Genomic DNA, 71700 nt, shown 5'->3' with positions numbered 1-71700 from the left:
AGTGTGAAAATCACTGACCAGGGCCGATGAATAAGTGTTCCCGGCCGAAACGCCAACTGTTTACTCCCTTCCAAAGACCTGCTGAGATCCCCCAGCATTTTGGGCGCGTTTCGGAGAAAGGATGTGCTGCCGCTGGAGAGGGTCCAGAAGAGGTCCATGATGGGGATCCCAGGAACAAGAGGGTTAATGTAGGAGGAGCGTCTGGCGGCTTCGGGCCCGCACTCGCTGGAATTTAGAAGATTGAGAGGGGGACCTCATAGAAACCTATCAAATATTGAACAGGCTGGATAGAGTGGACATAGACATGATTTGTCATATACATTAATGATCTGGATGATGGGGTGGTAAATTGGATTAGTAAGTATGCAGATGATACTAAGATAGGTGGCGTTGTGGATAATGAAGTAGGTTTTCAAAGCTTGCAGAGAGATTTAGGCCAGTTAGAAGAGTGGGCTGAAAGATGGCAGATGGAGTTTAATGCTGATAAGTGTGAGATGCTACATTTTGGTAGGACTAATCAAAATAGGACATACATGGTAAATGGTAGGGCATTGAGGAATGCAGTAGAACAGAGTGATCTAGGAATAATGGTGCATAGTTCCCTGAAGGTGGAATCTCATGTGGATAGGGTGGTGAAGAAAGCTTTTGGTATGCTGGCATTGAGAATAGAAGTTGGGATGTAATGTTAAAATTGTACAAGGCATTGGTGAGGCCAAATTTGGAGTATTGTGTACAGTTCTGGTCACCAAATTATAGGAAAGAATGTCAACAAAATAGAGAGAGTACAGAGGAGAATTACTAGAATGTTACCTGGGTTCCAGTACCTAAGTTACAGAGAAAGATTGAACAAGTTAGGTCTTCATTCTTTGGAGTGTAGAAGGTTGAGGGGGGACTTGGTAGAAGTATTTAAAATTATGAGGGGGATAGAGTTGACGTGGATAGGCTTTTTCCATTGAGAGTAGGGGAGATTCAAACAAGAGGACATGAGTTGAGAGTTAAGCGGCAAAAGTTTAGGGATAACATGAGAGGGAACTTCTTTACTCAGAGTGTGGTAGCTGTGTGGAACGAGCTTCCAGTAGGAGTGGTAGAGACAGGTTCGATATTGTCATTTAAAAAAAAATTGGATAGGTATATGGACAGGAGAAGAATAGAAGGTGATGGGCTGAGTGCAGGTCGGTGGGACTAGGTGAGAGTAAGCATTCGGCACGGACTAGAAGGGCTGAGATGGCCTGTTTCCGTGCTGTAATTGTTATATGGTTATATGCAGAGAATGTTTCCTATAGTGAAGGAGTCTAGGACTAGAGAGCCTCAGAATTCAAGGATGTCCCTTTAGAACAGAGATGAGGAGGGACTTCTTCAGCCAGAGGGCAGTGTATCTGTGGAGTTCATTGCCACGGAAGACTATGGAGGTCAGGTCATCGAGTATATTTAAAGCAGGGATTGATAGTTTCCTGACTAGTATGGTTGTCAAAGGTTACGGGGAGAAGGCAGAAGAATGGGGTTGAGAGGGATAATAAACCAGCCATGATGGAATGGTGGAGCAGGCTTGATGGGCCGGATGGTCCTATGTCTGCTCCTGTGTCTTCTGGACTGCCTGTGCTGTGTGGTCAAATCCTGGACAATGTCTCAGCCAGTGTGAGGAACGAGCCACAATCAGCGAGGCATCCTGTGTACCACCCATTCGGAACATAGGGATGAAGTTGCCGAGCAACACACACACACACACACACACACACACACACACACACACACACACACACACACACACACACACACACACACACACACACACACACACACACACACACACACACACACACACACACACACACACGATGCTGGAGGAACTCAGCAGGCCAGGCAGCATCCGTGGAAAAACAGTACAGTCGACGTTTCAGGCCAAAACCCTTCAGCAGGACTGGAGGAAAAAAGATGAGTAGATTTGAAGGGTGGGTGGAGGGGAGAGAGAAATGCCAGGCGAAAGGTGAAACTGGGAGGGGGAGGATTGAAGCAAAGAGCTAGGAAGTTGATTGGTGAAAGAGACGGGAGGCCATGAAAGAAAGAAGAAAGGGGGTGGGGAGGAGCACCAGAGGGAGGCGATGGGCGGGCAAGGGAACAAGGGGATGGGAAATGGTGAAGGCGGTGGGGAGGGCATTACTGGAAGTTTGAGAAACCGATGGACGCTCCCTGGCCTGCTGCGTTCCTCCAGCATTTCGTGTCTGTTGCTTGGATTTCCAGCATCGGCAGACTTTCTCTTGTTAATGAACTTGCCAAGTTTGCACTCTCAGCCTACTGAGCCAGCAAGAGGGTTAGTGTCAAGGCAAGCTTATCGTTCTTTTGAGTGAGTGAGTGAGTGAGTGAGTGAGAGAGAGAGAGAGAGAGTGTGAGAGTGAGTGTGTGTGTGTGAGATCATGTGTCTGTGGTCTTGTGTGCATGGGAGCTCTGTGTTCACAAACTTCACGACATATGCCAGTGATATTAAACCTGACTCTGATTCTGCGTGTGTGTTACGTGTGCTGCTGCAATGGCACCGCGCCCTAACGGGATGAATTCCGGGTGTCCCACCGTAACGCCGTTCCCTTCCCCTTCCCCAGATGCAGTACCTGCCCCAGCTAACGAGCAGCAACATCTCGCCCGCTCTGGAGAGCAAGAAGTACCAGCGGCACAAGCACGACCACCACCTGCCCAACATCTGACTATATGGCAGCAAGAGCCAGTGGAGCCAGCCCAGCACCTACTTGTACAACCGCACCTTCCCCACCAAGTGGAAATCCTGACCCAGGGCCCAGAGAACTGGTCATTCAGTTTGGCCACGTGGGTGGGGAGGGGGTGGCTGAGGTGGTGGGATAAGGAACGCAGGATGTTCTGATTGGAACAACATCTAACTTGCTCTGAGATGGTCTTCCGTGCTGGGTAGGAACACTCATCCACTTGCAGATAGCAATAAGTCATATCATGGGACCATAGTGGATGGCTCCAGCCCTTCCGACCCTCTGTCGGCCAGGAAACCGTGTATATGAAGTTACTGGGACCGTACAGGCATGTCGCTCCCGTATTTGCAGCGCCTTTTAAGTTTGGAAGTTCTTTTCTGTAGGCCAGTAGATCATGTGTGACCGTTCTAATCAGAAGACATGTAATCTCCCGAAGACGATGAAGGGAAAACTGCAGAAACATAGGGCATTGGGTGGCCAGAGTTTACATATCCCGGTGGCTGAATGGGAATAGTTAGAAACCGATTCCTGGGCGAGGTTGGGAGAGGCACAGCTAACGCTTTACAACGCTTTACGGTACCGGCGACCCAGGGTTCAATTCCCGCCGCTGCCTGTAAGGAGTCTGTACGTTCTCCCTGTGTCCGTGTGGGTTTCTCTGAGTGCTCTGACAGTCCAAAGCCCTACCAGTTTGTGGGTTAATTGGACATTGTAAATAGTCCCGCGATTAGGCTAGGATTAAATCGGGGGTTGCTGGGTGGTGCGGTTCGAAGGACTGTGCAGAATCTCAATCAAATCAATAAATAAATAAATTTTCTGACTGCTTTGCTGGTGTAAGATAAGTGTGGGGTGTGACCATAAGACATAGGAGCTGAATTAGGCCTTTCGGCCCATCGAGTCTGCTCTGCCATTCCATCATGGCCGATTTATCACCTCCCCCCTCGACACCATTCTCCTGCCTTCTCCTCACAACCTTTTGACGTCTGATAGTTCCGTCCTATCAGTGTTGAATCCTGGTGTGTGGACCCCCAGCAGCCAACACCCACAATGCCCAATTCTCTCCCCCTTCTCCCCCCACCGTAAGAGCTGGTTTGATGAGGTGTCTTCATGAGTCAGGCTGAGAAAAATGACTCCAGCCTTCATTTTAAATGTGAAATAAACTTGCTCATTTTAGCCAATGGCTGTAAGCCTTGGGGACAGAGATCCCCACCAGAATTCAGGGCTTTTTTTTTTAAACGTGCAGTACTTCTGCTTTTACTAAGTCACTGTTTGGGAATCTGCGCATCTCTGGGCAGGCAGAGGGTTGTTGACCTTCAGCTCTGTAGCTCAATAGCAGCTTCAGAGGGGAAGTAACCTCACTACGTGGGCGGGCCACACTACTTCAGGGCAAGTGCCATACGTCACTGGTGCAAAGATTCCACCTGACGGTCCAAAGTCAACTCAAATCAAGCCACTTTTTATTGTCATTTCGACCATAACTGCTGGTACAGTACACAGTAAAAACGAGACAACGTTTTTCAGGATCATGGTGCTACATGAAACAGTACAAAAACTACACTGAACTACGTAAAAACTACACTAGACTACAGACCTACCCAGGACTGCAAAAAGTGCACAAAACAGTGCAGGCATTACAATAAATAATAAACAGGACAATAGGGCAGTAAGGTGTCAGACCAGGCTCTGGGTATTGAAGAGTCTGATAGCTTGGGGGAAGAAACTGTTACATAGTCTGGTCGTGAGAGCCTAAATGCTTCGGAGCCTTTTCCCAGATGGCAGGAGGGAGAAGAGTTTGGATGAGGGGTGCGTGGGGTCCTTCATAATGCTGTTTCCTTTGCGGATGCAGCGTGTAGTGTAAATGTCCGTGATGGTGGGAAGAGAGACCCTGATGATCTTCTCAGCTGACCCCACTATCCACTGCAGGGTCTTGCGATCCAAGATGGTGCAATTTCCGAACGAGGCAGTGATGCAACTGCTCAGGACGCTCTCAATACAACCCCTGTAGAATGTGATGAGGATGGGGTGTGGGAGATGGACTTTCCTCTGCCTTTGCAGAAAGTAGAGACGCTGCTGGGCTTTCTTTGCTATGGAGCTGGTGTTGAGGGATCAGGTGAGATTCTCTGCCAAGTGAACACTAAGAAATTTGGTGCTCTTAACGATCTCTACCAGAGAGGTCCAAGTCAGGAAGTCTAGGATCCATTTGCAGAGGGAGGTGTTCAGGCCCAGTAGGCTCAGCTTTCCAATCAGTTTCTGAGGGATGATTGTGTTGAATGCTGAACTGAAGTCTATGAACAGCATTCAAACATACGTGTCTTTTTTGTCCAGGTGGGTTAGGGTGAGGTGGAGGGTGATGGCAATGGCGTCGTCTGTTGAGCGGTTGGGATGGTACGCAAACCGCAGGGGGTTCAGTGAGGGGGGCAGCAGGGTCCTGATGTGCCTCATGATGAGCCTCTTGAAACACTTCATGATGATGGATGTGAGTGCAATGGGACGGTAGGAGGATTCTGGAGTGGGCTGAGGGGGGAGAGAGCTGTACCTTGGCCTCTTGCATTGAGAAATCACCTGCCCACTCCTCCTGCCAACTTTAATTCACAAGGGAATCCTGCACACAGGATCAGATACAAACCAACTAGAAGAATTGGGTGTCGTTTTTAACTGGATGAAATTGTGTCGTGTTTGACATGTCTGTGCATCAATTGGGATTATCTGTTTGATTGTAGCCATGGTTTGATCAATAAGCACTCTGTTTATTAAGGTGAATTATGAAGTTAGAACAAGTCTACAAGCATTGACTTGGCTCCCTCCTGTCCCGTTTGTGGGGTGAATAGACAATAGACAGTAGGTGCAGGAGTAGGCCATTTGGCCCTTCTAGCCAGCACCACCATTCACTGTGATCATGGCTGATCATACACAATCAGTACCCTGTTCCTGCCTTCTCCCCATATCCCTTGACCCCACTATCTATAAGAGCTCTATCTAACTCTCTCTTGAATGCATCCAGAGACTTGGCCTCCACTGCCTTCTGGGGCAGAGCATTCCACATATCCACCACTCTCTGGGTGAAGAAGTTTTTCTGCATCTCTGTTCTAAATGGCCTACCCCTTATTCCTAAACTGTGGCCTCTAGTTCTGGACTCACCCATCAGCGGGAACATGCTTCCTGCCTCCAGCATGTCCAATCCCTTAATAATCTTATATGTCTCAATCAGATCCCCTCTCATCCTTCTAAATTCCAGTGTATACAAGCCCAGTCGCTCCAATCTTTCAACATACGACAGTCCCGCCATTCTGGGAATTAACCTTGTGAACCTGCGCTGCACTCCCTCAATAGCAAGAATGTCCTTCCTCAAATTTGGAGACCAAACTGCACACAGTACTCCAGGTGGGGTCTCACCAGGGCCCTGTACAGCTGCAGAAGGACCTCTTTACTCCTATACTCAATTCCTCTTGTTATAAAGGCCAGCATGCCATTAGCTTTCTTTACTGTCTGAATGTCTGGCTTTGCAAGAGAATGGGTGAAGGCCATGTGTCTCATATACAAATCCACCACAAACACAAAGGGTAAAGTGATTGTTGCTCGTAGGGACTTGAGCTTCCTTCATCTCAGCGGTGACTGTACGTTAAAAATACTCGGTTGTCTCTGGGAGATCCCCAGGTTGTGAAAGATACCAGGAAAACATAAAATCTCTTCATAAAATGAATCCTGGTGATAAGTTTTTGGCCCGAGAGGTCGGCTGATCATCCCCCTCCATAGATGCTGCCTGACCCACAGAGAGTTCCTCCAGCATTTTCTGCATGTCACTCAGGATTTCCAGCAGTACAGTGAATGTGTGGTAGAACAAAGGGATTCAGGAATACAGGTCCATAATTTGATGAAAGTAGCGTCACAGGTAGATCGGGTCAAAAAGAAAGCTTTTAGAAGCTTGGACTTCATAAAGCAAAGCAATGAGTAGAGGAGTTAGGAGTTTAGGTTGAAGTTGTATAAGATGTTGGTGAGGGCTGGATTGGAGTATTGTGTGCAGTTTTTGGTCACCTATCTACAGGAAATATGTAAATAAGGTTGAAAGAGTACAGAGAAAATTTACAACAATATTGCTGGGTCTGGAGGACCTGAGTAATAAGGAGAGATTGAATTGGTTAGGACTTTATTCTTTGGAACATAGAAAATTGAGGGGACATTTGATAGAGGTATACAAAATTATGAGGGGTAGAGATAGGGTAAATGCAAGCAGATTTTAGCAAATGAGATTGGGTGGGACTGCGTTAAGAGTGAAAGGTGACCAGAGGTCGTGTGTTAAGAGTGAAAGGTGAAAAGTTTAAGGGGAACACGAGGGGAAACTTCTTCACTCAGAGGGTGGTGAGAGTGTGGAATGAGCTGCCAGCACAAGTTGTGTATGCGAGTTTGACTTCAACGTTTAAGAGAAGTTTGGATATGGAGAGCTGTGGTCCCATAACCATGTACCATGGAAGTAGGCAGTTTGTCAGAGTGGTCAGCAGCACTGGGGCTCCACAGGGAACTGTCCTGTCTCCCTTTCTCTTCACCACCTACACCTCGGACTTCAACTACAACACAGAGTCTTTCCATCTTCAGAATTTTTCTGATGACTCTGCCATAGTTTGATGCATCAGCAAGGGAGATGAGGCTGAGTACAGGGCTACGGTGGGAAACTTTGTCACATGGTGTGAGCGGAATCATCTGCAGCTTAATGTGAAAAAGACTAAGGAGCTGGTGGTGGACCTGAGGAGGGCCAAGGCACCGGTGACCCCTGTTTCCATCCAAAGGGTCAGTGTGGACATGGTGGAGGATTACAAATACCTGGGGATACGAATGGACAATAAACTGGACTGGTCAAAGAACACTGAGGCTGTCTACAAGAAGGGTCAGAGCCGTCTCTATTTCCTGAGACTGAGGTCCTTTAACATCTGCCGGACGATGCTGAGGATGTTCTACGAGGCTGTGGTGGCCAGTGCTATCATGTTTGCTGTTGTGTGCTGGGGCAGCAGGCTGAGGGTAGCAGACACCAACAGAATCAACAAACTCTTTCGCAAGGCCAGTGATGTTGTGGGGGTAGAACTGGACTCTCTGACGGCGGTGTCTGAAAAGAGGATGCTGTCCAAGTTGCATGCCATCTTGGACAATGTCTCCCATCGACTCCATAATGTACTGGTTAGGCACAGGAGTACGTTCAGCCAGAGACTCATTCCACCGAGATGCAACACTGAGCGTCATAGGAAGTCATTCCTGCCTGTGGCCATCAAACTTTACAACTCCTCCCTCGGAGTGTCAGACACCCTGAGCCAATAGGCTGGTCCTGGACTAATTTCCACTTGGCATGATTAAGTTATTATTTAATTATTTATGGTTTTATATTGCTATATTTCTTCACTATTCTTGGTTGGTGCGGCTGTAACAAAACCCAATTTCCCTCGGGATCAATAAAGTATGTCTGTCTGTCTGTCTTACATGATTCAGCATGGACTAGATGGCCTGTTTCTGTGCTGACTCTATGATTCTCACTGCAAAATCTCAAAACATATTTCCATTTTTCAGTAACCATCATATAAGTTCCTCATTTTCCCTGTCTCCTCTACACTAAACTTGGAGAGAGCCTTTTCAGATGTTATGGAGGCTTCTTGTTATCGAGCCTGCTATATGTTCCAGATGCTGGGAGAGTCCAGTACCAGAGGGCATGGTTTGAGAATAAGAGGTAGGTCATTTAGGACAGAGTTAAGGAAAAACTTCTCCCAGAGAGTTGTGGGGGTCTGGAATGCACTGCCTCGGAAGGTAGTGGAGGCCAATTCTCTGGATGCTTTCAAGAAGGAGCTAGATAGGTATCTTATGGATAGGGGAATCAAGGGATATGGGGACAAGGCAGGAACCGGGTATTGCTAGTAGATGATCAGCCATGATCTCAAAATGGTGGTGCAGGCTCGAAGGGCCGAATGGTCTACTTCTGCACCTATTGTCTATTGTCAGCAGTGGTGGCAACTAAATCATGTTAAATTCAGAATCAGATTTATCACATGTACATTGAAATATACAATGAGATATATCATTTGTGTTAACAACCAACACATCCAAGGGTAAACTAAGGGCAGCCTGCAAGTTCCACATAACACATTCCACCACCAATATAACATGCCCACACTGTTCAGTGGAAGTTTACCTCTGTTGTCAAAACATCCTCCTCCCGCCATAAAACACAGCTCCTGTCATAAAAACACACACAGACTTGTATGCCTCCAATCCAAACCAACAAAGCATCTTGGGATTTCATAGGTTCCATTTTGTCACATTACATTTTACCAAAGTTGCAAATTCATAAGGACTTCAGGGTTTTGCTGATATGTTTCCACATGTTTCTGGCTGACATCGGAAAAAGCATGGCAATCTGAAACATCAACTGACCCAAACATTTCTGGAATTTGGTGGCTTTAGATCAGAGGTTCCCAACTTCTTGTTATGCCATGGACCCCTACCATTAACCAAGGGAGTCTGTGGACCCCAGGTTGGGAGCCCTTGCTTTAGACAGATCCAGTATTTTGTGTTTGGATTATGCAATTTAGCAAGTTTATTTGTCCTGGAGTAAAGTCTCCATTCATTAAGTTTCACCTGGGTGGTATGACATGTTTGAACTCTGTGTGATATGAACAGCACAATTTTATGGGCTAAATGGCCTGTCCGGTGCTGTACTGTTCTATGTTAGAATCATTTCCAAACAGAGGGGCGTGCACTGTCAGTGTGGGCAAGAGATCTATACTTTGATTCAAGCAGTACCTTGTGCACTAAGAGTCCATTTGGCCCATCATGGTAAATACTTTGAGACTGCAAAATATTAGTTCAGTTTCCTGCAGACCTGAAAGATTTCCCTTTGATTAACTTTAGTAAGTTACTCATAACAGGAATAGGTTCTTGAGGCCTGGAACTGACCAACAGTCCAAGTGGCCCATAGGCACGGTGGCGTAGTGGTCAGCACATCTCTTTACAGTACAGGCAACCCAGGTTCACTTCCTGCTGCTGCCTGTAAGGAGTTTGTACGTTCTCCCCGTGACCGTGTGGGTTTCCTCCGGGTGCTCTGGTTTCCTCCCGCGGTCCAAAGAACCTACCAGTTGGTAGGTGAAATGGTTGTTGTAAATTGTCCCGAGATTGGGCTAGGATTAAATCGGGGGGTTGCTGGGCAGTGCGGCCCGACAAGCCAGAAGGCCTATTCCGTGCTGTATCTGAATAAATATATAAAGTCGGACTGCTAAATGCGCAGTATGGGACCTGAGCCTACAGCCTTCTTACAGGCAACACCCTACTCTCACCCCCAGTCATTCCACCTCTCCTGGAAGTTCTGGGAGTCTCCTGCATATTGATAGTGGCTCCCTGACGCCAGCAAATTATATACAATATCCCGGAAATCAATTTTTTTGAGAGCGAGCGAGCGACAGAGAGAGAGAGAGAGAGAGAGAACAAGAGACAGACAGAGCAAGCAAGCGAGAGAGCACGCCATGGCAGAGTGTTCCAAAAAATATATATATAAGAAGAGGGACGCCTCACGTCTTAATAAGCTGGTAAGGAAGGCGGGCTCTGTCGTGGGCAAAGTACTGGAGAGTATAACATCGGTAGCAGAGCGAAGGGCGCTGAGTAGGCTACGGTCAATTATGGAAAACCCTGAACATCCTCTGCATAGCACCATCCAGAGACAGAGAAGCAGTTTCAGCGACAGGTTGCTATCGATGCAATGCTCCTCAGACAGGATGAAGAGATCAATACTCCCCAATGCCATTCGGCTTTACAATTCAACCGCCAGAAGTAAGATAGGTTAAAGTGCCGGGGTTAGGACTCAATGTATTTAAGTAAACTACTTAAGAACTTTTTAAAAGCTATTATTAATGCTTTTTGAGAGGGTGATTTTAGATGCATATCATATTTTTACTGAGTTAAGTATTGTATGTAATTAGTTTTGCTACAATAAGTGTATGGGACATTGGAAAAAATGTTGAATTTCCCCATGGGGATGAATAAAGTATCTATCTATCTATCTACTTCAAAATACAAAGTGTACCCCTGCCTAATAGGCGTCAAAAATAATGACAGTGTTGCTCGCTGCACTGTTCGCAACAGTGACTTTTCTATTGCCCAGGGTGGGTTAAATCACTGTTGAGCTGAGTTTAACAGATGTCACTCATTCATTAGCATAGCTAACGTTATTTAAACTAACTGGCTAGTTGCTAAGGAGCTACTCTATTTCAGACATCCCACCTCTCCCGGAAGTCTCCCGCAAATTGATGGTGCTACCTCCCTGAAATGAGTTTTTGCAGGGTAGGATGTCTACACCACCCCCCCACCCACCCCCCTCCCCCAACCATGACTTCCATTCTTAAAATTCCTTTCATCAAATCATTAACAGTTCTATTCCTTGCGCTGATGTCAGCTTTGTTAGGACCATTGAGGGAGCTTTAAACTCTTGGCCTACTTTGAGTCCTGATGAAGGCTCTCGGCCACAGGTTCCTCCACAGGTTCTATTCAGACTGCAGGTCACCAGAGTTGACTGATGTCACCAACTGACCTCTCAGACGGCCGTAGAATCTCAATGAACGACTGCCAGTTTCCCCGCTCTGCACATTCTCCTCCGCGCTGACCCTTCAGCGAGTTCCTCCACCATTTTGTGTGCACGCATTGATTGGGATTTCCAGCATCCTCAGTTTAGGTGGTGACCACAGAAAGGCCGGGGGGGGGGGGGGGAAGGGGGAGTCGATGGAGGGGCAAGAGGAAGGATTGGATTAACAAAGATGATTGCATGGTGGTCAGCACAGATTCGATGGAGCAAAGAGCCTGTTGCAGTGCTGTGTGACTCTAACGAAATTAAGATGAAGATGAATTTAAAGATCAGTCACACTCCCAAACCTTTCTGCCCACTTTTACTTAGATAGATAGATAGATAGATAGATAGATAGATAGATACTTTATTCATCCCCATGGGGAAATTCCAACTTTTTTTCCAATGTCCCATACACTTGTTGTAGCAAAACTAATTACATACAATACTTAACTCAGTAAAAAAAAAATATGATATGCATCTAAATCACTATCTCAAAAGCATTAATAATAGCTTTTAAAAAGTTCTTAAGTCCTGGCGGTAGAATTGTAAAGCCTAATGGCATTGGGGAGTATTGACCTCTTCATCCTGTCTGAGGAGCATTGCATTGATAGTAACCTGTCGCTGAAACTGCTTCTCTGTCTCTGGATGGTGCTATGTAGAGGATGTTCAGAGTTTTCCATAATTGACCGTAGCCTACTCAGCGCCCTTCGCTCAGCTACCGATGTTAAACTCTCCAGTACTTTGCCCACGACAGAGCCCGCCTTCCTTACCAGCTTATTAAGACGTGAGGCGTCCCTCTTCTTAATGCTTCCTCCCCAACACGCCACCACAAAGTTAGCAATGCATCGTGGGTAAAGCCTTCCCAACCAGTGAGCACATCTACATGCACAGCACACTGCCCAGCAATTCTCCGATTTAATCCTCGCCTGATCACGGGGCAATAACCTACCAACCAGTACGTCTTTGGACTGTGGGAGGAAACCCACGCGGTCCCGGGGAGAGCGTACAAACAGGCAGCGGCGGGGGTCAAACCTGGGCTGCCCGCAAGGTGAAGCGTTGCGATAACCACCACGCTCCCGTGCCGCCCCCAACAGTCATTCCCCCTCAGCCATCAGGCTCTTGAACCGAAAGACATAACTTCACTTGCCCCAACGTTGAAATGTTCCCACAACATGAGACTCAATGGACAATAGACAGTAGGTGTAGGAGTAGGCCATTCGGCCCTTCGAGCCAGCACCGCCATTCACTGTGATCATGGCTGATCATCCACAATCAGTACCCCCGTTCTTGCCTTCTCCCCATATCCCTTGACTCCGCTATCTTTAAGAGTTCTATCTAACTCTTTCTTGAAAGCATCCAGAGAATTGGCCTCCACTGCCTTCTGAGGCAGAGCATTCCACAGATCCACAACTCTCTGGGTGAAAAAGACTCTTCACCTCATGTTCTTGATATTTATTGCTTATTTATTTATGATTATTATTTCCTCTTTTTGTATTTGCACAGTTTGTTGCCTTCTGCACACTGGTGGAACGCCCTAGTCGGGGGATTTTTCATTGATCCTGTTATGATTATTATTCTATAGATTTTTTTGAGTGTGCCCGCAAGAAAATGAATCTCAGGGTTGTGTTTGGTGACATATGTGCACTTTGAAAATAAAATTGACCTTGAACGGTGCTTTTAAAGTGATTGCTATTATAAAAGGCAAGTTTGAGGCTTGGGGACAGCAAGGGTTAAAACCAGATTGAAAAGCAAAAGCAAAATCTGCAGATTCTTGACACAAAATAAAAACAGGAAATTCTCAGCAGTTCAGACAGCATCAGTGGAGAGGGGAGCAGAGTTAATGTTTCACGATGGAACTCAGCCACAAAGTTCAAAGTTCGAAGTGAAATTTATTAACAGAGTGCATACATGTTTCCTTTTCTGTGGGCATACTTAGCAAATCTACAGCATAGTAACAGCAAACAGGATCTGTAAACTGTAAACATCCAGAACTGTAAACAACTGCAGACGTAGATAATAAATAAATAACGTAAATGAGTGTAGCTGCCCTCTTTGGTTTAAGAGCCTGATGGTTGAGGGGTAGTAACTGTTCTTGAACCTGTTGGCGTGAGTCCTGAGGCTCCTGTACCTTCTACCTGGTGGCAGCGGCGAGAAAAGAGCACGGCCTGGGTGGAGAGGATCTTTGATGCCTGGTGCTGCGTTTCTATGGCAACGTTTCATGTAGACGTGCTCAATGGTCGGGAGGGTTTTACCCATGATGCACTGGGCCAAATCCACTTTGTTCTGTAGGATTTTCTGCTCAAAGGCATCAGTGTCCCCATACTAGGTCATAATGCAGCCGGTCAGCACACTTCCCACCGCACATCTATAGAAGTTTGTCAAAGTTTTTGATGACGTGCCGAATCTCCGAAGACTCCTGAGGAAGTCGAGGTGCTGTTATGCTTTCTTCCCAATTATATTTATCTGGGTCCAGGGCAAGTCTGATACAGTGACTCCAAGGAACTCGAAGCTAGAGACCCTCTCCGCATCTGAGCCTTCAACGATTACTGGCTCATGAACCTCTGGTTCCCCTCTCCTGAAGTCTATGATCAGTCCCTTGGTCTTAATGACATTGAGCGAGAGATTGTTGTTATACCACTCAGCCAGATTTTCAATCTCCCTCCTGCATGCTGATTCATCACCACCTTTGATACAGCCACAACAGTGGTGTCTTCAGCAAACTTGTGTATGGTGTTGGAGCTGTGCTCAGCCACACAGTCGTAAGTGTAAAGCGAGTAGACAAGGGGGCTAAGCACACACCTCTTTGGTGCTCCTGTGCTGATGGAGATTAAGGAGGAGATGTTTTTGTCAAATTGACTGGGGTCTACAAGCGAGGAAATCCAGGATCCAATTGAACAAGGTCATGTTGAGGCCCGGGATTACTGATCAGTTTTGAGGGGACGGTGGTGTTAAATGCTGAGCTGTAATCAATAAAGAGCATCCTGATGTGTACATCTTTGCTGTCCAGGGTTGTGTGAAGAGCCAACGAGATAGCTTCTGCTTGTTGCTTAGGTAGGTGAATTGGAGTGGATCCAAACCACCACTCAGACGGGAGCTGATATGTTTCAACACCAGCCTCTCAAAACACTTCATCGCTGTGGATGTCAATACCACTGGGTGGCGGTATTTTAGACAGGTTACCACGCTCTTCTCGGGCACCAGTACAACTGAAGCCTGCTTGAAGCAGGTTGGTACCACACAATGCCGGAGTGAGAGGTTGAAGATACCGGTGAATACACCAGCCAGTTGGTCGGCACAGGTCTTCAGTACTCGGCCAGGTACTCCGTCCAGATCAGATGCTTTCCTTGGATTCACTCTCTTCAAGGCAGCCCGTTCGTCATCTTCAGATACTGAGACCAAAGGATCCTCGGGAGGCATGAGGGTGCGTGATGGTTCCTCCCTGTTCTGGTGATCAAAGTGAGCACAGGAAGCATTGAGCTCATTTTAACTTTAACATTTTAACTAAGATTTAACTTTGTGGGAGGTTATGACATTCCATCCCTCGTTGATTCCAGTCTAGTCCAGAATCTCCACTTTGCCCAGAAGATGACTTCACATAGATCCTACCTGCACCTCTTGTAGCATTCTTGATCCCCGGACGTGAGTGCCTCAGATCTGGCTCTCAGCAGGTTCTGGATTTCATTGTTCATCCGGGGCTTCTGATTGGGGAAAACCCTGAACGACTTTGTGGGGACATACTCATCCACAGCTGTTTTCATAAAGTCTAACCGCGCTGGTGTGGTCATTCAGATCTTCAAAAGAGTTCTTGAACACAACCCAGTCCACTGACTCAAGGCAATCCTGTAACCATTCCTCGGTCTCCTGTGACCACCTCTTGGTTGTCTTGATCTCTGGAGCCATACTCTTTAGGCTCTGTCTGTGTGCAGGTAGCAGGAGTAACGCCAAATGAACCCACTTGACAAAATGTGGTCTCGGGAAGGAACGACAGGCATTCCTTATCTCAGTATAGGAGTGGTCTAGTGGTGTTGGGACCTCTGGTGCAACAGGTTACATGCTGGTGATAACTGGGCAGGGTTTTCTTCAAACAGGCCTGGTTAAAGTCACCAACTATAATTTGAAATGTCTCGAGATGGGCCATTTCTTGTTTACAGACAGCATCGTGTAGTTTCGCGAGTTCTTGCTTATAATCAGCTGCTGGTGGTATGTAGACTGCAGTCAGGATCACGGATGAGAACTCCCAGGGCAAGTAGAACGGTCAACGCTTAATCGTAAGTCAGGGGAACAAGAAGTTGACATAACCCCAACGTCCATGCACCGACGAGAAGTGACTAAAAGTCATAGGCCGCTGCCTTTCTCCTTCCCAGAGTTCGAGGTGCGATCCATTCTGAAAGTCGTAAAACCTTCTGGGCGGGTGGCTGCGTCTGGCGTGTTCACTGTTAACCAAGTGTCAACGCATCAAACAATTGATATCAGTGAATTTCCCTTTCCCGTCAGATTCCATTGGCAGGCCTTTTGAAGTTCAAAGTAAATTTATTATCGAAGTATGTATATGTCAGATATATACAGCCCTGAGATTTGTTCTCTTGTAGACATTTACAGTAGAACCAAGAAATTCAATAGAGTCAGTGAAAAACTACACACAAAGATTGACAAAGAACCGATGTGCAAAAGAAGGCAAATAATAGATAAGGAAATTCTGAGAACAATGAATTGAATTGAATTTCGGTTTATTGTCATTTAGAAACCACAATTGCAATGCAGTTAAAAAATGAAACGATGTTCCTCCAGAATGATATCACAAAAGCACATGACAAAACTGACTACACCAGAAAATCCACGTAACGTTTGGCAATCCCAAATCCAGAGCCCGGAGAGGCTACTGCGTATTAATATCGAGCTACCGTCTTAGCGTGTTCCCCGGAAAGGAGCTCCAAACCCACCAGACAAAACAAGACTACCCAGACACACCAAGTCAGGAGACCAACTCTACCACCCAACAAACCAAAAACTAAAGCCACAAGACCTACACAAAACCACATAGTTACAACATATAGTTACAACAGTGCAAACAACACATGATTGATTTAAAAAAAACAATGGTTGCAGAGTCCTTGAAAGTGGGCCCATAAGTTGTGTAATCAGTGTTGAGGTGAGTGAAGTTAACTCTATTGGTTCGGGAGCCTGATGGCTGAAGGGTGTTAACAGTTGCTGAACGTGGTGGTGCGGGACCCATGACTCCTTTACCTCCAATGGCAGCAGTGAGGGAGAGAGCCGGCCTGGATGGTGGGGGGTCCTTGATGGACTGACGCTCCTTGGAGATGTGCTCAATGGTGAGGACATCTTTTCTTGTCTTTACTTTTCTTGTCAGCTTTTCCGTTCTTGGGCGTTGGTAGCAGGTCGTGATCTAACCAATCAGGATATTCTCCACTGTGCATCCATAAAAGTTTATCAAAGTTTGAGATGACTTGCCAAATCCGCGCAGAATTCTAGGGAAGTAGAGGCCCTGCTGTACCTTCTTCGTAATGCACGTGTGCACTGGTCCCGGGACCAATCCCCTGAAATGATGACACTAAGGAATTTAAAGTTACTGCAACCCTCTCCACCTCCAATCCCCTAATGAGGACCTCCAACTCCCCCTTCCCTCCCCCAGCCGGCTCCACCTGCCAATCAACCGCTCCTTACCTGAATCCACCTATAGCTTGGCAGCTCTTGCCCAGCCCCTCCCCCTCAGCTCTTTAGAATGGCCCTCTCCACCGACTCTTGCAGTCCAGAAGGAGCTTCCCAACCTGGAGTCCACGGACCAACCTGGAGTCCTCGGTTAGGGGTCTAAGGCATAATAAAGGTTGGGAACCTTTGACTGTCCACTTCCCTCCACAAATACTGCCTAACCTGCTGGCTTCCTCCAGCATCTGCAATTTCCTGTGTCTCCAAGTATGCCGTTTGTCTCCTCTCAGATGATCCCTCTGCTGAACATTTCCACCACTCTGTTCAGAAAGAGTAAGACGAGGGAGCACAAACCAGTCCTCACAGAGGGATCCGAAGTGGGGAGAGTGAGCAGCTTCAAGTTCCTGGGTGTCAAGATCTCCGAGGACTTAACCTGGTCACAACATATTGGTGCAGCTATAAAGAAGGCAAGGCAGCGGCTATATTTCATTTGGAGTTTGAGGAGATCTGGCATGTCATCTAAAACACTCGATAGTTTCTACAGGTGTACCATGGAGAGCATTCTAACTGGCTGTGTCACTGTCTGGTATAGGGGGAATTGGGAGACCACTGCACAAGATTGAAGTGGGCTGCAGACAGTTGTAAAATTAGTCAGCTCCATCTTAGATACTAGCCTCCATAGTATCCAAGACATCTTCAAGGAGCGCTGCCTCAGAAAGGGGCATCTATTATTAAGCACCCCCATCACCTAGGACATACCCTCTTCTCATTGTTACCATCAGGAAGGAGGTACAGAAGCCTGAAGGCACACCCTCTCAGCGAATCAGGAACAGCTTCTTCCTCTACCATCCAATTTCTGAATGGACTTTGAATCCATGAACACTACCTCACTACTTCTTATTTCTATGTTTGTAGTACTTCTTTAATTTAACTATTTAATATACCCATATATATTCACTGTATTTCAGTTTTTTTCTGTATTATCATGTATTGTGTTGTTGCTGCAAAGTTAACAAATTTCACAACGTGTGCTAGTGATATTAAACCTGATTCCGATTCTGATTTTAAACCAAAGGCTGAATGGTTACAAGCCTCAAAATGCTGGTGGAACACAGCAGGCCAGGCAGCATCTATAGGAAGAAGCACTGTCGACGTTTCGGGCCGAGACCCTTTGTCAGGACTAACTGAAAGGAAAGATAGTAAGAGATTTGAAAGTAGGAGGGGGAGGGGAAAATGCGAAATGATAGGAGAAGACAGGAGGGGGTGGGGTGAAGCTGAGAATTGGAAAGGTGATTGGCAAAAGGGATACAGAGCTGGAGAAGGGAAAGGATCATGGGACGGGAGGCCTAGGGAGAAAGAAAGGGGGAGGGGAGCACCAGAGGGAGATGGAGAACAGGCAGAGTGATGGGCAGAGAGAGAAAAAAAAGAGAAGGGGGAGAAAAAACTAAATATATCAGGGATGGGTAAGAAGGGGAGGGGGGCATTAACGAAAGTTAGTGAAGCCAATGTTCATGCCATCAGGTTGGAGGCTACCCAGCCGGTATATAAGGTGTTGTTCCTCCAACCTGAGTGTGGCTTCATTTTGACAGTAGAGGAGGCCATGGATAGACATATCAGAATGGGAATGGGACGTGGAATTAAAATGTATGGCCACTGGGAGATCCTGCTTTCTCTGGCGGACCGAGCGTAGATGTTCAGCAAAACGGTCTCCCAGTCTGCATCGGGTCTCACCGATATATAAAAGGCTGAATTGTTGACTTTTTCCAATGTTCAGCCAAAGGCTGCAGTGGGAGAAGCCTGCCAATGGGTGGCGCTGGAGTGCAGCATTCATGTCACTGAAGTTGCCTCAAGAGGTGAAACCTTCGAGACATGGCTGTGAAGCGCTCTGGGGTTGGGAAGGGTGCACCTTTAATTTACTGATTTTAATTCAAGTTCCTTCTTTTGTGTCTGGTGAGGAATAATGACGCAACTCTCAAATCCAGTCTTTAGGTTCCTGGGTGTCAGCGTCTCTGAGGATCTGACCTGGACCCAACACATTGATGCAACCACCAAGAAGACGTGCTGACGGTGGACTTCATTCGGAGTTTGAGGGGGTTTGGTATGTTACCAGAGACTCTTGTAAATTTCCACAGATGTACAGAGGAGAACGTTCTGACTGGTTGGATCACAGCCCAACATGGGTGGGGGGGGGTTGGGGGGGGTGTTAAATGCACGGGATCGAAAAAAGCTGCAGAGGGTTGTAGACTCAGCCAGTTCAATTGTGGGCACACCCTCCCCACCACTGAGGACATCTAACAGAGGCCGTGTCTCAAGAAGGCAGCATCCACCATTAAAGACCCTTACCCTTGCCCTCTTCTCGTTGCTACTATCGGAGAGGAGGTACAGAAGCCTGAACACCCAGTCTCAACGATTATAGGTACAGCTCCCTCTCCTCCTGCCAGGTACTGTTCAGCTAGGTCTTCTAATATACAGTTTTTTAAAACACCACAGCAAATTATAAGCACCTTTTATTTACTTGCAAGGAAAGTCTACCTCCATACATGAAGTTGGTAGGCAGCTTCAATCTTATAGGTCAAAACGAACCACCCTTATACTTTTACAGAGATCAGCAATAACATTGTTCCATCCTTTTTTAAAATTTATTCAATTACGGGATGTGGGCATTGCCAGCTAAGCCAGCATTTATTGCCCATCCCGAGTTGCCCTTGAGAAGGCGGTGAGGAGAATGGCTTGCTAGGACATTTCAGAGGGCACTTGAGAGTCAACTGCCTTGCTGTGGATCTGGAGTAGCATATAGGCCAGACCACGTGAGGAACGCAGGATCCCTCCCCAAGGACGTTAGTGAACCAGATGGGTTTTTAACGACAATCGACATGGTTTCATGCTCATCAGGTTTTTTTTCATTGAATTCAAATTCATGATCTTGCCATGGTGGGATTCAAACTCATGGCCCCAGGATCTAACCAGGTCTCTGGATTACAGGTACTGGCATCCTCCATTATCTGCATCCATCTCCAGTTCGTGGGATCTATTCTTTAATCAGTCTATTTATTTGTCTTTAGAGGTTTCTTCATGTGTCCCCCCCCCCCCCAGCTGTGTCCTCTTTTTCTCTGTTGTCAAAACATTCCTTCTCATAAATACACCACCTTGCTATAAAATGCGCACAGCTTTCTGTAAGCTTCCATCCAAAGCAGCAAAGCACTCTGGGATTATAGAGGTTCCATTTTGTCACATTACAGCTCACATAAGTTATAAATTCATAAAGATTAGGGTTACAGATATATTCCCACACTCCAAAATCAGATTTCTAAATGGCCAATGAACCCACAAACACTACTTCGTTATTCCCTTTTTGCACTTTATTTATTTTGTACTTTATAGTAATCGTACCAATTTACATTTGTTGCCGCAGGCAACCGATTTCACAATATATACAGTACCGCACAAAGTCTTAGGCACATGTAAAAAAGAATCTGCCAAGTGAAGCTTTCAAAAATAATAATGCAATCGGTCAGAATACTCCCCACTCGTCATCTGTAGAAATTTGCGAAGTTCTTTGGTGACAAACCAAATCTCCTCAAACTCCGAAAAAAGTAGAGGCACTGGCATGCCTTCTTTGTGATCGTGTCTATGTGTTGGGCCCAGGATCCTCTGAGAAACTGGCGCCCCAGGAGCTTGAAGCTGCTCATCCTTTCCCTCGCTGAGCCCTCAATGAGGACTGGAGCGTGCCCTCCTGACTCCCTCTTCCTGGAGTCTGCAATCAGCTCCTTGGTCGCGTTGCGAGAAGAAAATGGAATATCGAAAAACAGCAGATCTGTTGCTGGAGGCAATCGATTAACCTCTCTCTCGCTCTCTCGCTGGTAGGAGAGGGTCTGTTGCTGATTTTTGTGTTGGAGAACCCATGGGGAAAAAAACAATGCAGCGGACATTAACATCATTTTTTTGTCTTGTTAGTCTCCCCTCCCAATGAGTAACACTCTTTATTAGGGGGAGAGAGGGTGGTATGTCAAATTTTTGGGTGAATGAGTAGTTCTTGTTGAACTGTAGATCATTCTTGGAGGCTTTGCTATTGCATGCCTGGTGGGTGGAGGGCGCTGATGCTTTTCTGTTGAAATAAGTGGGGGAGGGAGAGGGGTGATGCTTTGTTGCTGCTTGTGCGTGGGAGGTGGGGAGTAGGGGGGGCTTTGGAGTTCTAACATTTTTACTGTCGCTCATTCTTTGAGGCACTCTTCTGTTTTGTGGATGTCTGTGAAGAACAAGAATTTCAGGGTGTATATTGTGTACAGTCTCTGATATTAAGCAGAACTACTGGTGTTGCTGACACCGGGTGCAAGATTGTTAATCGCGACACCACTCAACCAGCCAACCTACCTTACTCGTGTATGCCCCCTTGTGGCCACTGGTGATAGTGCCCACAACAGTGGTGTCACTGGTGAATTTATAGATGGTGTTTCAGCTATTTTAGATAGATAGATAGATAGATAGATAGATAGATAGATAGATACTTTATTCATCCCCATGGGGAAATTCAACATTTTTTCCAATGTCCCATACACTTGTTGTAGCAAAAACTCATTACATACAATACTTAACTCAGTAATAATATGATATGCATCTAAATCACTAACTCAAAAAGCATTAATAATAGCTTTAAAAAAGTTCTTAAGTCCTGGCAGTTGAATTGTAAAGCCTAATGGCATTGGGGAGTATTGACCTCTTCATCCTGTCTGAGGAGCATTGCATCGACAGTAACCTGTCGCTGAAACTGCTTCTCTGTCTCTGGATGGTGCTATGTATGTTCAGGGTTTTCCATAATTGACCTGGGTTAGGACCTGAAGAAAAAGATGGCTCGGTTGCTTAGCAAGGGTGTTTATTAAGTGTGTCAAAAACCAAACACAGAAAATTAGCATAAATAGCAGAAAACACTGCCAATAGTTACAAAAAGACATCTACCAAAAACTAAATCAAACAGTTCCATACTATTTCCAGTGTGAACTCCTGCAGCTCGATCTCTCTCTCTCCCATTGAGAGAAATCCACCCCCTTTTGTTCTAGACATGAGATACCATCTTCAATTACCTACAAAGACTACACATGAATCAGAATATGAAGCAGCACACATATTACAAAATAAATATTATATACATATTACAAAAAAGTATCTGCTTTAACTATAGTGTACAAACTTTGTATATAACTGCCTCGTGTGCAGCGTCGGGACTGACGAAGGCTGCGGGAGTAAACCCAGACAGAAAATCCAGAGTGGAGCCCCTAAGGCATCCTTCTGGCAGCTCCTGCAGCCAAGCTGCCGCCAAACATATTGCTTCGTTTTCCTTTGGACTACACCGGTGATGCACCATCAATAACTCACTCTGAGACGTAAAGCGAGGTATCGGCTTTTATTGACTGGAAGAAGGAACGAGCAGAGAGTGACCACCATACTACATCCTGGAGACTGAGAGGCCGGGCTCAGACCTCCATCACCTTTATACAGGGGTCTGTGGGAGGAGCCACAGGAGCAGTCAGCAGTGGGCGTGTCCAGACAGGTATATGTAGTTCACCACAACCGGTGAGGCCAAGAGAGCCTGGGCATCCCAGGATCTCTATACTTTTCACCCAGGCTTGACCCATAGTGTTCACTATGTTTCCATTGTCCTTCGAGACGGATGGAAGCCATCATCATTACTAGTGCTAGCCTTAGTGCATGGTGGGAAAGGCCTATTATGGGAATATAAGTGTGCACCTTTTAGGGTCCATTATACTGGGGGAAGACATTGAAGAGTGCACCTGTTGAGTATCCATTATACTGGGGAAGACATTGAAGAGTGCACCTGTTAAGGGTCCATTATACTGGGGAAGACATTGAAGTGCGCACCTGTTAAGGGTCCATTATACTGGGGAAGACATTGAAGAATGCACCTGTTAAGGGTCCATTATACTGGGGAAGACATTGAAGAGTGCACCTGTTAAGGGTCCATTATACTGGGGAAGACATTGAAGTGCGCACCTGTTAAGGGTCCATTATACTGGGGAAGACATTGAAGTGTGCACCTGTTGAGAGTCCATTATACTGGGGAAGACATTGAAGTGCGCACCAGTTGAGTGTCCATTATACTGGGGAAGACATTGAAGAGTGCACCTGTTAAGGGTCCATTATACTGGGGAAGACATTGAAGTGCGCACCTGTTGAGTGTCCATTATACTGGGGAAGACATTGAAGTGCGCACCTGTTGAGTGTCCATTATACTGGGGAAGACATTGAAGTGCGCACCTGTTGAGTGTCCATTATACTGGGGAAGACATTGAAGTGCGAACAACTCACACAAAATGCTGGTGCAACGCAGCAGGCCAGGCAGCATCTATAGGGAGAAGCACTGTCGACGTTTCGGGCCAAGACCCTTCATCAGGACTAACTGAAAGGAAAGATGGTAAGACATATGAAAGTGGGAGGGGGAGTGGGGAGTGGGAGATCCAAAATGATAGGAAAAGACAGGAGAGGAAGGGACGAAGCTAAGAGCTGGAAAAAGGGATACAGAGCTGGAGAAGGGAAAGGATCATAGGACGGGAGGCCTAGGGAAAAAGAAAGAGGGAGGGGAGCACCAGAGGGAGATGGAGAGCAGATAAGGAGTGATTGTGAGAGAAACAGAGAGAGAAAAAGGGGGAATAATAAATACATAAATAAATGAATAAGAAGGGAGGAGGGGCATTAACGGAAGTTAGAGAAATCAATGTTCATGCCATCAGGTTGGAGGCTACCTAGATGGAATATAAAGTGTTGTTCCTCCAACCTGAGTGTGGCTTCATCTTGACAGTAGAGGAGGCCATGGACAGACATATCAGAATGGGACATGGAATTAAAACGTGTGGCCACTGGGAGATCCTGCTTTCTCTGGCGGACAGAGCGTAGGTGTTCAGCGAAACAGTCTCCCAGTCTGCGTTGGATTTCTTCGTGTTTACATTGAAGTGCCCATTATAAGAATATACTGGGGGGAAGACATTGAAGGACGCACCTGTTGAGGGTCCATTTTACTGGGGAAAACATTAAGTGTGCACCTGTTAAGGGTCCATTATACTGGGGAAGACATTGAAGGACGCACCTGTTGAGGGTCCATTTTACTGGGGAAAACATTAAGTGTGCACCTGTTGAGGGTCCCTTATACTGGGACATTGAAGGATAGTAGAATGGTTCCCATTTCCTGCAGCATCTTGAGAGACATTTATCGTCTTCGGAACACCTTCCCTTCCTTTTCTGTTTTAGTAGCTTAAGCACTTTTGCCTTGTCTCTGAAAATGGCTCTCTCTGGATTTGTCATACCCAAACAATGGAGAGAGGTAACACTCTGGACATCTGAGAACTTTATTTAAGAAGGGAACAGGGGAAAATCCTGGGGACTAGAGGCTGGTGAGTCTCACATCAGTTGCAGGGAAATTGCTGAAGAAAATTCTTAGGGATAGGAAGAATATGAGCATTTGGGAATCAGTGCCCTAAATAGGAAGAGCCAGCATGGTTTTGTGCAGGGCAGGTCATGTGTGGCTTGCTGTTCTTAATCGAGGGATTGAGTTCAAAAGTCAAGAGGTTATGTTGCGACTTTATAAAACTCTGGTTAGGCCAGAGGTGGAATGTTGTGGTTTTGGAGAGGGTGCAGAAGGGGTTTACCAGGATGCTGCCTGGTTCAGAGGACCTCTGCTATGAGAGGCTGGATAAACTTGGGAGCGGAGATCTGAGAGAGGTTTATAAGATTATGAGAGGCATCGACAGACTGGACAGGGAGTATCTGTCTCCCAGGGTAGAAACATCAGAGGGCATTCATTGAAGGTGAGAAGGAGTAGAATCAAAGGGGTAAGTTTTTGACTCAGAGAGTGGTGGTAAATGGAATGTGCTGCCTGATATGGTGGTAGAGTCACCAGAAACTTTTAAGAGATGTTTTGATAGGCTCATGGATGCGAGGAAGATGGAGAGATTAGGTTGGAGGGTTTAGTGTTTGAGTGTTTTTAATTAACTTTTTGGCTGGTTCAGCACAGCATTGTGGGCTGAATGGCCTGTCCCTGTGCTGTACTGTTCTGTTTAGCAGTCGGTGGATGGGGAACCTGTTGCAGGCCAAAATTAGGTACAGTACATCTGTGACAAGTACAGTGCCTCCGCTAACTGCAGGTGGCTCCTTCGGACATGTCTTGGAGACAAAGTTTGCAAAACCGTTCAATTACCTCAGGTCAGGTTCGGACGCTATGCTGGTCAGCAGAAGCACAAAAAACTTTTTGGCTATATCACTACAGGCTTATTAGGCTAGTGCATTAAAGTAACTCTGAGAAGAATTATCTTTTGAATGGCAGAGCAGGAGTGAAGTGGATGAAAGCCTCCTCCTTCCCTCCTGTTTGTTATCCTGGACCGTGACTCCCATAAATGTCCTCGTGTAGACGGTGATAGGGTAACTCTCCGTGAAACCTGCAGTCCTGTAAGTAAGAGTCTGGAGTGACCACCCATTGTATCTTTCAATGCTTTGTGCCCAAAATCCCCTTTTAAGAACCACAGCTCGGCATTTAATACTATCATCCACTCAAAACTAATCAATAAGCTTCAAGACCTTTCCCTCAGTACCTCCTTCTGCAATTGGATCCTCAATTTCCTCACTCGCAGGCCCCAGTCAGTTCAGATTGGCAATAATATCTCCTCCACAATCTCCACCAGCACAGGTGCACCACAAGGCTGTGGGCTTAGCCCCCAGTCTACTCACTTTACACTTACGACTGTGTGGTTAAGCACAGCTCCAACACCATACTTAAGTGTGCCGACAACACCGCAGTTGTTGACCAAATCAAGGGTGGTGATGAATCAGCACATAGGAAGGAGATTGAAAATCTGGCTGTGGTGCCACAACAGCAACCTCTTACTCGGCGTCAGCAAGTCCAAGGAGCTGATTATTGACTTCAGGAGGAAACTGGCGGTCATGAGGCAGTCCTCATTAGGGGATCGGAGGTGGAGATGGCCAGCAGCTTTAAATTCCTGAGTGTTATCATTTCTGAGGACCTGTCCTGGGCCCAGTACGTGAGTGCCATTATGAAGAAAGCACGTCAGCGCCTCTACTTCCTTAGAAAGTTTGCGAAGATTCAGCATGACATCTAAAAATTTGACAAACTTTTGTATTTGTGTATTGGAGGGCGTTTTGACTGGCTACATCACAGGCTGGTATGGAAACAGCAGTGCCCTGGAATGGAAAATCCTACAAAAAGTGGATACAGCCCAGTCCATCACGAGTAAAGCCCTCCCCACCACTGAGCACAGCTACATGAAGCATTCTCGCAGGAAAGCAGCCTCCATCGTCAGGAACCCCCACCTCCCAGGCCATGCTCTCTCCTCGTGCTGCCTCAGGACTCACACCACCAGGTTCATAAACAATTACTATCCCTCAACCATCAGGAAGGAGGTACAGGAGCCTCAGGACCCACACCACCAGGTTCAGGAACAGTTATTACCCCTCAACCATCAGGCTCTTGAACCAGAGGGGATAACTTCACTCTCCGCGTCACCGAACTGTTCCCTGAACCTATGGACTCACTTTCAAGGACTCTTCATCTCAGGTTCTTGATGTTTATCGTTTATTTATTTATTTACTTTTTATTTATTTTGCATTTGCACAGACTGTTTACTTTTGCACACCAGTTGTCCGGCCTGTGGAGTGTGGTCCTTCATTGATTCTATTATGGATATGTGGATTTTTTTTGAGTTTGCCCGAAGAAGACAAATCTTGGGGGTGAGTATGGTGACACATATGTACTTTGATCATAAATTTGCTTTGAACTTTGAACTTTCACACACTTAACCTCTGGGTCAGCCCATGTGGAGGATTTAGTTGCCAACCTTCGCCCCTTATATTTCAGGAGCCCCAGGGTTGAAGCTTAGGCCAAAATGGTTCTGGATGTGTTAGTTAGAGTCAGTGTGGTCCAGTACAGAAACAGGCCTTTCGGCCCAACTCATCCATGCTGACCAAGGTTACCTTCTAATCCAGTCCCATTTGCCCATGTTTGGCCTATGTCCCTCCAAACCAGGTGCCCACAGACCGCTTGCTTAATGGTATTGGTCCATGGCATACAAAAGGTTGGGGAACCCCTGGTCAAAACCTTCCCTATCCACGTACTTGTCCAGGTATCTTTTAAATGTAATTGTACCTGCCTCGACCACTTCCTGTGGCAGTTCATTCCATGTACTATACGCACCACTCTGTTGTAAGAACATAAGCACTGATTTGTGCCACAAGTTCACTGACCTTGTTACGAATACTACAGGCATTCAGATTAAGTGCCCTTACACGCATTGTGCCTTTGAAATCTAGTAATCGCTGTCCCTTATGCCCTTAACTTTTCTGCACTCCACCCTTACTTTTCTCTTTTTAACTTTACCTTTATCCACACTTCTCTCTTCTACCTTATCCATACTTCTCCAATCTGTTGAATCCACCCCCCCCCCGCTATAAGACCATAAGATATAGGAACAGAAGTAGGCCATTCAGCCCATCGAGTCTGCTCCACCATTCAATCATGGGCTGATCCAATTCATCCAGTCATCCCCACTCCCCTGCCTTCTCCCCAAATCCTTTGATGCCCTGGCTAATCAAGAACCTGTCTATCTCTGCCTTAAATGCCCCCAATGACTTGGCCTCCACAGCTGCTTGCGGCAACAAATTCCACAGATTTACCACCCTCTGACTAAAGTAATTTCTCCGCATCTCTGTTCCAAATGGACGTCCTTCAATCCTGAAGTCGTGCCCACTTGTCCTAGACTCCCCTACCATGGGAGACAACTTTTGCCATATCTAATCTGTTCAGGCCTTTTAATATTTGGAATGTTTCTATGAGATTCCCCCCCCCCCCCCATTCTCCTGAACTCCAGGGAATACAGCCCAAGAGCTGCCAGATGTTCCTCATACGGTAACCCTTTCATTCCTGGAATCATTCTTGTGAATCTTCTCTGAACCCTCTCCGAATGTCAGTATATCCTTTCTAAAATAAGGAGCCCAAAGCTGCTCCTTATTATTGTGAGACTCGTGGTCTCACGAGTGCCTTATAGAGCCTCAACATCACATCCCTGCTCTTATATTCTATACCTCTTAAATACCTGCTATTTAATTTAAAACCCTATCCACAACCCTAATTTTGTGATTCGCCAGGATCCAGGTCCCGTCAGGGTTCAGGTGGAGCCCGTCCCATTGGTACAGCTCCCTCCTTCCCCGATACTGGTGCCAGCTTCCTATGAATTCAAACCCACTTCTCCCACACCAATCCTTGAGCCATGCACTTACATAGAACGTAGAATAGTACAACACAGTACAGGCCCTTCAGCCCACAATGACCCTTAAACCCTGCCTCCCATATAACCCCCTAATCTTCTTGACCCTATGCCAATTTGCACGTGGCTCAGGTAGTAATCCAGAGATTACCATCTTTTTTGGTTCTGCTTTTTAATTTAGTCCCTGACTGCTCAAATTCCCTCAGCAGAACCTCTTTCCTCATTTTACCCACATCATTGATACCCACATGGACCACAACACCTGGATCTTTCCCCTCCCACTGCAAATTCCTCTGCAGGTTATATAAGACGTCCCGAACTGGGCACCAGGCAGGCAACACTCTTTCCTTGCGACAAAGAACTTTGTCTATTCCCCTGACTTCACCATCCCCAATTACCACTGCATTTCTCTTCCCTCCCCTCTCTTCCTCAGATTCCTCTTCAGTCTCCCTCCTCCCACCGCAAGCCTAGCCCTCTCATTCTTGATTCTCCAACTCCAGGGAAAAGGTTGTGAACATTTTCTCGACCAGTGCCCCTCATAATTTTATAAACCTCACTACACTCCAAGGCTTTGTGGCTGCCTGTAAGCAGACAAATCTCAAGGCATTTAATTTATACATTCTTTGATAATAAATGTACTTTCAATCTTTGAATAAAGTCCTAGTCTGCCCAGCCTTTCCCTATAACCCAGTCCCTTGACATCCTCATAAACATTTTGCGCAGAAGTTAAAACCCAAATGGATTAATATCTTGCGGTGCGGATTTGTAACCGGGCAACACATCACGCAGCGTCCACACAAATGAGATTTCTCACTCTGGCGGGGCCAGAATTTGTCTTCCCCTAGACGAACACGTGCTGGCCGAGCCTGATGGTCACAAAATATTAACAGAGACTTTAAAAAATATTCTGTAGTTGGGTGGTAGCAGGGAGTTCAGAAGTCCCACAGCCGGGGGAAAGAACCTGTTACCCAGCCGAGCAGACCTTGTTCCTACACTGCAGTATCGTTCTGCCTGATGGTGGGGGGTCAAAGAGGTTGTCAGACGGACAGGAGGGGTTCTCGCTGAGGACTCTGCAAACACAGTGCTTCTCTTATGGATGGGGGGAGGGAGGAGAAAGGCCCTTATGTTTCTCTCAGGAGTCACTTGATCAGACCCCACTTGGAATACTGTGTTCAGTTCTGGTCTCCTCACTACAGGAGGGATGTGGATACTATAGAGAGAGTGCAGAGGAGATTTACAAGGATGTTGCCTGGATTGGAGGGCGTACCTTATGAGAATAAGTTGAGTGAATTTGGCCTTTTCTCCTTGGAGCAACGGAGGATGAGAGGTGTACAAGATCTTGAGGGGCATTGATCGAGTCGACAGTCAGAGGCTTTTTCCAGGGCTGATAAGGCTAACACGAGGGGCATAGTTTTAAGGTGCTTGGAAATAGGTACCGAGGGGATGTCAGGGGTAAGTTTTACACAGAGAGAGAGGTGGGTGCATGGAATGTACTGCCGGCAGCTGTCATGGAAGTGGATACGATAGGGTCTTTTAAGAGGCTTTTAGATAGGTACATGGAGCTTAGAAAAATAGAGGGCTATGCACTGGGGAAATTCTAGGTAGTCTTTAGAGTAGGTTACGTGGTTGACACAACATTGTGGGCCGAAGGGCCTGTAATGTGCTGTAAATTTCTATGTTCTATGAGTCCCCACAATCCACTGAAGTCAGATGCCTTGCAGTTCCCTTACCAGACCGTGATACAACCGGTCCCACACTTTGATTCTGCTCTGGTAGAATGCAATTAGAAAGGGGTGGGAGCCTCGCTTGCCTCAATATCCTCGGGAAACGGAGGTGCTTCTGTGCTCTCTTGACTAATGAGGTTGTGTTTCGGAATCAGGTGAGTTAATCCATGATGTGCACGCAGAGAAACCTGGTGTTCCGGACACACCCTCCACGGAGGAGCCATTGATGTGCAGGAGTCAGCCTGCACCTTCCTGAGGTCCATAATCATCTCCTTAGCCTTGTCCATGTTGAAGCTCAAGTGGAGGTGTTCACGTTAGTCCACAAGCCACTTTAATTCCTCTCTGCGTGCTGACTCGTTGTTGTTGCTAATGAAGCCAATCACTTGTGTCATCGCTGAACTTAATGGTGAGGTTTGGGCTGGATGCAGTACAGCCGCAGCCCGGAAGGGGGCGCCAGAGCTCAGCCTGATAGAGCTAGAGATGCTGCTGCCAATACAAACTGCGGTCTCAGTCAGGAAGTCCAAAGTTCAGATACAGAGAGACCTTGGAATCTGCAAATCATAAACTCAAGGCATTCTGCAAGTGCTGGAAATCCAGAGAAACCCACAAAATGCTGGAGGAACTTAGCAGGTTACCTCCTATCCAAGATCCACAAAACTGACTGATTGGGTATGCCCATTGGCTCTGCCTACTCCTGCCCCACTGAACTCGTGCTTGTCTCCATTCTAACCCCTCCTCCGGCACCTTTTTGTTCTAGTATCTTCCTCCTTTATTTCCAGTCTTGGTGGAGTGTCTCGCCCTAAAATGTTGACTATTGAGTCACTTCCGTAGATGCTGGCTGGCCTGCAGAGTTCCTCCAGCATTTTGTGTGTGTTGCCTTAGAATATGCATGGATTGTGCCTTGTACTGGGAGACTAACAGGTTTCAGGCAGATAGGAGGGAATCTTTTACAGAGTTTGATAATCTTCAACAGCAGTTAGTATTGGGAACAGCTCATGGAGCAGAGCACTGTTGTACAACTGTGTGTGATGAACCTCGACAAGACAGTGCACTCCTCCCCTGACATTCTAGGCACGCACATGTTGTGGGAGATGGACGATAGTCTCACCTCCAGTGCGGCCACCTCACTATGTAACAACTCTGAGACTCGAATGAAAGATCTGACGGTAAGAGCCCCTCTGGCAGCAACTTTAGCAGACTTCTCCCGGCTCCTCAGCGACACTGTTAAATTATTCCTATTCTAGTGTCTCTATTTTCCTATTGGGACAGTCAAAAACTATGGTTCATAAATGCCAGTGTCGCAAACTGAAGTGTAGCAGAAGCCACAACATTGAAGACAGCGAGAGTGACTGTCGAGTGCTCTGCACTTGAGATTGATTGATTTTTTTCTTCTTCTTTCTCTCACTCTTCCTCTCATTCTCTCTCTCTCTCTCCCCCCCCTCTCTCCCTCCCCCCCTCTCTCCCCCGCTCTCTCTCCCTCTCCCCTCTCTTTCTCGATGGTGAGGGAGAGTTTGCTGCCAATTCTCGAGTCACAGAGCAAAAGAAAAAGCAACGCTTCAGACTGACTGTAACATCGAAATAGCGATTGTCGTCCATCAAACACCCAAAGTGCAGAGAGAGAAAAATAGACAAACCGTGCAAACAATAAAAGTAAGTGGGTTGCTTCAGAACTGACATTTTACGAAAGACACGAAGCCAGGCATCACTGCGGCCGGAACAGGCCATAGCCTCAGTTCAGCACAGAGCTGAGTGTTCGACACGGGGCAGCGAGCAGAACCGGCCCTCGCCTCGCCCCCAGTCCCGACACCCTGACCTTTTCATTCTGTCCTGGCACTTAAATCATCCAAACAGCAGGTCGTTCCTCGTTCTCGGACCACTCTGGGTCCCGACCCACCACCAGGATCTGGCCTGTACCCAACCTCTCCAATTTGGCTTGGCACTTAAACTGACCGGACCTCCGGACTTCCCTCCTTCGCTTGCCTCGCTTCTGCCCGCGCTACTGCTCACCCCCTCCATTGTTAGCGTCCATCGTTATTAATAAAGTATTTAGTAGTTTGCTTTGTTTATTTTCCACGGATCACTGGGCATCACCAGCACCATTGTAAACTGGAGCAACAGTACGATGCTGCACAGACAGACCCTTCGGCCCTTCCTGTCCCTGCTGACCATCAGGTAACTCATCCCATTTATCAGCATGCAGTCCGTGAGTTCTATACTTTGGTGCTTCAAGTGTTAATCGAGATGTTCCTTAAATATTGTGAAAGTACACACTTACACCCAACATTCCCCCTAAGGTGTGCGGGTGTGCGTGCTGGTAGCGCACATCGGCATGTTAAAATATACTTCACAATCGAATTGAATTGAACGATCTTTATTGTCATTATACGTAGATACAATGAAATTCTGTTTGGCTTCCTCTCAGGCAATCAAACAAAGCGGCAGATAAAAACAAGACAGTAATAGAAAAACAGTGTTAAATAGATAAATAGCAGAAAATAAGTTGCAGCAGCACCAGAATATCACAGTAATGCACAAAGTGCCGTTAGTGTGAGTATTTGAGTCCTTGTGTCTGCTCACAGTTTCAGTCATTGTTCTGTGGGAGTGGTGTGATGAAGGCCACAGCTCTGGGGTAGAAGCTGTTCCTCAGTCTATTTGCTCTGGCTTTTAGTGTCCTGAACCTTTTGCTGGATGGCAGTGGGTCAAACAGGGAGTGGCCGGGGTGTGTGGTGTCTCTGATTATGCTGATTGCTTTCCACAATCACAATTTTGTTTCCAAGTTTCTGATGTGGACATGGAGTTTGCGATGGTTTGTCTGCAGATTTTAGAACTGGCTTGTTTATTCTGTTTTTATCGAGGAAATTATTCAGTGCGCACATGTTGTTGTCATCGGGTAAAAAAAATTGCACAGCGTAAGATTTTTGTGCATTACAAATTTGAGGGGAAATTGCTTCTACGGTCCTCTTGATGGTTACTGGTAGATTGCAGTTAGGATGAGGGGCAGGGAGCATCACTCACCTCAATCTCCCCAGGAAATGGAGGCGCTTCTGTAATTTCTTGAGTAAAGAGGTGGTGTTGAGGGATCAGGTGAGATCACCTGTGATGTGCACTCCAAGGAACCTGCTGCTCAAGGAGCCGTAGGGAGAGATCGGGCTGCACCTTCCCAAAGTCCATAATCATTTCTTCAGTCTGGTCGACGTTGACACTTCAATTTTTGTGTTGGCATTACCACAGGCCGCTCTACCTCCTCTCTGTATGCCGACTCATTGTTGCTGCTGATGCCCGTCCACTGTTGTGTCATCAGTGAACTCAATGGTGCGGTCTGAGCTGGATCTGGCAGTGCAGTCGTGCGCCAGCAGGCTGGGCACCCAGTCCTGGAGGGCGCTGACGCTCAGCGTGATGGAGCTAGAATATCGCTGCCTGAGGTCCCTCCGTCAGGAAGTCCAAGATTCCATTACAGAAAAACCGTAACTAGAGTTCTATCTCTATAAAATCATTGCATGGGCCTTGCAAACTTCAGTGCGAGCCTCACAGTATAACCTTGGAGCTTGGAATAGCTAATGTTTCTTTGTGCCTTGCACTGGGACACCCACAGGTTCCATGCTGACTAGAGGAATCCTTTTACAAAGCTATTTATCTTCAACTGTAGTTAGTGTTTAAAGGTTCAAAGGTCCACTTTATTATCGAAGTATATACGCAGAATACATCTCTGAGATTCATCTTTTCCAGAGAGCCGTGGAATTCAGAAAGACCGTGAAAGTTGTTGAAAGAAATGATATCAACTCTCCCACCCCCCCCCCCCGCACGAAGAAGAAAAAGGAGCAAAACTCGCAAACCCCAACCCCTCCCTCACACAAAAACTAACAGACCACCCACCCAGACACGGCAGCTAAAACATCAAACCCATAATCCCCAAGCCCCTTCCACCCAAAAAACGGCAACAATACCATCAAATCCTCAGCCTCTCTCGTACACACGAACACGAAGGTCATATTAGAGAATTCTAACAAGAACATCAGACCTCAAATCTATCGCCCACCCGCCAATGGGCAACGAGAAAAAAAACACAGCAAAAAGCTGGAGGAGACCAATATAAACTACGTCTTGAAATTTCGAAAGCACCCTCCATCAGCATCAAGGAGAGCGACAGCTTGAACTCTCTCCTGCTGTGGGGAGCGACCTTCATACGCTGGCCCAACGCACCCTCCCGACCCGTGAAGGGAACAGCTCATCAAGCACAGTGTTGTGTTATACGACTGTACGGGATGAAGCTCGACAAGACAGTGCACCTCGGCCCTGACATTCCAGGCAAGCACGTTTTGCAGGGGATGGTGACAGCCTCATCTCCACTTTTCCTGTCACACCATGTTCTGCGTTGTGTCTATCCTTCTCCCTCCTCAACGTACTCATATATGCTATGATCTGTCTGGATGGCACACATACAAAACCTTTTCAGTGTTTCTTGATACATATGACAATAATAAACTAATTTGAATTCTTTAGAAAGTCAGGTCAACTTTGTTGTCATTTAATTATACACATGTATACTGGCAAACAAGACAATGTTTCTCCAAACCAGGGTGTAAATCATCCCCATCCTGTATTGGTACATATTGCACACAATAACTTAGGAAAGTAAGAATTAAATCTACAAGTGAATTATGCAAAGATAAACAAAGTGAAGTGGATAAGTTAAATATTGTAGGGTACAGTACAAATTATCCAGTCCCTGATGAAAGGCATCAGCTTGAAACATCAACTATTTATACCTCAAACAACACACACAAAATGCTGGTGGAACACAGCAGGCCAGGGCCAAGACCCTTCGTCAGGACGTCGACAGTGCTTCTCCCTATAGATGCTGCCTGGCTTGCTGTGTTCCACCAGCATTTTGTGTGTGTTGTTTGAATTTCCAGCATCTGCAGATTTCCTCGTGTTTACTATTTATACCTCTCCCGTAGGGCAAGGGTTCCCAACCTTTATTTTAATGCCCTGGCGTCTTACCATTAACAGAGGTTGGGAACGCCTGCCACAGGTGTTGCCTGACCTTCTGAGTTCTTCCAGCACTTTGTGCGAGCTGCTCAAGATTTCCAGTACCTGTAGAATTTCTTGTGTCTAATTTGTGTTCGTCGAGTTTGCAATGCACCGTGCTACCGTTGCAAAAAGCTAATTGTCATTGCATTTAAACAGTTTGTGTATGCCCATGACGATACATTTGAAAAGGTGTTGAGATTATCCCTTTGAGATTTGTACCCTGTTTGCCTGTGGACGTGAACCTTCAACACTAAATAAACTTTAAACCGATCTATCGAAGTATTTACTGTACTTGAATTTCCGGTCCTTAGCAACGGCACCGAGTGCTCAAAGTGCGCATGCTCCGTGGCGAATCGCCGCGCTATCTCTGAAGGCGGTTGAGTGGGGTTCTACTGCGCACGCGTCTCCGCTGTGGACTGCGCAGGCGCGGAGATCGGCGGGCTGTCGTGTCGAGAGCGCGGCCGGAGGGAGAGGAACGGGTAATGTGATGGTTCACGGGGTAATTCTGAAGGGAAGGCTGGGGGGAGCGGCGCTGGGCGAAGCCGCGGCTCGGGCCCCTCACCTCCGCTGGCCGTTGGTTTGGGAGCTCGGTCCGCGCGGTAACATGGAGGGTGTTGAAGGAGGGGAGGCGGCGCGGGTTGGGCCCGAGGCCTTTGTTCCGGCAGCCTCGAGTGATGGGCCGGCCCGGCAAGGGGGTAGGTAGCGGCCAGCTGCGAGTTCAGCCTGAGCCCCGGGGCCCTGTGGATGGTGGGCGCCGGGCTGTGTGGCAGCTCAAACGGACCGTGTGTCCTGCTGAAACCGCGACCCTCGGCCCTGTGATTTTGAGGCCTCCGTCCCGCCATCCTTGGCGATTACTCTGCGTCTGTTCCTCTAGTTCTTGGGCATGTTGCTGTAACGGGAAACTCCCTAATAAATAGAAGAGAATTTGTCGATGTCTCGTGTTGAAACTCTGCATCAGGATCAAAAATGTGGATAGAGAAGCTCTCAATTCTTGGGTCAGGAACCCTCAGGCATCAAACACGTTTTACGTTGTAGAGATAGGGTAGTGGAGAGAACAGAGGGGATGTCTATCAGAAGTACAGACCAAAAGTTGCAATTACCAAAGACAAGGGAGAAAACAATACACCAGAAATTACTAATCACACCCCAGGAGGAAAGATTGGGTGATTGCGCGAAAACGTTAAATTCAATATCAAGCCCCGAGCTGTGCTTTGGACTTGAGCTTGGATGGAACAAAGTGGGAAGCTGAAGACTGATGTCAGAATGCGAGCAGGAGGGAGATTTAAAATGCACAGACGCTGGGAAGCTCAGGGTTGCCCTCGCAGGCTAATTGGCGAGAGATTACAGGTGTTGGGATTTGGAGCAGCAAAGAATCTTCTGGAAGAATTCAAGTTTAGTTTATTGTCATTCAAACGTACGCATGTATACAGCTAATGAAACAATGTTCCTCAGAGCCAGGGTTTCCCAGCCTGCAGTCCACAGACCTAATGGTAGGGGTACATGGCCTAAAAAAAAGATTGGGAACATCTGCATTGGACCATGGTGCACAACACAGTGCATGTTACTTTATGTGTTAATTGTTTAAGTTATATCGCCACTGGTAAATTAATAAATAATTGTGGTGCATTTGTGACACAAGTTAAAAAGTAAACAGGATAATGCCACTGGTGCTTCATGCGAGATGAGATCTGGGTGGTGGCAGAGAGTTTAGAAGCCTCGGGGAAGAAGCTGTTTTCACATCTGAACTGTCCTTGTCCTAATGCTGCGCTACCTCATTCTTGATGGTGTAAGGAGTCAAAAATTGTTGGGCAATTGGGAAAGATCATTGACAATGCCAAGGGCCGTATGTATGCAGCACTCCTGGTAATATATCTTGGGTGGGTGGAATAGAGACCCCCCCCCTCTCCCCCAATCCTCTCAGCAGTCCGCGCAATCGTCTATAGGGATTTGCAGTCGGATGCCTCGCAATCCCTGTACTGAATGGTGATGCTGCTGGTCAGGATGCTCAGTCTGTGGTGGAAAGGTGTTATAAACATTTCAGGTCAAACCCTGCATCATTTCTGCTGTAGGGTTTTAACGTGAGGCATCAACTATTCATTCCGCTTCTCTCCCTCCCCCCCCCCCCCCCCAATTTAATCCTGGCCTAATCACAGGGCATTTTACAAAGACCAATTAACCTGCCAACCAGTACGTCTTTGGACTGTAGGAGGAAACTGGAACACCCGGAGAAAACCCATGCGGTCATGGGGACTGTGTACAAACTCCTTCCAGACAGCAGTGAAAATTGAACCTGGGTTGTTGGCACTGTAAAGCATTGTGTTAACCACCATGTGGCTGTTCCAGTGTTTCAGATTGAAGAACTCATCAGTCTTCATCCTGAAATTTTTTTTCCTCTCCACAGATTCACCCTGAGCACTGAGAATATTGTGTTATTTCAGATTTGCTTTCATGTTTTGTTAATTATCTTAAAGCATTATTTAATGGTGGGCTTCATCTCCTTACTTAAGTAAATAGGTTAATGTAAGGTGGTTGGATATTATTTACCAGGGTAGTACCTAGTTTGCCTCTGTGGAAAGCTTGGACAGACTGCACTGAGATGATTTACTTTCAACTATCTGGGCAGTCTTGACAGGCAGACTGTGGCAAGAATGTTTTCACCCGTTGAAGAATCTAGCCCAAAATGGTTAGTTACAGTTTGAGACACTATGGCAGCACGGCAGTTACTGCAATGCTACCACAGCACAGGAAGTACCACCTCCCCCCCCCCCCCCCCCCACCGTAAGGAGCCTGTTCCATGATGTATCTCTGAATATTGATAATATAAAAATATATAATTGAGCAATGAGGACAACACACACAGAATGCTGAAGGAACTCAGCAAGTAAGGCAGCAATTATGGAGGGGAGTAAGCAGTCGATGTTTTAGGCCAAGACCCTGCATCAAGACTGGACAGGAAGGGGTGAAGAAACCAGAATGGAAGGTGAGGTTTCAAGCAGTTGCAGTGTTTTGCGCTAAGCTGTTTTTCTTTTGACTTGATTTTAATGGTAGCTCCAAGTTTTTGACACAAGTTGATGTGTAATTTCCATCCTCTGTGTGTCCCATCCACACCATTTCTCTGGTTCTTGGATATCTGCCCTCACCCATCTTCCCATCATCATAGTAGGGATAGGGTTCCCCTTGTTCTTACCTGCCACCCCACGAGCCTCCTGATGCACCATCAATAACTCACGCTGAGACTTAGGAAGATATCGGCTTTTATTGACTGGAAGAATAAACAACACTACATCCTGGGGAAAATGAGGGAGAGCAGCAGCCCACAGTCGCCTTTATACAGGGGTCTGTGGGAGGAGCCACAGGAGCAGTCAAACAGGTATATCTAGTTCACCACACCTCCGTATCCATTAACTTCTGCCATCTACAACTGGACCTGTGCACTTTCTGCAGGGATTGCTGTCTATGTGACTACCTCATCCACTCTGGCACTTATCCTTGTAACTTGCCCCTGCATCTCCTTCCTCACCATCATTCAAGTCCAGAGCTTTCAGGTGAGACGATACTTCACCTGTGAATCTGTTAAGGTGTTCTGTGTCCCCAGTGTAACCTCTGCATCGGTAAGACCCGACATAGATCGGGGGACTGCTTCATTGAGCACCTTAGTTTGTGGTAGACGAAGCGATGGACTCTCCCAGTGGCCACCCGTCTCAATTTGACTTCCCATTCCTGTATATTGGTCGGTGGCCTCCAGTACTGCCCCAATAAGGCCACACTCGGGTTGAAGGAGCATCACCTATTTCTGCCTGGGTAGCCTCCAACCCGATTTCTCTATTTTCTGGTAATTTCACCTTCACCCTTCTCTTTTTTTTTCTATATCCCCTCTTCTCACCTGCCCATCTGATGCACCTCTTTTCGCTTTGACGTGACAATGTGGTATTGGTTTCCATGCTTCACCAAAGTTCCAGTCGCCACCTTTGGTTCATACATTTGCTGCTGGATTTAATGTGCAAGTTAATTGTATACATTTCCCTGACATTAAATGTACCTATTAAACCTATCGAATATCCAGCATATTGGATCTTATTGTGTGATTGGTGGTGGTATTAATATTGAAAAGATCGTCCTCGCTGGTAGCAAAGGAGCTGGCCTCTAACTCAACTAGGTTCAGAGACCCAGGGAGACAAGTCAGTAAATTAGGTGATTTACCCTGACGAAGGGTCTCTGCCCGAAACATCAACAGGGCTTCTCCCTATAGATGCTGCCAGGTCTGCTGCGTTCCACCAGCATTTTGTGTGTTGGAAGAAGGCGATTGGCAAGTTTCTTCGTCATTGGGCCTGGCATCGAGTACAGGAGTTGGGATGTCACGTTACAGCTATCCAACCGTTTCCTTTCCGCGGGTCCCTTTCCGGTCCTGCCGCGGTCGCCAATTTTGTCGTTACTCGTGCCCCACAAACGACCAGGAGATGCAGAAGATTCTTCAAGAAGGGTTAAACTTTAATTTGCAAATCTAAGCTGAGACAGTCATTGAGCTAGTCGCTGATTGCCCACCGATCCTTGTACATAGCATTTTTATAGCAATCTCCTGGTTTCGTTGCATTAGCATATCCATTGGTCTACAGTTGCGTATCACAAGTACATCTGCACTATTGTATCTACCCATTGACGTAATCATGTTCTAATCTACATCTCTTGGCTAGCCTCATTAACACCCCATTATCTTCTACATTCTTAAGATTTCATTCTCCTACTAAATTGGATACATGCATAGCAAATAGCAAACTCAAAGCTGACTACATAGTTTTGGTTACACAGCAAACAGTGCAACTTTTATACTCCAATATATCCCCCCTTTGAGACCCATAGGGTCTCACACAGAGAAAGAAGACTAAGAGTCCGCGCACAAAAGCCCCAATAAACTCAAGCACTTATTCCCAAATCTTGGGTTAAACTATAATTTTCTGCGCCAAGACAAAGTATTCTCTCCCTGTTACCCTGGGCCGCTGAGCCAAAAACCTGTCCCTTTGTACCTGAGACAGGGAAAAAAAACTCAGAAGCCCTTACAATCTACTCCCACACTGTCGTTTTGCTCTTGTTCATCCTGCAGGTGTTGTAGGCTGTAACGATACATTTTCGGTGTTTCTTTCTCCACTAAGCTTGCTTCAGTAATTGCCACGAGCATCGGAAGTTGTTTGGTTGCAGCACGCACTACAAGAGACTTGAGACAAGGAAGAAAGCAGCACAGCACAAGCGCACAGCTCAACAATACAATACTGACAGTTATTGCCATTTTAGTCAGCCATGCTCCCCATCCTCCGAGTCTACTTTCTAACCAGTCAAATAACTTTTGATTCTTTTCTAGTCTGTTCATTTCTATGGTATAACCGATACTCCTCATACTCCTTTTCCTCTCTCAAGTATTTCATCCGTTCAATCTCTTTCATTTCTCTCTTTGCCTGTTCCACCTTTATCCTTTCTGCCTGTATCTCCTTCCATATCGCCACTTTTTCCTTCTCGTATTGTCTTTTTTCCTCCTCATTATCCCAAACTTGTACTTCTCCCTGCATGTTTACTGTTCCTGTCAGCAGGGAGCACTGCTTAGGGGTTCCTTCCTCATTATAGGGAGGGGGCTTTTCTGTTTCTTTTGCATCCGGGTACGGAGCTGAAGCCAGCTTCTCACTGTACCTTCCTCTCTCTCTCTCTCTAACAGGCTGTTTCTCCAGCACCTTAGTGTCTTCCTCGCTTGTAATCAATATTCTACCTGTCCTCCTCAGCCTTTCTCCCTCCGTTCTGAAGAGTTTTAGCACTTACATTTCTCGTTCCCTTTTTTGCCCTCTTAGATTTATCTTTTGGTTTGTAATTTTTAATTAGTGCCTCCATTTCTTCGCACAAGCTTACATCAAACGTTCCTTCTCTTGGCCATTTTGTGACCACGTTTTTGGTTCTTTTTTCCCATTTTTCTGAAGTTTTTGTGATCTCATATTTATTTACCGGGATTTTTTTGCTCAGAATCTACTGCCGTTCCTTTACCTGTCATGTTGTTCTCTCTTTTTAAGGTATTTCAGAGATTCACAGTTTGTTTACTGGATAATATTATTTACTCTAATTCTATGCCTAGTCTATCGTCTGTCTACCAGCGCTTTAAACTATATATTGGACTGTCCTTGTTTCCTATTCTGTTCTGCCCGTACAGACCTCTACTCAGAGCGGTATCCACAGAACTTTCTGTTTGCACCTCGTCTATTCAGACCCTTATCTCTTAAGGCGGTATCCACGAGGATTTTCTCTATTTTCCTTTCCCTGCCTGTTCAGACCTTCGTTTCATACGAAGCAGTATCCACAGGGACTTACCAACACCACGTGGAATTTTTCTTCACTTAACTTCTGATTAACTTATTTGTACTTACCCTCACTGCAGTGTTCTTGATCAATCCTCTGAGCCTCCTGTTAACCCCCAATTCTGCCAGATTTTTTGGACCGGAGAGACCCTTCGGCAGTGGTTCCGCACTTCTGAGACTCCAAGACCTCCCCAAAACCAACAGAATTCTTAGTCCAAATTGTCGCAAAAAGCGCTTACCTTTTGTTTGGGTGCACCCTTAATTCTGTTAGCCTTATGGGGGTCCCTAGAGGACTGGGAAGCGTCCCCAATCTGCCGTTTCTGCGGGCCTCTTCCGGTCCTACCGCGGTCGCCAATTTTGTCGTGGTTTCTTGTGCCCCACAAACGACCAGGAGACACAGAAGATTCTTCCAGAAGGGTTAAACTTTAATTTGCAAATCAAAGCTGAGACAGTCATTGAGCTAGTCGCTAATTGCCCACCGATACTTATACATAGCATTTTTTATAGCAATTTCTTGGTTTCGTTGCATTAGCTATAGTTGCGTATCACAAGTACATCTGCCACTATTGTTTCTACCCATTGACTTAATCATGTTCTAATCTACATCTCTTAGCTACCTCTCATTAACACCCCATTATCTTCTACATTCTTAAGATTTCATTCTCCTACTAAATTGGATACATGCATAGCAAATAGCAAACTCAAAGCTGACTACATAGTTTTGGTTACACAGCAAACAATGCAACTTTCATACTCCAATGCGTTCCACCAGCATTTTGTGTGTGTTGGAAGAAGGCGATTGGCAAGTTTCTTCGTCATTGGGCCTGGCATCGAGTACAGGAGTTGGGGTGTCATGTTACAGCTATCCGAGACATTAGTGAGGGTGCATCTGGAATATTGTGTTCAGTTCTGGCCACCATAATGTAGGAAGTAATTAAGCTAAAGAGGATGCAGCAAAGATTGAACGGATGATGCCAGGGTTGGAGGGCTTGAATTATAGGGAAAGTTTGGATAGGTATAGGACTATTTTGCCTCGAGCAGGGCTCCCCTATCTTTTTTATGTCATGGAGCCCTGCCATTAACCGACTGGTCTTTGGACCCCAGGTTGAAAACCACTGGCCTAGAATGAAGAAAGCTGGGAGGTAACCTTCAAAGTTCTGAGGGGCATAGAAAGTGCAAATGGTCAGTTATTTTCCCAGATTATTCGAGCTTAGAGCTAGGGGTTATGGGCTTTGGGTTAAGAGGAAATATTTAAATGAAAAATGAAGGGCAAGCTTTTCACACAGAAGTTGATTGGTGTATAGAATAAGCTACCTGGGTTGTGGTTGATGTGGAAACAGTGTGTTCAACATTTGGACAGGATAGGAAAGGGGTTAGAGCAGGGGTTCTCAACCTGGGGTCCATGGCATAAAAATGGTTGGGAACCCCTGGTTTAGAGGGAAAAGGGCCAATGCAGGCAAATTAAACTGCCTCAGCCAGCATTAGGCCAAAGGGCTTTTTTCCTTGCTCTAGAATTCTAATGACTATTGAAAAGTTGAGCACACAAACCCCATTTAAAGCTGTCTACTTTGTCATTTTATTGCTGTTTAGGAGTTTCTGTTTCATGTGTTGGTGTCTGAGCCTTCTTTCTGTGATGTTTTAAATTAGATTCTTGGAAAATCTGAATCTGATGAAATTGAAGGGGCTGCAGCGGTGACGAGACTGGTAGTATTTCACGAGTTGACACTTGGGGATTGGCCATCAATGGGGTTCTCTGGTTAGGATAGGTTCATGCTCTGGCAATGTTCACTAACATTGGGGAGGGGTTGGTAGATATCAGTTCGTTATTTTGAAGACTGCAGGGCGAGTGAGTAAATATATTTTGGCCACGCTCCTAACTGGGCAGGCTAACTCGTGCTAGAAATGTGGTTCAGCAAATAGACCCGCTGCCTCACACCTTCAGAGTTCTGAGCTCAATCCTTGGATGCTATAGTGGGCTTTACATGTTCTTCCTTTTGTCATGAGGTTTCTTCTGGGTGCTCCTGTTTACTCCCACAAACTAAAAGGCATAGATTCTGGCGGGAGTTGATGGGAATATGTGGATATAGTTCCATTTATTATCAGAGAGTATACAACCTGAAACTTTTGTTCTTTGTAGACATCCACGAAAACACAACAGTGCCCCAAAGAATGAGGGACAATAAAAATGTTGATACCCCAAAGCACCGCCCCTGCTCCTCCCCATGCAGCTGCACAACTATGCCCCTCCCCACTTCAGCAAAAAGCATCAGCGCCCTCCACCCATCAAACAAGCAATAGCAAAGCCCCCCCTCCCCCGCCCAAGAAAGACCATGATCTGCGATACAACAAAAACTAATCATTCACCCAACAATTCGACAGGCCACGGGTTCTCTCTCTCACACTAATGAAGGGACAGAAGGGTGAATAGGAATAGATTACTGTAGGATTAAATGGGTAGTTGGTGTAGATGCTTTGGGCCGTGGGCCTTTTTCCATGCTGTACCTCTCTCATTTTATGGACTGTTTGTTTCTCAGGTTCAAGAACATCAGGCAGATTTGAAAAAAATTGGTTCCAGGGCTGCTAATTTGCAAGGACAAGGTCAAGGGGGAGTATTTGAAAAGTATGTCATTGCTGTAACACACACACACAATGCAGGTCAGGCAGCGTCTACAGAAATTAACAAACAGTTGATGTGTCAGGCTGTGACCCTCCTTCAGGACTGGAAAGGAAGAGTGGGGGAGAAGACCAGAGCAAAAAAGGTGGGGTTAGGGGAAGGAGGCTAGTTGGAAGGTGATGGGTGAGGCCGGGTTTGGCCACCGGGAGTTCCACTTTTGGTGGATGGAGCTGAGGTGTCATTGCTATAATGGTTATGAAAGGGGTGGCAGCTGCTGCTAAGGACAATAGCTAATATCATGCATGGTTCAGTATGACAATCAGGAAAGAATTTTTTTTGAAGGAGGAGGGTTAGGAGCAAGTTCTGCTTCCGATGGGAGTAAAATTAGACGAGAGAATGAGATGATTGTGGAGCAGTTTTGGATAGGTATGTGAATATGGGTGGACGAAATAGGTTATGTTGGCTTAAGTAGTTTGTTTGGCACAGTATTGTTATATGTTAGTTATATGTTCCATGTTGATTCCCAAGTAACATCCAGGAGGTTCAGAGGCCTGAAGACCCAGGTGCATCCTGAAAGGACTTGAGAGGGCATATGGGATCTATACTCGGCAGTGAATCTGGTCAGGTTACAGATCTCTCAGTGGCTGCGCATTTTGGAGTTGGAGATCTCAGTTCCACTCCCTTTAGCATAGCCGTGGACAGGGATAAGAGAAGGCAGTATGGGAAAGTATTCAGCTAGGAATGGGGTAATTACAGTGGTATTGGTTAGTGTAAAGTGGGAACTGAGGTTCATGGGGGGTGGGGAATACACAACAGAAATGTGAAGGTTGTTTGCATGGGGTTCTGAATAGGTTTGTGCCACTGAGGTGGGAAAGAATGGTAGGGTAAAGGAACCATGGTTGACGAGAGGTGAAACATTCAGCTAAGAGAATGAAGGAAGCATACCTAAGGTATAGGAAACAATAATCAGGCAGGGCTCTTGAGAATTATAATGTAGCATGGAGGAGTTTAAGAAGAGACGTGGAAGAACTAGAATGGGATGTATTTTGAAAGGTCGAACTTGAAGGGGACTAAGAAGCCTTGCTGAGTAGAGTTAAGGAACCCCTCCCCCAAGATATTCAACACAGACACGAAGAATGGGAGAACTGGAGTTGGGGTAGAACTGCTCAAGGATAAAGGAGGAAACATGTTTGAAGGTGGAGGTGGGAGTGCAGATCCTCAGTGGATACTTCGCTTTAGTGCTCACTAGGGAGAGGGGCCTGACACATGTGAGGCCAGCATAGACCAGACTAATGCACTAGGGCGTACTGAGATTAAGAAAGAGATAGTGTTGGAGGGAGGGAGCGCATGGATTGATTGTTGAGTAGGCCCTTAATGTACCGTAGTATTCTGTGTTCAATCAACTTCTTCCCCTCCTCCATCAGAATTCCGAACAGTCCATGAACTCTACCTCATTATTCAACTTTTGCTCTTGTTTTTATAACTTGGGGTTATTTTTGTCTTCTGCTGCTGCAAAACACCAAATTTCCTATCCCAACCTATGTCAGTGATAATAAATCTGATTCTAAAGTGAAGAGGTATTTGCTGTGGCCACGACCATCACAGGTGGAAGTAAAGAAGTGATTGAGTTAAATCTGCAGAAGCCATAAGAGGACTAGAAAGGATTGTTGGAAGCAGTTGAATTCCTCCTGGTGGCAGGTGCAAGGTGAAAATGCAAGGGGTGCTCTTAGCCATTTTTTCCACAGAAGTGGTTTGCCATTGCCTTCTCACCTGTCTTTACAAGACGGGTGACCACAGCCATTATCAATGCTGTTCGGACACTGCCTGCCTGGCATAACCAGGTGATGTGCACCAGCTGCTCATACAACCTGCTCCCATGACTTCACATGACCCTGATCAGGGGCTAAGCAGGTACTACTCCTTACCCAAGGGTGACCTGCAGACTAGCGGATGGAAGGAGTGCCTTACACCTCCTCTGGTAGAGATGTATCTTCACCCCGCCACCCGGGTCCATATAATCAGATATCTTGTTTAATTTCCGCGTGGCTGTTTGTGTACACAATATCATGTTTAGGCAATTCTCTGGGTTTATATGTATATAATGAGTGTGGCAGTAGCCTGCAGTTCTTTTTTTTGATATGACTGAAATAACTTTAACCCATCCTTGTTGTGGTGTTCACTAACTTGACAATTAGCTTGCAGACATTTTGTCAGCAGTCGAGGTGACACCCTCATTGCACAGTAGCTGGTGTTTCTCTCTGGGAGGGCTTGTGTTTATATAGGACCCTGTTCTCTTGCCTCTGTCCTGATTGGCTACCCCTTCAGTTGACCTTTGAATTCCATTGGCCTGCATTTCTTGGGCTGTTTGGCTCCATTTTGATACTTTTGTGTAGCGTTATTGGACAAAGCCGGCACAAGAATCTTTTAGAAGCACAGTTTTCTTTTGATAATTGTGTAAACAAACGTATTGAAATAGACGCCATCTACGAACCCCTAAGAGCCAAAGAGAAACAAGCCAATAAGATCAACTGAAGGGGTAGCCAATCAAGACCGAGGCCAGGAATGGGGGGGCCTAGAAAAAAGCAAGCCCTTCCAGAGAGAAATACCAATAACTGCGTTCTGAGGGTGTCACCTTGACCAGTGATGAAATGTCTGCAAGCTAATTGCCGATCTCAGTGAACACCACAACATCAATCACCTCAAATGAGCTACCAATATTCACAATACCATCCTAAACCCATCCTTTTTAGTAATGCTTCTTTGTAAATAAAACTGGGATGGGATCAAATACAAGTAAATCTGAAAACTACCTCACTGGAGGTAGGCTTAAAGTGGGTGCCTGACTGGGTGGAAGAATTTTAAGTGTGTGGATAGGTTGATGTGGGACCAAGGCTTTATTAACTCCTCAACTTCGACTTGACGACATATAAACAAAGTTCAAGCAGTCTTCATGGACTGAGAAACTGAGCTTTACTGACCTGTCTGCTCCTTTCTGGAGATTTGTCGTATCAGCAGTGCAAATCTGAACAATAAGTCTTGGATATTAATGATACTTCACATTAAACTAAAAAACATACCAATGTTTAGCTGCAATTTTGCTCTGAATGCCAGCTGAATTTAAAATTATAAGCAGGGCTTTTTATGTACTCGGAGCAGGTAAGGGCCGTCTGCTATCAAAACTGGAGTATGGTGGCCGTGTCCTGTCCTGGTTCTTTTCAGCTTGGCAGTAGTAAAGATGGTGTAAATTTCCAGAGGATATACTGGGCACAGTGTCACTTGATACACAATTTAAAAACACTCACCTACTTCCTAGAGGAGACTGCAGAGATAAAAATGTTTCTATTGCTAAAGCAAACCTGAGAGTTAAACTTATTTATTGAGCTACAGTGTGGAACTGGCCCTTGTGGCCCTCAGAGCCACGCCAGCTAGCTTTAACCCTAGCCTAATCACAGGACAATTTACAATGATCTGGCAACTGGTGCATACTTGTGCCGTGGGAAGAAACAAGAGTACCCAGAGGAAACCATGGGGAGAACGTACAAACTCCTTACAGAATGCGGTGGTAAATGAACCCCTGTTGCTGGTACTGTAAAGCATTGTGCTAACCACTACCCTACTGTGCTGCCCCAAGTAGCATCTTCCCTGATGTTTTAATCTTTTCATGGCTGGCTGCTGGAATTACTGCTTAAAGGGTTTGTCTTATTTCAAAAAATTGGCACGATCAATTGCTTTTCCTTTAGTGATCTTGTTACTTTGTGGTGCTCTACAGGTTGAGGGTATTTTGCTCTACGATGCTTTCTGACAATCTCAGTGGGGCTGTGGTCTATATAAATGTGGCTGCATTGGTGTTTGGGTGAGGGTAAGATGATGACAGAAATGTGGAGGGATAATATTGAGCTTGAGTTGCTAAAAGCTCCTAGTTGCTACAGTTAAAAGCTCCTAGTTGCTACAGTTATCAGTCCTACATATTAAAACAATCTTCCATCTCTAAACCTTTTTTGTTTTTGCTTTGGTGTTAAGTAGGAGCTGAAGAATGTCGTATTACTCCAGAAGCTCCAGGGCTTCAGACTGCAAAGTCTATGTTGGAGATTTGGGAACAGGGGCTGCCAAAGGGGAGCTGGAGCGTGCTTTCAGTTACTATGGCCCCCTCAGAAATGTGTGGGTAGCACGAAACCCTCCGGGATTTGCTTTTGTGGAGTTTGAAGACCCCAGGGATGCAGAAGATGCCGTGCGTGGGATGGATGGCAAGTGAGTATCTTGGGAAACCCCTCAAACTCTCCAGATACAGTACCAACATTCTCAGTTTCCATTGGAAGCCGTGAGATGAAAGTTTCTGGGCCATAAAATTGTGAGTTCTTTCATCCCAACAGATTTTGGGTAGTTATAACTCTACAGGAGATATCACAGATCCCTTTTCATCTTGCCCTATTACCTTTCATTGTCTCTTGCATTCTCTTTAAATATATTTATGGAATTTGGCACAATTAAGACCAAATTAGTTGCATCTTCTTGGCACTGTTTGGGGGAGGATTTTTTTCCCTGAATTATCTTTTCGATTAATTAGTGGTGGTAAAACATTAGAAAAAGGAGTTGAATAGGTGCCTTCTTCTGTTGGTTTGTCATCAACTCTGAATTTTTTTCTTCTCTACTGAGCTCTGTAAACCCTTGGTTGCTTTCTATTCTAAAAATCTACAAACCTCAAAACACTTTTGGGTGGAAGTACATTTATGGACTGTGGTTTAGTCTATCCTTCAATGCAAATATCTTCTGCGAAGTTATAAAATCATAGAACATCCTTTACTAACCTTAAAGATCTCTGCTCTTTTCTAACAAATAAGCTGAGCCTTTTTCATGTGTTTGTTAATTAACCAAACTCTACAGCGGGGGAGTAAGCTCTACTGAAGGATCTTTGACTGGAATAATTAACTCTGTTCCTCTTTCACTCGCTGAATGCCGTCAGTATTTTCTGTGGAGAGAGGGGAGGCGTTTGCATTGTTCTTTATGAAGAAGTGGTGAAGTCAGCTGGACTTTGGTGGCATGTCTTGAAATATCGTTTAGACACAGCTGTGAGACCCACTAGTAGGATAGCACTGTTGGGAGCAATTAGTAGAAAATATAATTAACCAATGATGCACATTTAAGTAATGAAATTTTTTTAATACAGTTCATTCAAAAAAAATGTGATTTATTTAAAAAAAAAGTTGCTTGGAATAGTGTGGGTATAAATCTCAAAAGGCTGCTTTGACATTTTTCAAAAATTTCACTTTTTTTGTTGAAGTCTGTAGGCCAGGTCGTCATAGAGTACAACCCTTTAACCCACCGAAGCATTTAAACTGCCTGCTTCCATCGACCTCCGTACCCCCTACCATCCATCCATGTACCCGTCCAAACTTCTCATAAAGATTGAAATTGAGCTCACCGGCAGCTCATTCTGCTCTCTCACAACCCTGAATGAAGATATTTCCCCTCATGTTCCCCTTAAACATTTCACTTTTTACCCTTAACCCATGACTTCTGGTTGTAGTCCCATCCAACCTCAGTGGAAAAAGTCTACTTGCATTTGCCCTATCTATACCCCTCATAATTTTGTATACCTCTATCAAATCTCCTCTCGATCTTCTATGTTCCAAGGAATAAAGTCCTAACCTATTCAATGTTATCTTGTAACTCGGGTCTTCCAGACCTAGCAGCATCCTTCTAAATTTTCTGTACACTCTTTCAACCTTGTTTACATCTTTCCTGTAGGTAGGTGACCAAAACGGCGCACAATACTCTAGGTCTCACCAATGTCTTGTCTTCAAAGTAACATTCCATCTCCTGTACTCAGTACTTTGATTTATGAAGGCCAACATGCCAAAAGCTTTCTTTATGACCCTGTCTACCTGTAATGCCACTTTCAGTTCTGTTACATGCTTCTGGAGTTTTACTATGAGTGAAAACCCGTGTGCTGCTCTTGGTGAGGAAAAGTTCAGGTTCAGTCTGGAGTATGACTAACATGACTAATGCTTCCTTGGTCTTCAGAGTTCTGTGTGGGGATTGGGACTTAATGTGGATATGCAGCTGTCTACAATGCAAGCACCATTAATCCTCTCTCTGGAACTTTTTCAGGGTCCTTTGCGGATCAAGGGTGCGTGTTGAGCTATCAAATGGGATGTCGCGCAAATCGCGCTTTGGCCGCCCCCCTGCTCGGCGCCAGTTTGACCCCAATGACCGCTGCTACCAGTGCGGTGAGCGCGGCCACTATGCCTACGATTGCTACCGTTACAGCAAGAGGAGGCGTGGGATCAGGTAAGCTGCGGTGGACACCGGCGCTGAGGTGTTGCAGGTAGTCTTGCATCTTAAGGTCAGCTGAGCAAACTAATCTTAGGAAGGAAGTAATGTATACATAACCAGCCCTTGAAAAATCTGAGCAAAATTAAAAATGTGTAAATACAGGGGGAGTGGTAAGTCAGTTTGAGTAAACTTTACCAGCTTGCTGTTCCTCTAGCACAAGAGTTTCATTGAAAGATGACAAATGCTCTGACTCTGTCAGTAGAACATTTTTTTCTTGCCAGGTATGATATACCTTTGGTTCTTTTAAATTCCAGTACGGTGAAGCTCCTGGTCTAGTGAACCAGCTGTCTGGTAAAGCTTAAGTCCTACCTTGCGCCATAGTGACGGTCTGTTACCTACAGTTTTAGAAGGCAGCATTGTTTTCTCCAAAGTGGCACTTTGTCTGCATGCTTGTACCTTGGGCTTGTATCAAAAGCAGCACAGCATTCAGATACTCAAAACTGGTCTCCTCTAGACTGTAGGTAACTGAATTCGGATCACCTTCATAGTAATTTTACATCTGTTACACTTGAGCCATCTCATGTAACTCCAGAATTTAAGAAAATTGAATTCAATTTCTGTTTAATTCTTTCACATGCAAGTATATGTTTATATGTCTGATGTCTTTTTAAATACTAGGTAGTATAAATTTGAATATTGAAAACTATTTTTTAATTGCCCTGTATATATGTATAAAGTAAGTTTTCAATGTGTAGTGTACAGTACTGTGCCAAAATCTTAGGCACATATATATAGCTAGGGTGCCTAAGATATTTGCACAGTATTGTAAACTGTATCTTTCCAGTTACCAAATAACACTTAATACTACTGAGCTAATAAAAGTTGTCTGTTTCTCGTCCACCTTTCTATTTTAACCAATGTGCAGTACTGTGCAAATACCTTAGGCACTCTAGCTATATATACGTTCCTAAGACTTTTGCACCATACAGTGGTTTTAGAACATAAAATAGTCCAGCACAGGAACAGGCCCTTCGACCCACAATGTTGTGCTGAGCCGGCTAAAAAGTAAATCAAAAACCCCAACCTAATCCCTCCTACCTACACCACGTCCATATCCCCCTATCTTCCACACATTCACGTGCCTAACTAAACATCTGTTAAAAGCCTCTACCATCATACCAGGCAGTGCATCCAAGGCGTCCACCTTTTTTAAAAAAGGTTTTTAAAAAAGCAACTTTCCCCTCACATCCCGTTTGAACCTACCCCCTCTCAACTTCAATGCACGCCCTCTATTTTATCCTGCAGTCGAACCCTGCTAATTGGGACTTCAGGAGGTATATGTTATAATGTTGACTGATAGAATTTCCCCATAGAGCTGAATCCTTTGAGCAAGAGAACGTCCTGCCAAGTCAGACCGCGTTATCAGATGTCAATTGTTTAAGTGGATTAGAGTTTCTTGTTACCGTTTCAATGTGAAAATGAAAGCAGATCCTTAGCACAGTTTAGAAATTCGCTGGTTTAGTTTTGAGGATTGTGTACGTATTTATTGTATTGGTGGCTGGGATGAAACAATGAGTGCTGTATTTCTTCTGTAAACTTATTGCCTATGCCCACACTGATCTTTAATTCTAGCAAATTTCTAATTACCAAAACTTTGTTCCTGTGGAGTTGGGCTCCCACATGTATCTGGTCATATTACTGGCGGGTAAAGGTCAAAACCACACTCGGTTTAAATAAATGCTACTTTGCTCAAAGGTCGCAAATGCTATTTGAATCATCTAGTTGCTCATTTGCAACGTAAAAAGTTGATCTTTTATTGATCCAATTCTAACCCTGCCATTGTTCATCCCTGGTCACCAGTTGAACTGTATTTTTCAAGGGCTATTAACAATGTTTCTGGTGTAATTATTCTTTGGCTAACGATTCACCTGATCCAACCTTTCAGGTTGCTGCATTTGAGTCTCCCGCCATGATTAATGACCTTCTGACCCTCATGGCATCGGGCCTTCTAGCAAACTTTGGCCACTGCGGGTTCAGATCTTCTGTTGTGTGCATATGCCAGTCCTCTACCCGAGGTTCTGCTTCGTCCTGCCTTAAAAAAAATCAATCTACAGTCTTTGTGATACAGAAAATTGGCCAGTTTAAAAGATGTAACGCTAAAGTACGCCCATCAAGCCATCTAATCAGGCTCTGCGGTTTGCTAGAGGAGCGTCCAGCGTAGTCCGTTCTAATTTAAACTCCCCTCCAATATTCCTCAATCAAGCACCACTTGTATCCTGATTTGGGCTTTCTGTGTTTGGAAGATCTGCTAGACACAACGAGAAATGAACGTAATTAGACCAACCTGCGTCTTCTAGATCTTCTAGATCTCTCTGAGGGCAGAGACGGCTAATCTGTTCTGTAAAGGTTAATTTCTTATCAGGCGTAGTTTTTAATTTTACAAGCCTTTGTTAATAAAAGTATTTAATTTTAATGTGACTTTTTTAACACTTCAATAAATTGGCTCTACGAATCCACATTTAACTTTTTAAAAGTAACCATTTAAATAATTTTTGACACGGTGCAGCATGGCTAACTGTTGCACGCACACTTATGTCCACCAAGCTGACAATGTTCCCTTCTGTTTTAGCCGATCTCGGTCTAGATCTCGTTCCCGCTCAAGATCCAGATCCAGAGGCCGCCGCTATACCAGGTCCCGCAGCCGCGATCGGTAAGGAAATCGGGAGGCAACTTCAGTTTTGGGCGCTGTTACTTTTTCTTTCCTTGAGGAGATTGACACCATGTAAAATATGCTTTATTGCAGCCGAACTCGTTCCCGTTCTCCTTCGTACTCTAGGAGGAGAAGTCGGTGAGTGGCAATTAAAGTTATTAAAATGGGACCTGGGTAATTTGGGTGCTGATCTCATTGAGAGGTCAGTAGAAATCTAGAAATTCGGGTTGCTGAGATCATCAGTGAATGCTGCAGAATGGGTACTGGTAGACTTTTATGAGTTCTGTGTGTTCAGGTTTTAAAATAGTTACAATTTAATGACAGTCTAATGGAATGAAAAATGATGGAACAGACTCAGTAAAATGATGGAACAGACTCAGTGGGCCAAATGGCCTAATTTTGCCTCTATATCTAACTGTCTTATGGAATGGCAAAACATGCTGGTTGAGGAGTGGTGGAATGGCATCACGTTCTCAAGAATTGGAAAGAGTTGTAAACTTCCTACTAGTTTGATGTGAACAGCTTTCATTTTGGGAACAAGAGTATGTTTGCTTTTTGGTTGGCTATAAAAGGGAAAGTGAACTCAAGTAAGCAAGTCTAAAGTGACATTCTAGAAGTCTGAAATTATATATTAAAAATTATGGAAATACTAAGCAGATCAGGCAGAAGAGTTGTATTTCATGTGGATAATTTTTTATCAAAGCTAGGAAAATATTCAATACTATCAGATATTGAAAGGGTTATATGGAGTAAACGTGGAGATGTTTTCTATGGTGGGGGTCTCCAGGACCAGCGGGCACAGCCTCAGAATAGAAGGTCGTCCCTTTAGAAAACAGGTGAGAAGGAATTCCTTTAGCCAGCGGGTGGCGAATCTGTGGAATTCATTGCTGCAGACAGCGGTTGTGGCCAAGTCATTGAGTGTATATAGAGAGCAGAGGTAGATAGGTTCTTGATTGGCAATGGCATCAAAGGTTACAGGGAGAAGATGAGAATGGGTTGAGGGGGATAGTAAATCAAGCCATGATGAAATGGCAGGCCAGATTTGGGCTAAATGGCCTAATTCTGCTCCTATGTCTTCTGGTCTAAAATTTTGAAATAGTGTTTTTAAGTTGCTAATAAGGGGAAAGTGGAGAACAAAATTAGGGCATAGGACTAACTTGCTGGCCAGTTTATTGCTGAAGGCTTATTAACTGGTCTGTATGGAGAGCAGTAAACAGAAAGGCATGAATGAATATGGGAGAGAAAGCAATGGTAGAAACTTTGTGCAGTTAAGGGAAATCAAATAAGGGGGTGCTCAGTGTTTCCATCATTTGGGTGCGTAAGTGTATGTGCAGAATGACAGGTAAATGCATCTGGGAGATAACCGAGCAAAATAGAATCTAGAATTAGGTTTAATATCACTGGCATATGTCGTGAAGCTTGTTTTGCAGCTGCAGTACATTACAATATATTTTAAAAATTATAAATTACAATAATAATGTTCGTTTCTATGTGCTTGTCTGTGTAAAATAAGTAATGCAAAACGAGAGCAGAAAAAGTATTGGGGTAGGTGTTCATGGGTTCATTGTCCTTGTGGAGGGGAAGAATCTGTCCCTGAAACATTGAGTGTATGCCTTCCTTTCAGATTCCTGTATCACCACATTGATGGTAGCAATGAGAAGCGGGCATGTCCTGGGTGATGGGGGTCATTAATAGAACATAGAACAGTACGTCATAGGAACAGGCCCTTTGGCCCACACTGTTGTGCTGAACCAGTTTAAAAAGTAAATCAAAAGCTAATCCCTCCTACCTACCAATGCCTAAATCCCTCTGTCTTCCTCATTTATGTGCCTATCTGAACATCTCTTAAAAGCCTCTAATGTATTTGCCTCTATGCAGCACATTCCAGGCATTCATCACTCTTGAGTTAACAGAAAATTTAGCCCTCACGTTCCCTTTGAACTTACCTTCTCTCACCTTCAATGCATACCCTCTGGTAATAGACATTTCTACCCTGGGGAAAAGATACTCCCTGTCTACTTGATGTATGCCTCTCATAATCTTGTAAACCTCTATTAGATCTCCCCTCAGCCGCTAGATGCCACCTTTTGAGGAAGCTCTTTGACAATAAGTGCTGTTAAAAGCTGAAAGTCAGATCTTTATCACCAACTCTACACCCTTGCTTTTCTTCAGTTTTATCCTTTTGGTCTGAATCCACGTAACTGAGATTAAAATCTTCAGTAAGAGGCATGTAGTGTATTGTGTAGCATTCTATTATGAAGATGCAACATACTGTAACCGTGTTACCAGGGGGAAAAAATTTGCTGGATTGGGATTTTGATGCAGTGGATCCAGTGTAAAATGAAGTAGCAGAAATTGTTTTGAAAATCAATGTAAGACCTATTTTTCCAGTTCATGGGAGTGTAAGCCAAATGAAGTAGGACTTTTCTGAATGTCTTTATAAAATAGTATGTTTATGGCATAGTGTGAAATATTTGACATTTGGTGTTTTAATGGCAGCTCTCACCTCTCTGCAGATCTCTCACTCCAATGAGGTCCAAATCCAGATCTCCAATGAGGAGGAGGTAGGTGGAAATGGGAAGCATATTGTCTTGTATGTACAGTATCAGCAGGTTTCTGTGGAGGTTAAAGGGCAGCTGTTCTCCACATGTGCCTGTTAATTAAAGAGAAGTAAATGTTTAACCCACAGGGCATCTGGTTTGGTATTTGACCGAATCAGGCAAGCAGGAAGGTTCCAAGATCATTTCTGGACCTGTGCTGAGATAAGTGACCTTTTAACATACTTGTGGTCATAGGGTGAATCAGATAACCTCTGCAATCCTGGAAGATTTCCATCTGATACACTCTGTCCACCTTTGTGGACGTTGGACACAAGCCAGGGTCAACTTGGCTGTGTGTTCTGCCAGCACTTGAGGATTTGTGAGCAGTGCTGTCATAACTCGTGCTGTTGTAGTAGAATGACGCCGGCAATGAGATCAGTTCTTCAGTGTATTCAATAAAGCTTATGTTTTACTCTGGCTGTATTCCAGCTACTTGGTATCGGGCACAATTCATTAATACAGTAGCCTTAATGTAAAACCATTCCTTGTCTTTTTGCAGCATTGCAAACAGACATGTTCAAAGAATCCGAGTATGAATTATGTGGATAATTAAAACCTTGCTCAAGAAAGTATTTGGGTTTGAGGCGGTTAATGATTAGCATTTCTTTTCCCCACGCCAATGTTATCCCCATCTGATGCTTGGTGATTCTGTGTAAGTATAGTTTAATTTTTAACAGCCTTGATTGTAACTGATGGAGCATTTGACAACAGCACCTTAACCTAATCCTGTCCCTCCAGCAAGGATTAATTGGGTAGTGTACCTGGAGGAAATCCTGGATAGGCCTACCACACAACTGATGCATAAGAAGGATGGCACGATAGCACAGTGGTTAACGCAACGCTATACAGTACAGGCGATCCAGGTGCAATTCCCACTGCTGCCTTTAAGGAGTTTGTGCATTCTCCCTGTGGCCGTGTGGGTTTCCTCCATCTGCTCCAGTTTCCTCCCACAGTCCCAAAGACCTACTGGCTGGCAGGTTAATTGGTCATTGCAAAATGTCCCATGATTAGGCTACAAATGAGGGATTGCTGGGCAGCATGGCTCGAAGGGCCTACTCTGCGCGTATGTCAATAAATTAATAGCCATAATATTGTCCATTTCCATCATTTCTTCATCTATTCTACTGTTGAAGCCTACATCTCTGCCTTTGCTTATAAGACCGTAAGACAAAGAGCAGAATTGAGCCATTTGGTCCATTGAGTGTGCTCCCCCATGCTACCTCCTGCATTAAATTACATGGGCATCCTGGCCAGCTTTTCGTATACCTACTTTTTATGAATAAACATCGACAACATAGTGTGGGAGCAACACACAAAAAATGCTGGGTTTTTGGCAGAATCTCTTGTGTTTGTAATGAAGTGTAGACGTAAACCATTTGAATAAATACAATCCATGCTTTTATTCGCCTCAGTCCAATAATTTTTGCCATACCTTTCCCATTCTTCTTGCTGCCTGTTAACCATAGTTATGCTACTGAATTAATTCATTTCTTTTTGTGCATGTTCTTGCCTCAAAACTTGTAATTTTTTTCCTTGTGTAGTTTGCTTTGTAATGTTGGCCTAGAGCTTAGCTCTTCTGCAAATGGGAATGTACTCTTTGCATTTTGGAGGGGAAAAAATAGCTCTAAAGGTCTTTATAAACATAGATACGCCCCAGTTTTTGCTTTCCAAGAAGTAAAGAAGGGACCTGACTCAGTCATCTTTTCCTGAGCAGATTAGCATTGTTGCTCTGGTATCGTGCGTTCAATTTTTTTTTCTTATTCTGTCAAGTGCATCTTTGTGCTTTTATAGTGCATAATATCAGCACTCTGCTGGATTTATGGTTAGCCTTAAATTCATGAATCAAGCCAATGTACTGTCAGAAACGTTGAAGGTGCTTGTGGCAGAACTGACAGTGCCTTGGGAAGACGACTGGGTTAGGAAGCGTTCAAGCATAAAAATGCCAAATACCAGGAGGTGATGGAACAGTGTCAGTGGGCATGGTGTGAGCCCATAGAGGTGTGGTGTAGAGGTCTTGCTGAGCGAGCCTCCAGCGAGGTACGACACGTAGACCAATGCTCTGCAACACAAGCCAGGGTCTGCTCAACCCTGACTGGGTGAGGGAGTCTTGAGTAAAAGAAATGAAACGCCCATTGATCCCAGGTTAGATCACTACTGATGTGTCCCAGCAAATCCTAGGATGTATCCAGCATAACAGGTGTTTGTTCCTACAGAGAACAGGCCCTGTCTTCCCCTCTCTGCTTTTAGTAGTTCTTTCTTATCAGCCTTGTATGTGTCAGGAGTGAGGTACACCAGCTAGTTGAGTGATGTTGCAGCAACAACCTTGCACTCAACGTCAGCAAGACTAAAGAGCTGATTGTGGACCTCGCAAAGGCTAAGATGAGGGACACGCACCAGTCCTCTCAGAGGGATCAGAAGTGGAGAGAGTGAGCAATTTCAAGTTCCTGAGTGTCAAGATCTCTGAGGACCAAACCTGGACGCAACATGTTGATGCAACTATAAAGAAGGCAAGGCAGCGGCTATATTTCATTTTGAGTTGAGATTTGGTTTGCCAACTAAAATCCTTGCACTTCTACAAATGTACTGTGGAGAACGTTTTGACCGGGAGTGGGGGGAGGGCTACTGCATAAGATTGAAGTAAGTTGCAGAAACTTGTAAAATTAGCTCCCTCATGGGTACTAGCCTCTATAGTATCCAAGACATCTTCAAGGAGGGATGCCTTAGGAAGGCTGTGTCCATCATTAGGGATCCCCATCACCCAGGTAAACACAGAGTGCACTGTAGATGCTGTGACCTGCGTTCCTTCAGCATTTTGTGTGTGTGTGTTGCTAATGTTGCCTTGTGGTTTGGATCTCCTTCATTAATGTTGACCTGGTCCTGACGAAGGGTCTCAACCCGAAACGTTGACTGCTTCTTTCAACGGATGCTGCCCGATCTGCTGATTTCATACAGCTTTTTTGTACCCGTCACCCAGGACATGCCCTCTTCTCATTGCTACCGTCAGGAAGGAGGCACACACTCAGCGATTCGGGACAGCTTCTTCTCCTCTGCCATCCATTTTCTGAGTGGACATTGAACCAATGAACACTTCCTCATTATTTTTGCACTACTTATTTTAACTATTTAAGAGACAAGTATACTTACTGTAATTCCGGTTTTTTTCTCTATATCGTGGATTTCATTGTACTGCTGCCATTAAGTTAACAGATTTTGTGATGTACGCTAGTGATAGTAAACCTGATTTCGGTTTTACACCATATTGTGGCTTCCGTGCATTTTCTGGCTTAATGGGCAAAATTAACTTTAGATGTCTGTAGGGGATACTCCTTTCATTACATGGAGACAGCTTGTGCAAAGTAATGCACATGGTACTTGGTCTAACAGGGTGTCAGAAGACTAGAATCTCTACTTCTAAATTCTATCTTTGAAGGAATCAGCTCTTGTGCTTGGTTAGTTCTCCTCATTGAACTGCTACTGCTTTATATTCCAGATTCCTTTGCAACTCTTCTCAGTAAGCATTGTATTTTTAACCTTTCTAAACTCACATTTTGCATTTCTCAAATTAATTTTTTATTGAACACTATGCTGTGAATTTATTAATGCCACCTTGCCCTGAAGAAGGGGTTCAGTGTGGAACATCAACTGTTTGTTCATTTCCATAGATGCTGCCTGACCTGTGTTCCTCCAGCATTTTGTGTGTGTGTTGCTAATGTTGCCTTGTGGTTTGAATCTCCCTCATTAATGTTGACTGTTCTTCCTCAGCTGGTGTTGTGTGTGAATTTGTTCCTTCTTGCTTGTGGCACATCAGGTGGCTTTTTTTTGCCGTTTCCATAGCAGTTCACTATTTTTTAATGAGGCTGAGTAGCTATCGCGATGCTAAACCCAGCATGAATAGAATGTGTGCAAGGAGCCGGCCAGATTTGTACCCAGGATTGTCCAGTGCTAATGCCACTCCGCCACCGGCCAGCTGTGTCTCTGAATTCAACATTTTATTGCAAAGTCAAAATTGCTAATTAAGACTGCTAGTAATAATGGTCCTTGCACAGGTCTGTCAGAGCCCACTTCTCACTTACTGCCACTCCAATCCTCAAAACTTTTTATTTATTTCAGCGAGCTAGCTCGCTCCTCTTTTGCCTCCTGATTCTGCAGCTTCTGATTTGCATAGTTGCTCAGGGCTCAACTTCAGGTTGCAAAGATAAAATAACGGTCACAAAGGCATTTGACATTGGCTAGGTGACTGACTTTCTACCAATGATACTTGGAGGTCCTGAAAATGTCCCTGTCTGTGGTGAAGGCAGAATAAGTGTGACATCTCAGGGAGTGCCTTTCAGAAAACTAAGTATTTTCCACCCATGCCCTTCCCTTCTCTGTCGATGGTACGCAGTTATCAAATTTCATGCCCTGCATAGATGATATTGAACTGTCTGTTAAAGGCATTTTCCAGGAGTTCTAGGTTTGAGAGCCAGAAATGAAGGAATTTCCATTTATTTCCAAGTCAGGAATTTATGCTGCTATTGCCTGTCTGTAGTGGCATTACCATTCAGTTATTGCCCTGGTCCTTTGGGATAATCTTGGTCTCCTTCCTTTTTCCTTCCCAATGCGACCTCTAAATTGGTGCAACCTGTTGTAAATTGGGAGACCGCTTCATCAAGCACCTCCGACCCATGTGCCAAAAGTGGGACTTCCTGGTGGCCAAACATTTTAATTCTGATTCCTTTTCTGACTTGTTGGTCCGTGGCCTCTTTGTGTGCCAAGATGAGGCCACCCTCAGAGTGGAGGAACAGCATCTTATTCTGTCTGGGTAGCCCTCCAACCTGAAGGCATGATATCAGTTTCTCCTTCCAGTAAAAAAAAATGCTTCCCTCCCAACCCCTTCCATCTTCTATTCCCCACTCTATGCTCTTATCGCTTCTCATCTGCCTATCACCTCCCTCTGATTTCTGTCCTCCCTTTTCTCCTAAGTTTCATTCTTTTCTACCAGGTTCCTTCTCCAGCCCTTTAGCTTTCCCACCCACCTGGCTTCATCTATCACCTTCCAAACTATCCTCCTTCACTCCCCCCCCCCCAAAACACCTTTTTATTCTGATGTCTTGCCCTTTCCTGAACAAAGGTCTCAGCCCAAAATGTCAACTGTTTATACATTTCCATAGATGCTGCCTGACCTGCTGAGTTCCTCCAGCGTTTTTTGTGCGTAAAGAGTTTGTACCATGTCACCGCATGGGTTTCCTCTGGGCGCCTTTGAAGCTACATGCTGTGCTGGAACACAGACCTGCTGATGGGTCTCAGACCCTCATGTTTGTCAGCCGTTGAATGTATAATGAACAATAAGTGAGGTCCGAATCATCTCTGTGCTGTTTCTGGTGTGGTCGCTTCCAGTCCTGAGCAGATACATTTGTGATAGGTGAGGATGTGGTAGAATAGATTTACTCTCACATTGGTTCATCTGTCTCGCAGCTATATCCTTGACTTGGCCAGTTTGATCATGAGTGTCACTGCCAAGGCCCTTACAGAATTGGCCATCTCTGTTCTCTGCTTGGTACATTCTCCACTCTGTCACATGCTTTTCCTGGATGGTTTTAACATTGAGGAAGGCTGCCATGTAATAGCTGGGAGGTTTCCTGGACCATGCTTAACCTCATACAGTGGCACTTTATGGATCTAGAAGTACTCTGAATTGTGTCTTCTTTGTGCCAATCAAATGGAGTTCCACACTTAAACGGTGTTCACTGATTTCCCCCTACATCCTGCCCATTCTGAAATCATGGCCTCACTCTGGCGTGCATCAGTACCCCATGCAGTGTACAGTTCCCTCCATCCTTGCCTGGCACCACTGGGCCACTGCGGTCAAATGCAGAAAGATTCATTACTATCTAAAGGCACCGTTGTAGTGCGTTGCTCAACTGTGCCTGAAATCTGGACAATGGCTCATCTGTTTCATTCATGAATCAATATCAAGGCAGAATATATTCGTTTGGTCAGCGTGCCAAATTGCTGCTGCCAGGTTTCTCAACAGCTGAAGGCACGAAGAGCTTGTGGTGGTGGGAAATAATCTGAATATTCTTGGCTGATCACCTCTGCCATTATAATATTACAACTTGAAAGCTGCGAGGGAAAGGCCAGCACAGTAACGGTATTAAAGTGCCAGCAACCCAAGTTAAGTTCCGTCGCTGTAAGGAGCTTGTACCCTGTCACCGTGTGGGTTTCTTCCCACTGTCCAAAGACATACCAGTTAATTGATCACATGGGTTTAATCGGGCAGTGTGGGTTCGTTGGACCGGAAAAGTGCTGCATCTCTAAATAAAATAAAACACTTTTAAAAAGTAAGTGAGTGTTGTGGCTGTAATCCGATCAGAGCAGTGAGCAAAATGGTTACAGTGCGATTGGAGCCATGCACTTTGTGATTGGGCTGCAAGTTCTCTGAGTGTAGTTGCAGTCTTTAAGTCATGATGTGCGCAATATGTTTGTGATTGATGTGACAACGATCAGCGTTGCTGCTGACACTGGGGCAGTGTGTGATGCTGTGGTGGACTGCTTGTGGCGGGTTTGGCGCTGTGTATTGTTAAGGTATTGAGAATTCTGTTTCTCCTTCTGTTCAGCCCATCAAGATCAAGGTCTCGATCAAGATCTCTTTCTATAAAACGAGAAAGGTAAGTGACGTCCATTTCGTCATTATGTGTCGTGTTGTATGACATGAGCGATCATGGTCTTTATGGCCATAATGGTTCTTGACAAACTTTGTTTCTACAGAAGTGGTTTGCCATTGCTTTCTTCAGGGCAGTGTCTTTACAAGACGGGTGACCCCCAGTCATTACGAGATTGTCTGCCTGGCGTCAGTGATCGCATAACCAGGACTTGTGATCTGCACCGGCTGCTCATACGACCATCCACCACCTGCTCCCATGGCTTCACATGACCCTGATCAGGGGCCAAGCAGGAGCTACACCTTGTCCAAGGTTGACCCGCAGGCTAACAGAGGGAAGGAGTGCCCTACACCTCCTTCAGTAGAGATGTATCTCCACCCTGCCACTTGTGACATTCATTTAGGAAGTGCAAATTTTTGTTGGAACTTAGAAGAATGAGAGTTGATTCTCCTGATACTTAAAATTCTGGTGGTGGTGTGACAGAAAGGGATAACTGCTGTGAAAATGTTTCCCTAGTGAAAAATTGTAGAGGATAAATTATTCACAGAATAAAGGGAAGCTTTATCTCTAAATAAAATTCAATTTAAAAATAAAATTTTAAAGACTAAACTCTGAGGGTTACTGGGATCCAAATAGGACTGCATAGTTGAGGATTTTTTTTAAATGCATGTGCTACTAATCTGAAACAAAACGAAAAGACTGGGGGAAAACTCAGAGTACTGTATCTGAGGAAGGAGAAATGGTCAACGTTTTGGGTTTGCGGTTCTGACAGATCCAAAATATTGGCAGTTTCTCTTTGACTTGTGGAGCTTTAATTGCAACTGGATTTTCTTTCTCTGCGGTGTACAGTATTCTGTAAAAGTCTTAGGCTACGGTGCTTATGACTTTTGGACAGTATTTGTCGAAGTAGAGCGGAGAGCGAATCTGGCAGGAACAAAGGATGTTGGGAATGATGAGGATGGAGGGTTGTAGGGCTGGTGGTGATGCGGTTGTAGACTTTACCTGTGAAGGACTGGGCTGTATCCACTGCTTTTCTCCCTTCCATTGTACATCAACTTCCCCTACAACCCACCACTCCCCACATACCCATTGAGCATTGTGAGTTTGAGTTAAAGGAAAAGACATGACTTTTGCGCCACCTCTGGGTTAAAATTGGATACAAGAAGTGTCTGAGATTGAGTGGCATGGATATGAGAAGAATCAAGCATGTCAACCAATATAGGCACATAAAGTCCGACAGATGCAAAGCATGTGTGGATTTTAGGGATGCGGACTTGACCAGAATTAAGTGAGCGCGTGTGTTTAAATTTGCCAGCTTTTTTTGGGGGGGTGAGGGAGGGCTTGGCTCCCAGTGGTGCAGGCCATTAACCTCTTGTCTTCCTTGTCCAAAGTCAGTGGTGTGCTTTCTATAATCCATTGTGTCCACGGTACAGGAGATTGGCCTATACAGCCTCGCTTCTTGCCCATTTCCACCTCTCATGACAAGTGTAGGGTTGGACTTTGAGCGGCAAAATATTTGCTGGGTAGAGAAGGGGATGCATGAAGAATGGGATAAGGGCAGCAGTGTGGACAGTTTAGCAGAGTAGATGTTCAAGATCTTGTTGCTCTTTGGATTAGTACTATTGGTGTCTATTTGCCTTCAACCTGTCCACTAAACTGTAGCACAATCGCCAAAGCATAGGTGTGAGTGTGTGTGTATTCATGTGTGTGAGAGAGTAAGTTAGCATTTTAAGCTTTCACGTAAACCTGTTACTGCCAGCAGCCTGTTCTGATGAGGAGGCAGCTGCCACATTTTGCAGTGCCTTTACAACTGAACTACTTGTATATAAAAACCAAATGTCTCCACCAAAGGGGGTATAAGGCACTCTTTCGCTCCACTAGCCTGATGGTCACCCTTTTTGGCAAGGTGTACCCCCACCCCATTCAGAGTCATGTGAAGCCATGGGAGGAGCAGCTGGTGCAATCACACGTCCTGGATAAGCGACCCCTGACTCCAAGCAGGCAATCTCTGAAGATTATTGATAATGGCTGGGGTCACCCGTCTGGTAAAAGCACCCCAGAAGAAGGCAGTGGCAAACCACTTCTGTAGAAATATTTGCTATGAACAATATCATGGTCATGGAAAGACCATGATTTCCAATGTCATTAGACACGACACATAATGATGATGAAAAACCAAAATCATCTAAAGAAGTTTTGAAAGTGAGAGAGAACTTGGGTTGTTAGACTGAAAACTGGAACTCGGAGTAGTACATCATTTGTAGAGGCAAACGGACAGTTGGTATCTCAGGTCAAGGTACTTCATCTGGACTGGAAGATGTTAGATTCTTGGAAACAGCACTTTGTGGTTCTGGAACGTCCTGCCTCCGCAGATGCTGCTTGACCTGCTATGTTCTTCCACCAGTTTGCTTCTTGTGGCAACAGCAGCAGTCTGTAGTTGAACTGATGTGTCTGAGGAAGGAGTGGTGCTCCTTGGACTTGGTAAAACTCAGCTACCAAATACTCTCCTTTTATAGCATTACCATCAAGATGAAATCCAAATATTGGAGATGCATTTCTCTGCAACATTAGAGAATTTGGTTAGATTGGTGTTTGATGTGGATGCATGAGACAACAAAAGATGTGAAGTCTAGTTTAATATGAACTTCTCTTTGCACTGTGTAAAAGCTTGCTGTGATGTGGATGGAGAATTCACTGTAGACTCCCAAGTGTCTTCACTTGGCATTCAGTCTTGGTCCCTGCACAGTCTCTGGAAAGTAAGGGAGTAGAATTTATCCTGTAAGTAACACTGAATGTTGAACTAGGAAGTATTAAAGATTGCAGGTTCAGATTCCATCATAGCAGGCTGCAGAGCTGTATTTGGTAATGAAATACCTGGGGAGGCTGGATTCTTACAAAAACCCAAGTTGATCTGCTAATGCCATCCCAGAGTGCGGTGGATGATCCATACCACGTGGCTAATTATCTTGTAAGCGATGCCTGCTGCTTGTCATTGGTGCCTCCGTTCTGCTGCTTGGTCTTGCTTTTGGATTTCATTTTTTGCAGATGAGAGATTTAGACCATGAGGCATCAGAACAGAATCAGACCAAGGCTGTTCTGCCGTTCCATCCTAACTGATTTATTATCCCATTCTCCTGCCTTCTTCCCGTAACCTTTGATGCCCTTACTAACCAGGAACACATCAACCTCTGCTTTAAATATGCCAAATCCATGGATTCACCACCCTCTGGCGTAAGAAATTTCTCATCTGTTCTAAATGGATGTCCCTCTGTTCTGAATCTGTGCACTCTGGTCCCAGACTTCCTCACTAGCGGTAACATCCTCTCCACATTCCCCCTATATAAGCCTTTCAACAATCGATAGGTTTCAATGAGATCCCCTGCCTCCTCGTGCATTAACCCTTTCATTCTTAGAATCGTTCTCGTGACCCTCTCCAATGCCAGCACATTCTTTTTGAGATGACGGGTCCAAAGCTGCTCTCAATACTTCCAAGTATTTCCCCTGGATCCCCCCCTCCTTCCCTATCTCCAGTGGTCCACTCTCCTCTCCTATCAGATTCCTTCATCTCCAGCCTTTAACCTTTCCTGCCTACCTGGCTTCGCTTTTCATCTACCAGCTAGCCTCTCTCCTCTCCCCCCCCCCCCCCCCCATTTTATACTGGTGTCTTCCCATCTTCTTCCTCAGGGAAGGGTCTCAGCCCAAGACAGTGACTATCTATTCACATCTACAGATGCTGACCTGCTGAGTTCACCAGCATTTTGTGTGTGTTGCTAAGTATTTACTTTGCCTTGTGTGATTTTACCCCACCCCCGAGGGACAAGTTGCAGTTAATCCCGTGTGAATTCTGTTTCTGTCTTTTAACAGAGTATTTTCTGTTTCTGCCCTCCAGTCATTCCCCATCGGAAGGTTCTCGGAAGAGCCCAAGTCCCACAAGAGACGATTGAAATGGACCTTTGTGAAGAGCACAGCATTGGGGGCCCTCATCACCTGACAAACCTTTTAACTAACCTAGATGCTTTAGTGCCTTTTTATATGCATGCATTCCACAGAAATGTCACTGCTCTTCATTTGGTCCAAGTAAATGTTATTGAATGTTGTGAAATATACTGTAGAGCATCTGAAGAGCAGCTGCAACAGCTGACAGGGCTTCAGTAAATAGCTCACATTTGTATTAAACTTGACATCTTCATCAGAGTAAGGTGATTCTGCTTCAGTGAATTTGTTGCAGTGTGTGAAGCTAATGTTATGAAGGTTTAAAAATTGAACGTTTCTAATGCTTCAGAACTGGTTGACTATTTTTTGTCTGTTTAGGTTTTTTTCCCCCCTTCAATTCCCAATAAAAAGAAAAAGGCTTAAAATGTGCATTCTTAGTATTAAAGTGGTGTGGTGGGATGGACTCTGTGGTACATGGGTTCTAAATGGCTTCCTTCTCAGTATTCTTTCATCTTCAGCCCTTTACCTCATCCACCTATCACCTCACAGCTTCTCACGTTATCCCTTGCCCTCCTTACTTTCCAGTGCTGATGAAGGGTCTCAGCCTTAATCCTTTCTGTACATGCTTCCTGACCAGCACTTTGTGTGTGTAACTCTGTGGTTTGTGACTCACAGTATTCAATGGTTACATTTGATATCAGAGAATCACACAGCTGGAAATTCTTACTCAGTCCTGAAGGGTCTGGGCATATTCTGTTGCGTTAAAAATTTGCTACTGCCTGGGTAAGAACTAGTGGTCTGAAAAGGTTGAACTAGAGTATCACCTGCTTTTATTATTCCATTATGTAAAGTATTTCACAAGGAGAGGCAGTATAGGCAGGACAGGAAAACGGAGTGCTAAGAGATGGGGAGACAATAGGATACGACTTTTTTTTTGAGACCCAGCATGGAACAAGCCCTTCAAGCCAAGCACCCTCCAGCAATCCAAGCCTAATCACAGGATAATTTGCAATAGGCAACTAACTTCCCAACCAAGTACATCTTTGGACTGTGGGAGGAGACCCACGTGGTCACGGGGTGAATGTACAAACTCTTTACAGGCAGCAGCAGAAACTGAACCCAGGTCACTGGTACTGTAAAGCATTGTGCTAACCACTACGCTAATGTGCTGCCATTTTCATAACTTGGACATGGAATATCATTGAAACTAAAGGGAGGGAATAAAAAAAACACAATGCATGTGGAATTGTAGTTGTTTTATTATTGTTACCTGTATCAAAATGCAGTGAAAAGTTTTATTTGCATGCCATTTGTACACAGGTACTTCAAGGTAGTAAAAGCGGAAAGGCAGAATTCAGTGTTAGTTTCTCAGAAAGAGCAGAGCAGGTGGACAAAACATTTAAGGGCCATGGCGAATTAGATCAAGAGCTCATCAGCCTGATAACAGCAGGATAGAAGTTGTCCTTGCCTGGTGGTGCTTGCTGAAGCTTTTGTATCTTCTGCCTGATTGGAAGGGAGGAAAACAGAATTACTGGGGTGGGAGGCATCCTTAGCTGTTTTGCTCAGACAGCAGGAAGTGTATAGACTGAGACAAGGAGGGGAGGCTGGTTTGTATTGAGACTGTGGTGTTTTGGGCACTGATGTATCTGAAAATTTGAACTGATTAAAGCCTCTCGGGCCTGCTGCTAAACAGTGTCCATCAGTCATAGCAGAATTAGGCCATCGAGTCTGCTCTGTCATTCCATCATGGCTGATCCTGGAACCCACACAACCACATAAGTCTGTCTTCTCTCCGTATCCTTGGCTAAAAAAAAAATTCCTTAACTCCATTCTAAAAGGTCACCCCTGAATTTTGAGGCTGTGCCCTCTAGTTCTGGATACCCCCACCATAGGAAACATACTCTTCACATCCACCCTATCTCGTCCTTTCAATGTTAAGTAGGTTTCACTGATACCCCCCACACCCCCCATTCTTCTAAATTCCAGTGAGTACAGGCCCAAAGCTGCCAAATGCTCCTCGTATGTTAACCCCGTCATTCCCAGAATCATCCTTGTGAACCTCTGTATCCAGAGATACCGGCCACGTGATAGACGCACTGCCGCCTGGCTGGTCGGAGGACACACCACATGCCAATCAACATTTGGTCCCTCCCAACTAATCAATGCACACCTAAATTATTGGTCACCTTAATTGGATTATCTCGCCCAGCCCCATGCTATAAAAGGTGAGACTTGCCCCTGGCTCGGTCTCTCTTACAGACTACCTCATTGAAGGTAAGTGCATTGATTTATGTTTGGGAAGGTCTATCGTTTGTCCTGGTAAGGGAGCCGCAGCTATCCAAGGTCAAGGGGGATAGCTGCTGTTGTGCTTTTCCCTTGTTCTTTGTTTGTGTAACCGTACCCTGTCCCCACACCGCTTCCTGTGTATTGTAGTTACTTGTGTTGACCCGACTTCCCCTTGTAAATAAATTCCTTATTATTAAAACTGTGTGTGTCCAGGCCTCTACTGTTGAGACTCAAAGAACCAGTTATTTTCCATCATAACAACAACCTCTGGACTCTCCAATGACAACACATCCTTTCTGAGATATGGGGCGCAAAACTGTTGTCAGTACTCCAAGTGTCAGCATTACCTCCTTGTTTGTATATTCTATTCCTCTTGAAATAAATACCAACATTGTGTTTGCCTTTACCACAGATTCAACCTGTAGACTAACCTGGGAGTCTTGCACAAGGACTACTAAGTCTCTGCACCTCTGATGTTTGAACCTTCTCCCCATTTAAATAATACTTCATACCATCATAGTTCCTATTACCAAAATGCATTATCATACCTCTCCCAACACTATTCCATTTGCACAACACACAAAATGCTGGTGGAACACAGCAGGCCAGGCAGCATCTATAAGGAGAAGCACTGTCGACATTTCAGGCCAAGACCCTTCATCAGGACGACCTTTCATCGTGTGACACCTTATCAAATGCCTCCTGAAAATCTCAAGTAAATGTCATCCACTGCCTCTCCGTTGTCTACCCTACTTGTTACTTCCTTGAAGGATTCTTGATTTGTCAGGCAGGATTTTCCTTTACAGAAACCATGCTGACTTTGACTTATTTTGTAATTAGGCTCCCAAGTACCACAAAGCATCCTTAATAATAGACTCCAACACTTTCCCAACCACTGAGGTTAGGCTAACCGGCCTATGATTTCCTCCCTCCCTTGTTAAAGAGTGCAATCTTCCAGTCCTACCCTCTGGGATTATGCCAGAATAAAGTGAATCTTGAAAGATCATGACCAATGTATCTTGCCTCTTCAGCATCCTGTCTGGGATATAGTCCTTCTGGTCCAGATGACATCCACCTTAAGACCATTGAGTTTGCCCAGCACTTTTTCCTTTGTAATAGCAATGGCACTCAGTCCTAATCTCTGGCATGCTGCTAGTGTCTTCCACAGTGAAGACTGATGCAAAGTATTAAGTTCATCGACCATTTCTTTGTCCCCCATTACTACCTCACCTGCGTCATTTTCCAGTGGTCCAATATGAATCCTCACTTTCCTTTTACTCTTTATATAACTGAAAAAACTTCTAGTATCCTGCTTGATATTATTGACTAGTTTGCCCTTGTATTTCATCTTTTCCCTTATAGCTTTTTTGTTACATTTTGTTGGATTTTATAAGTTTCCCAATCATCCAACTTCCCACTCGCTTTTGTTACCTTGTATGCCCTTTCCTTGGCTTTTATGCAGTCCTTAACTTCCCTTGTCGGCCACAGTTGCCCTCCCCTGCCATTTGAGAACAACTTCTGCGGGACTTATTTATCCTGCACCTTGTAAATCATATCTGCTCTGCTATCATCCCCGCTAGTACCCGCCAATCCACCTGGGCAAGCTCCTCACTCGTGTCTCTGTAATTCACTTTATTCCATTGTGATCCTGTTACATGTGACTTGTGCTTCTCAAATTACAGCATGAATGTGTTGTAGGGTAAAGAGGCAGGAAGATTGTCTTGGTTATTTGGATATATGAGCTCAATATGGTTATGCACCATAAACCCACAAGACAGAGGAAAGTACCTCTTCCCTTTGCCTTTCTATGAAGGATGACCTCATTAAGGGATTGGACAAGATAGAGGCAGGAAATATGTTCCAGATGCTGGGAGAGTCCTGTACCAGAGGGCATGGTTTGAGAATAAGGGGTAGGTCATTTAGAACAGAGTTAAGGAAAAACAACTTCTCCCAGAGAGTTGTGGGGCTCTGGAATGCACTGCCTCGGAAGGCAGTGGAGGCCAATTCTCTGGATGCTTTCAAGAAGGAGCTAGATAGGTATCTTATGGATAGGGGAATCAAGGGATATGGAGACAAGGCAGGAACCGGGTATTGATAGTAGATGATCAGCCATGATCTCAAAATGGCGGTGCAGGCTCGAAGGGCCAAATGGTCTACTTCTGCACCTATTGTCTATTGTCTATTTTTGGGAGTTTTCAGCTTTAAGAACAGGTCTTCAATCTAGATTAAGACTTAGTTTATTTATTGAAAGGAAAATTGAATGCAAAGTGGGAAATTTTGCTTGGTTATATGGGGTATTAGTGAAACTACATCCGGAGTGCAGTGTACTAAAAGAAATTATGTCAATGGGATGGAGCCAGTTCAGTGATGGTTTACTCAACCGACCCCTGGAATAGGCAGATTATCTCAGGAGGAAATGCTTGTCTTGAGTTTTCTGGAGTTCAGAATTTGTTTATTTATTGAGATCGATTGTTACATGCTGTAACAATGACCTGGGTGAGGAATCATGACATGGGCAATCATGGTCCTTCCATGATCATGATTGTTCTGGGCAAATTTTTCCACAGAAGTGGTTTGCCATTGCTGCCTTCTGATTGGTGACCCTGAGACTGGCATCAGTGGTCACATAACCAGGACTTGTGATGTGCACCGGCTGCTCCCCTGGCTTCACGTGACCCTGGTCGGGGGACTAAGCAGGTGCTACACCTTGCCCAAGGGTGACCTGCAGGCTAGCAGGGTGGGGAAGGAGCACCTTACACCTCCTTAGGTAGAGACTGGTCTCCACCCTTCCACCCAATTGAGATACAGCACAGAATAGTCTTTAAACTATGCTGCCCAGCAACCCCTAGTTATGGTACAGTGACCAATTGATCTACGTCTTTGGACTGTGAGAAGGAACCGGAACACCCAGGGGGAATCACAAAATCCCATGCATTCCACGGGGAGGATGTACAGACTCCTTACAAGTGATGTCAGAATTGAACTCCGAACTCTGATGCCCTGAGCTATAACAGCATCGCGCTAACCTCTATGCTACCGTGGTGTCCAAGGCTGAGAAAATCTCATTGAACAAAATCCTGGCGGGTCTTGACAGGACGGCTGTGGAGAGAATGTTTTATCTTCTGGAGAAGATCTATAGTAGAAGTGTTTGTTTAAAATACAAGGACCCACTGAAGGTGAGGCAGATTCTTTTTTCATGAGTTTTCAAAGAATTGTAGAAGTAAATAAATATAAAATATACTTAAGTGACAAACGGACTTCAGATGGGCAAGTGGATAAAAGTTATTGTAGATGGTTCAGGATGCAGAATCTGGGCAATAA

General features: G+C 45.1%; 2 protein-coding genes across 9 annotated transcripts in view; both read left to right on the top strand.

Moving 5' to 3' along the window:
• The window catches only part of LOC140716266 (cyclin-dependent kinase-like 1), a 45404-nt gene extending 41879 nt beyond the window's left edge, over positions 1–3525 (top strand). The window contains exon 9 of the mRNA XM_073028876.1: positions 2595–3525. Within this exon, the coding sequence (XP_072884977.1) occupies positions 2595–2696 (102 nt within the window). The 3' untranslated portion in view covers positions 2697–3525. The remainder of the gene's footprint in view (positions 1–2594) is intronic.
• A 27909-nt stretch (positions 3526–31434) lies between these two features.
• srsf7a (serine and arginine rich splicing factor 7a) lies at positions 31435–66522 on the top strand. 8 transcript variants are annotated; one of them, XM_073029285.1, is made up of 9 exons: positions 31435–31612; positions 32057–32134; positions 47960–48184; positions 50045–50224; positions 52839–52919; positions 53013–53057; positions 55436–55483; positions 62116–62166; positions 66050–66522. In XM_073029285.1, exons 3-9 carry the CDS (start codon positions 47970–47972, stop codon positions 66102–66104), a joined length of 675 nt encoding a protein of 224 aa, XP_072885386.1. In that variant the 5' UTR covers positions 31435–31612; positions 32057–32134; positions 47960–47969; the 3' UTR covers positions 66105–66522. The 8 variants fall into 8 exon arrangements, 7 of the variants coding, with proteins under 7 accessions (XP_072885386.1, XP_072885383.1, XP_072885384.1 ...); XR_012096305.1 differs by lacking the exons at positions 31435–31612; positions 32057–32134 and adding an exon at positions 35355–35472 and having other exon boundaries at positions 55419–55483; positions 66050–66136; XM_073029282.1 differs by lacking the exons at positions 31435–31612; positions 32057–32134 and adding an exon at positions 35355–35472.
• The last annotated feature ends 5178 nt before the right edge of the window (positions 66523–71700 follow it).

This window comes from Hemitrygon akajei, chromosome 25 (genome assembly GCF_048418815.1).
Source record: "Hemitrygon akajei chromosome 25, sHemAka1.3, whole genome shotgun sequence".
Classification (NCBI taxonomy): domain Eukaryota; kingdom Metazoa; phylum Chordata; class Chondrichthyes; order Myliobatiformes; family Dasyatidae; genus Hemitrygon; species Hemitrygon akajei.
The sequence above is the reverse complement of the archived record's forward strand: the minus strand, read 5'-3'. Positions and strand labels throughout refer to the sequence as shown.

Excerpts from the sequence above, each read along its gene's own strand:
- srsf7a (XM_073029285.1), top strand. The coding sequence starts at position 47,970 with ATGTCGTATTACTCCAGAAGCTCCAGGGCTTCAGACTGCAAAGTCTAT. Across the intron at positions 50,225-52,838 it reads AAGAGGAGGCGTGGGATCAG|CCGATCTCGGTCTAGATCTC; the intron begins GTAAGCTGCGGT and ends CTTCTGTTTTAG. Across the intron at positions 55,484-62,115 it reads AGATCTCCAATGAGGAGGAG|CCCATCAAGATCAAGGTCTC; the intron begins GTAGGTGGAAAT and ends CCTTCTGTTCAG.